The 72,089-nt window shown below is 34.5% G+C and overlaps 3 protein-coding genes and 1 non-coding gene across 5 annotated transcripts; all 4 read right to left on the bottom strand.

The window, feature by feature from the left end:
* Window positions 1-24,015: 24,015 nt before the first annotated feature.
* Window positions 24,016-28,114, bottom strand: LOC127101583 (probable E3 ubiquitin-protein ligase ARI1). 2 transcript variants are annotated; one of them, XM_051039036.1, is made up of 7 exons: window positions 27,780-28,114; window positions 27,217-27,249; window positions 26,856-27,132; window positions 25,955-26,435; window positions 25,201-25,749; window positions 24,982-25,118; window positions 24,016-24,574 (listed from the first exon to the last, which is right to left on the bottom strand). In XM_051039036.1, the coding sequence occupies exons 1-7, from the start codon at window positions 27,894-27,896 to the stop codon at window positions 24,570-24,572; spliced, it is 1,599 nt and encodes a 532-aa protein (XP_050894993.1). In that variant the 5' UTR covers window positions 27,897-28,114; the 3' UTR covers window positions 24,016-24,569. The 2 variants fall into 2 exon arrangements, with proteins under 2 accessions (XP_050894993.1, XP_050894992.1); XM_051039035.1 differs by having other exon boundaries at window positions 24,016-24,504.
* Window positions 28,115-44,592: 16,478 nt separating this feature from the next.
* On the bottom strand, window positions 44,593-47,206 carry LOC127105711 (uncharacterized). The gene is made up of 6 exons (XM_051042909.1): window positions 47,008-47,206; window positions 46,685-46,920; window positions 45,919-46,001; window positions 45,656-45,790; window positions 45,471-45,575; window positions 44,593-44,913 (listed from the first exon to the last, which is right to left on the bottom strand). Exons 1-6 carry the CDS (start codon window positions 47,082-47,084, stop codon window positions 44,782-44,784), a joined length of 768 nt encoding a protein of 255 aa, XP_050898866.1. The 5' UTR covers window positions 47,085-47,206; the 3' UTR covers window positions 44,593-44,781.
* A 6,830-nt stretch (window positions 47,207-54,036) lies between these two features.
* On the bottom strand, window positions 54,037-57,717 carry LOC127102473 (protein TIC 62, chloroplastic). The gene is made up of 14 exons (XM_051039840.1): window positions 57,398-57,717; window positions 57,198-57,309; window positions 57,050-57,122; window positions 56,925-56,970; window positions 56,671-56,847; window positions 56,481-56,562; window positions 56,311-56,383; window positions 56,113-56,223; window positions 55,388-55,540; window positions 55,153-55,301; window positions 54,873-55,061; window positions 54,596-54,778; window positions 54,381-54,466; window positions 54,037-54,274 (listed from the first exon to the last, which is right to left on the bottom strand). The coding sequence occupies exons 1-13, from the start codon at window positions 57,594-57,596 to the stop codon at window positions 54,412-54,414; spliced, it is 1,602 nt and encodes a 533-aa protein (XP_050895797.1). The 5' UTR covers window positions 57,597-57,717; the 3' UTR covers window positions 54,037-54,274; window positions 54,381-54,411.
* Window positions 57,718-62,934: 5,217 nt separating this feature from the next.
* LOC127109819 (small nucleolar RNA R71) lies at window positions 62,935-63,041 on the bottom strand. Its single transcript, XR_007797069.1, has one exon. It is a non-coding gene; the product is annotated as a small nucleolar RNA R71 (small nucleolar RNA).
* Window positions 63,042-72,089: the final 9,048 nt, after the last annotated feature.

The raw sequence follows: 72,089 nt of genomic DNA, 5'->3' as shown, positions 1-72,089 counted from the left end.
ATATATATATATATATATATATATATATATATATATAAAAAATCACTATTAAGTATTTCAAAAAATGTTGGAGGAAGACAAGATATCAATAAATAAATATAGGAAAAGAACATTTTGTGTTTGACTTGTGCCATTGTTCAACATGGAGATCTTGAACCAATGTTTCTAATATATTTTTTCTATGTTTTTGGTTCTAATTAGAAACTACTATATAATAAAAGATGCTTCAAGTTCCTCTTTGAGTCTCACAATGACCAACACATAGAGAAATTGTTAACCCCTCATCGAGTAAAACAATTAGTACTATCAATTTTTCATAGGAAAATGACAGACATACTTGTGTCTTTAATATATAATATAACAGTACACAGAACACTACCACAGCTTAGTAAAACTAAAACTGTTTCATTTAATAATCCAAAACCAACAAAAATTCTACTAATTTCAAAACCTCAAAATTAGTGAAAATATACAACTTAGACCATAGATATCTTCTTAGCATTTAAAAATTATTAGAAGGTCAAACAAAGAAAATAATTAAACACATAGCAATCTGCAATTGGCTACTAGTGTGCTTTAAAGTTTGGAACAGGCACTGAGATCAATAGGGAAATTTATTAGAAGAATCATATACAGATATATTTTTTTGAAGAGTGTATCATGAACAATTTATTGCACCTTTCATAGTATATGCAACCAATGCATGCATATTGGGGTTGGTAACATTTTATAGTAATAAGATTGTCAGAAGGTAACAGAAGTTTCTTTTAACAAAGAAAAACAGAATCTTTTAGTTAAGATTGGAAAGACTGGGAGTGTTTTCCTGCTACTGTGTGTGAGATTGAGAAAGACAAAAGGCATGGAAACCTGTAACACAAATTGGAAACCTAAAAATGTTGCACCAACAAGAAAATTGCCCATCATATTTAAGACCTTATAACTAATACTTCATACAGAATTAAATACTATGCAAAATCATCTACTAATATTTTCTTTTAAATAAAATTTTAACAATTTATCTTATATTTAATTTATCTTTAAATTTCTTTTTAATTTATTTTTTTTATAAATCTAATGGCCGTATAATGGATATATATTTCTAGTGGATCATCCATATTATATTTGGGTTGGATGTTTTATTTTACCCAAATTTTGTAGGAGGGTTTCTTTATGCACCCATATGCTTCTTATGCACTATGTGTAATTTCAAAAATGTCCTTCGTTTTCGGAGATGCGTCTTTGGATGCACATAAAGGTAAGTTAACGTTAAAATATTTCGGAGATGTATCTTCAGAACAATTTGGAGGTTAAGTCGCGCCAGATTCTTCTTTTTCCTCATCACACAATGTACTCACCTCTCAACTCAAAAAAAATCTCTCAAATTTCATCTCTACACCAAATCAAATTCCATTCAACAAGGTTCAAGGGAACATCAATCTCTATTTGTAACATCATTCAACTTCATCAAAAACATCAATTTCTTATAAGTTTTTTGAGTTTTCGATAAATGTTTGAGTTTTTGTGTAAATGAGTAGAAATCAATTATTAGGGTTAGAAATGAGTAGAAATCACATTTAAGATAGTTTAGCCATAGTGTATTAGTTGTTTGTTGGCTGAAATTGATGATCAAAATAATTTTTTTCCATTTCATTGAGGTACGTTACGTCATTATCGCGACCTCTGAGTTGCAGAAAATTTTGGAGATGCATCTCTGGAATTTTCAGCGTTTTAGTTTTCCATAAACCGAAGATGCATCTCAGTAATTTTTCAAAGGTTTCCCAGAAATCGGAGATGCATCTTTGGAGATTTCTCAATATTTTTTTTCTTTTTTTTTCTTACTTGTGTTGTTTGCATGCACTAATGGTCTGCCTTACTATAACTTACATGCATAATGGTTGATAGACATGATAGATTGAAGTATGGTAAGGTTGTTCAGCACGCATTTGTTACACTTATTATTAATATTGTATTTTAACAATTTTTAGTGATGGGTCATCTCACACTTTCCTTGCATCATCGGGTTCGAAGTTGCGTTTGCCTACACTGAGGATTGGTCGTGTGTTGTCGCATTTTTTCTTGTAGAGGGGATAATGCAGTCGAGTCATTCAGAGTGCATCTTGACCGTCTTGTGACATATGACATTTACTTCTGCCCATACGCGGGCCACCGTGTGACGCGTTCATTTGACATCATTTCCTTATAAACTAGATGACTGACATGTGGGTCAGGTCTGATGTTTCCTTATTTGCACGATTGAGTGATGCGACAGTTTAGCTATCTGCATATTATTTTGAGACACCCCTCAGAGTCCGCTCCTCCCACCGTCTACGCATAGAGATCTCAATATGATACTTGACAATTTCGAGAGTAACCTGGTACTATAGGAGTATCATAGGGTACTAGCTCTTGTACAGTGGCCATATGCAGACGAATACATGACCTAGTTCTATAGGGTGCCACACCATATCATGGCACCAGACAGTCTTAGAAGACCATCTAGACCAGCTAACCATGAGGTGTTTGAGGCTTAGAGCGGCCACATCAAGAGAATGACGGCGGTCTGTCGGCATGTTATGAAGATGGGTAGAACATGCGTAGAGGCATAACTCTTTGAGGATGACATTCCTCATTTGTCCCTCATGGAGAACATGTTTGTCGAGTTACGAAATGTCATGCCGTACAGTCGGAGGAGGAGAAGGCTAGGAGTTTGACATACCAAGTAGTTTATACCTGGATGTATTTTTTTTTTGTATTTTAAGAAAAATATTATGTATGGTGTTGCATTTTTTAGTTAATGTATGACTTTTTGCTCTAATTTACCTTTAGTTAAAATTGATTTTACTTCGATTTTACTTTGATTTTATGTTAATATAAATTGGTCTCAAAAAATTATAATGTTGGGACAATGGTGTTGTTCTGAAACCATTCAGGAGAGTTTATGGAGGTGCATCTCCAAATTAATTTCCTCCTTGCAATTACCATACTTCCAATACATGTAAAAGGACTTCATGGGATATTTAGGAGATGAATCTCCAGATACACCCAAATATTATACGGAGATGCATCTTCGGACCATATTTTGATCAAAATGGGGTGGATCTTAGAATGACGCATTTTGGTGTGATTTAGGTGCGTGTAAGACCCCAATTTTGACCCTAAGATCCCTCATGCTTTCTCATCATTTGCATTGGCTTTGGGATCACACCTTGGTATCCTCCTTACCCCTCATTCACTGGGTTTGCATTTGGAGAGATCACCAAGCACATTTGATTGTATCATACTTTATTTTTCTTTGTTTACTAACCAAAATACCAAAAATATATCTATGTATAGCTTTGTCTCTTTTATAGGTAGTATGTGCATCCACCAATACCCTATCAAGCTCACAACTAGGGTTTGAGACCCTCAGTGCAAGGAGATCAATCAAGATATGGTTCACAATAGTTCTAGACATCATATATGGATCCCCATGTTCTTCATTTATCATTTGGATCAAGAATTCATCAAGAGTTTGAAGCTAGTTTGCATTGGAAACCCTAATTCATCTGGGTATCTTATGTGACTTTCTTAGCAAGTTTCTTCAACAATCGATCCAATATATCAAGGTATAATTCATTATTAATCATCTTGAGCATATATGATTCTCCATGAGTCCCAAAGATTAAGAGAACTTCAAGTTTGCAAGTTGGTTCAAAGAGGTTGACCAAAGAAAGTCAACTAGTCAAAGTTGGGGTTTCCTAGACCCTATCTCCTATAATTTTTGTCATATTAAAATGATTCCAAGAGAAAAGTTACTCCTTATGACATTCCAAACAACTTTCATGTGTACATCAAGAGCTAGTTTTTCTTGGAAAGTCATTTTTAATGGTGAAAGATTATAGGTCATTTTGTTTGTGCCCTAGTTAGGAGGTCAACTTCCAAGGATCATAACTTGGTCAATTCTTATGATATGGAGGTCATCCAAGTTTCATGATCAATTTAAATGTGTCTTATCTAATGTTGATTCTTTGAGAAACTTCAAATTTAACTTGCAAGGGCATGTGCCAAGAGGAAACATTAGGGGTCATTTTGGGCCATTACCATTGAACAAGCAATTTTCCTCAACTTCTAAAATGAATAACTCCCTCATGACAAATCCAAATGAGGTCAAATGTGTGACAAAATTGAATAGGGATGAAATAGCTACAACTTTTATGATGGAACTTTTTCCGTTTGAAACTCATAGCAAAAGTTATTCAAGGTGGAAGAAGTGGTCATTTTGACTTGGTACTTAGAAAATTTTCAAATATGTTTGATTTCTCAAACTTCCACCTCAAAGTTCATCATGATCCAAGCTCCAAATGAAAAAGTGTTCAACATAAAAGTTGTTCCCCCTTATGTCACCTTTCCAAAAAGTCCAAGATCACTTCATTTGGATAAGATTTAAGGGACTTGCGCATGGTTCCTTTCATAGGTTTATTTTGGCAAGATTTGAATTCAATTGATTATTTACTTTTGCATGCTTACATGTTAATGTTGCAGGATCCATTGTGCACGAATTGGAATGTGATCACATCATGAATTGGGCCTAAATCATTGCCCATGCATCCATGCACCAAAGTTGATAAATTTGGCAAAATTTCAAAGTGTGTGAAAAGCAACTCGATACCCTATAAATACATGACCATTGTGATTAGAAGGAGGATCCCTGCTTGCCCAAGCTTTAAACCATTGCTTCCCTAACCTCCATTAAAGGATAAACTTGAAGATTTCACTTGAAATTGAGTTTTAAATCTCCTTCTATTTTGAGATTGAAACTCCAAGAATCTAAGCCTCTCTTTGATCCATGTCACTTCCTGCAAGCTTATAGAGTCAAGCCAAGGCCAATTGGAAGCGAGATCAAGCCAGATTCAAGCTACCCAAAGGTGATTCTTTCAGAAACTTTGAGCCTTTTATTCTCTCTCAATTCTTCACTATTCTCTTTGATTTTTGGTTAGCTGAAGTCCTACCATTGTAGGCAACAAGATTGAGTTGCTTTGAGGTCAAATTGAAGCAACGTAGATCATGAACCTCAAATTTTAAATCCTTGTATTTTTCAATATACTTGGAATTAGATGAAATTGAGGTCAGATTCGAACTCCTGAGCATTTTTCCTTTAAAACCATGTCCTTACTTTTCATTTTTGTGATGGTTTGTGGTGGACCAGTCTGGTGAGGTCCACCGGAGAAGATGACCGAATCTAGGGCTCCGGTGGTGCGTTGGCACCTTCCAAACCATCTTATCCTTTTAAATTGTTTTAATCTTGGCCCTTGGTTCTGATTACCATTGATGTGCCGCATTGACTCAGGCCTTTGGTGGAACGTGTGCGCTTGGCCATCAGATTTGCCACCTCAATTAATGAAGGAGATCTGATGGCCCTTGTTTTTTTTATATTTTTAGAATTTCCATTTAATCCACGTATTTTATTCAATTCATAGAAATTTCATTTTTAATCTAAAAAATATGGGACTTTCACCAAAAATCTTTAAATATTTTTCTCTTCCATATTCTGAATTAAAATTATTTTTTGGATTAATTTTGATATTTTGTATGAATTAAATGTTTTTGTGCATATTTTTAATTGTTTTAAAATACTTCTGACTTTCTAAAAATTGTGAAATTTTTTGTCTAAGGTCATTTGATCTTGTTTGACCTGGGATAAATCCTTTGGCCATTTATTTGGTATTTTGAGGGATTTGAGGTTTTGACCAAATTAAAATGTATTTTAATTCATTTTTAATGGGATTTTTAATTATTTAAATGTTTAAAAATTATGTTGAGTCATTTTTATGGTCTTGTGATGTTCGACTTTCTGTTTGGACCTTGGTCATGGTTGATTTAACTTTTGTTTGATCAAAACCATTAGATTTAAGGGATTGATAAAATGTACATTTCATCTCCCAAAATGAATGGATGGTATTGATCAAATGAAATTCCTCTCATGATTAATTTGTGTTTCTATTTCCCCATCCCTCTTCATCTTCATCCCTATTCTTCCCCATTCCCTCATTTGACCAATGAAATCTCTAATGTCTAAATGTTAATTGATTCATCAATGGCCTTATGTCAGATGAGTCAATACAAATCTGATTGAGATAGGTCCCTCCGATTTTTTTAGTGTGTAGTATGTTTTAGGAGTTTGGTTCTTTGTACCAAATCTCTAACATGCATTAACACCTATATTTTTATTGTCCGACCTCAGATAGTTGTGACTTCTATATAAGTCCAATTACGATTGCTTAACATAGAGCTAAATTTGACCCTCAAGGCATAACATTCTAGTAAGTGAGATTGTAAGTCTCACATTTTTCATGGTATTGTGTGGAGGCTTGACCTTTTTTCCTTTCATGAGAGCTAGTGGCATACTTGTTGAATTATCCAAGTTGAAGCCCTTCTCATGGAAGATGTCTTGGTTTAAGGATTCATACTTGTGAATGAATGGTTGAGTGTTCTCCAAAGAATGACTTAATAATATAAAATTCACCACTAACGTTTGACTAACCATTGACTAACTCTTATTCATTATGATTTTACTTTCAAGTCATTTACTTTATGCATCTTAAATTTCAGTCATTTACCATTCATTTACCATTTACATTTCATATAACTTGTTTATGTTTCAAGTCCTTTTCACTTTGCTCATTTGAGCCATATCTTGTGATTGTATATATTGTGTGTTTGCCTTTGTTTTGTTTGTGGTCTTAGAACCTTAAGACACCTAATAACAAAAAAAAAACCTAAAAAACATTTGGTGGACTGTTGGGACTTGATCTGAACTTCTGGACTTAGAATTATGCAACATTCCCTGAGCTAAATGACTTGGCCAATGCCAACATCTGAGACTGAGCTATCTTTGACAGTGACTTTCATATGATGCAAGACCTTAGATCTCTTTTATTCATCTTCTAATCTGTCTTTATGCTTAATTTTTATTTTGTTATTTCCCATGTCTGATGTTTTATTCTTAGATGATCAAGGAATATGTCATCTGATACATTGGAAGATTTTGAAGACTACTAGATATTGGAATGCTTGCTTGGATATGGATATCTTTACTTGATGTCTTGATCTTCATTGATGTTTGGATATTGCTCATTGCTTATTATTTGTTGCTTGATTAAAGTCCAAAGGAAAATGGGTTTCAATATGACATTCTTGTCTGTTGGATTGTGTCCCATTTACCAGATCTTTTCAACTCTTAACTTTTAAATTTTTGCTTATGGTAGTCTCTTCATCTCCTACCTCTTCTTAAATTTCAAAATCTCTCCCTCTTTTCAAAAACTTTCTTTGCTTGCGATTAGAAATTTTGGCCTTATGCCATTGAATTTTTCAAACCTTTCTTAAATCAAATTTGTGAATAAACTTAACTATATTGACTTAAATTTCAAAAAACAAAAAGAACTAATAACCCCATTCAAATCTTTGGCTTTTTATGCCCTTTTACTTAAACTTTTTATTAAAATCAATTCACCAACTTCTTTGAAATTTTTACCACGAACTACGGGGTTTTGATCCCTCATTTTTATGTTGGTACGTAGGCATAAGACCGAAGGTCTTGTCAAACACAAAAATATAATCAATGAATTCTTTTCTCATCCCCACACTCTATATTTTATCAAACATCATTTATACCCAAAAACATATGCACACAAAAAAAAGCTCCCTAGGAGTACCTAGGACACTTTGGGTGCTAACACATTCCCTCTATGTAACCAACCCCCTTACTTGTAATCTCTGTCATTTTATTAGTTTTGATTTGAAAACTTCTTACCTTTGGGTTTTGTTCATACTTTTCCCTTTTCCTTTGGAAAAAATAAAAGCGCGGTGGCGACTCTGATTTTACTAACGTCAAGTTTATCCATAGCTTGATGGTCATGAATTTACCGCTACAGTGCGTCCGAAGATGCATCCCCAAATGCATGAAGAGCAATTTAAAATTTTCAAAGGTATTGGATGCACATATAAGGGTGTAATGAGAATTTCCTTTTTTTATTTTGTGGGTATTTATATTCAAACATTCATACTTCATAGATGTTGTGCAAGTTTGTTCAAAAGAAGAAGAAGAAAAGATATTGTACAACTGCAATGAGAGAGAAAGGATTTGATTCTAGTGTTTCAATGGCTAATGAGATCTTGTGGTGTTTTTTAATCGAAAAGTTGATTTTAAGGATACATGGGTGATGGACTTCATGGAATCCTATGCTGTAACAAAATTGGTTAATACTATATCCCTTGGGTTTTAATGATAACAAACTATTTAAAGGAAAATTGGGTATTCTAACATTTATTCAGTATGTAGGATTATATCATTAAGAATAGATGAAGAAATGCTTGAGGCATCTGAATCTGAAGGTTAGACTCTAAAGAAGTCAACTTTGAAGAAAGACAACCTCTAGTTACCCAGGAGGGGCATCTGATGTGATCAGCCTCTAAAGAGTGAAATCTGAAGGAAAGTCAACCTCTGAAGCAGAAGCTCTTCTACCAAGGCAACTCTGACAGATTCAAAACCTTTTTGATCATGTGAAGACTTAAGGAAATATATCTCTCTTGGTTGTCTGAGCTTCAACAGACCATTCCTCTTACAGAAAGATGTTTGCTTGATGTGTCTAATCAAGTACAAAGGTTAACAAACCTTTTGGTGAAATTCTTCAACGTATCTTTTCTCTCTTCTCTATATAAGAAGTTGTAGACCTAAATAATAAGACTACCATACAACATTACACCATACCACAATACTATGAACATTGACATTCAAAGAGAAGCTACTCTGTCAAATTTATTAGACTTAGAACATATTAACATTATGTATATTTTAGAAGTTCTTTAGTCTTAGAGTCTTTCTAAGTTGTATTATGTTTACACCCTTTATTGTATATCAAGTTTCGTTACCCAAATATCTTAATAGATTGTTATAGATTCAGAAGTCTATTAGTTTAGTTCTTGAGCATTTGAAGTCTTTAGCTTGTGTGCTAGAGCAAGGAAGTCTCAGACTTGTGTGTTTAAGAAATGAAGTCTTGAGCTTATCAACTTGATCAAGGAAGTCTCAAACTTGTGTGTTTGAGAAAGGAAGTCTTATACTTATGTGTGTAAGCAAAGAAGTATCTTGCTTGTATGCTTGAGCATTTGTAATCAATTTGGTTATAGTGGAAATCCCTTAGAAGAACAAAGGGACTAGACTACTCTCAAGTTGTGAGAGAAACCAGGATAATATACTTGTGTTCTTGCTTTTACTTTCTTGCTTCTGTAGTTACATTTTCCGTTGTTGTTAACTCTGATCATCTAAATCAGATTTTGGCTCAGAATCAGATAAGGTACTTCAGAGGTCAAAACATAGCTTTTGAGTCAGACTCTGAACCTTGTGTTCAGACTCTGATAAAGAACCATCAGAAGCAGAATCTCTCAAGCCTTAAAATAAGAAAAAGTCAACACAATTCAACCCCCCTTCTTGTGTTTTTCTCACCTTTAGTTGGCATCAGAGCAAGGTTTGTGATAAACACTTAACAGTGATACATAAAAGATCCTGAGAGAAACACATTTTAAATTTTGGTAGGGTTAATCATGATTACAGTATCTCTGAGAAAAATAATCATACAAGTAGACCTCCTACTTCTAGTGGAGAGATTCCACTAAGTTTAAATGGTGGAAAAGCAAAATGTATACTCACGTCATATGTCTTGATGATGAGTTGTGGGAAATTTTGGAAGATGGCATTAATATCCAAGTCAATGGTGTCTGGTAGAAAATCTCTCACACTTAAGCAGAAAAAGATTTACAAAAAACACCATAGAGTTATAGGCATCTTGGTTGATGCTCTACTCCTCGGACCATCTTCAAATCCTTAAGTACAACCTATGAAGGAAACTAGAAAGTCCAGGAAGCTAAAGTTAATCTTTTGGTTCAACAATATAAGTTGTTCAGAATGGAAGAGGATGAGAACATTGAAACTATATTCTCAAGGTTTCAAGTACTTGTGTTTGGACTTTAGGTCTTGAACAAGAGCTACACTACCTATGATCATGTCAAGAAATTTAAACACATTAAGCACATTAAGTCTATAAAGTCTTATTAGCAATCTCCAAAGCCATGAGATGGAGTTGAATGGAGATGAGTTTGTAAAGAAATTTAAATCACTGGCCTTGAAGTCAATGGTAGATAAATCTGGTGATACAATTGCCATATCCTCAAAAGTCTAGAAACCAGAAGAATCTTATGATGAAGAAAATTTTGATGGTGACACTAATGATGAGGAAATGGCCTTTATCAACAAAAGGTTTCAAAATCTCTCTAACAACAATGAGAGGTTCTATGGAAGTGGATCTGGCCTCAGAGGAACAAGCTCCAGAGTTAACAAGACTAGTCATAAAGGGTGTTTCAACTGTTAGAAGCCTGATCATTTCATAGTTGATTGTCCAAAGCTTCAAAAGGACAAAGCTAAAAAGGGAAGCTTCCAAAAGAACAACTTCATAAGCAAGTTCAAGAAAAGTCTCGTGGAAACATGGGATGAACTTGATAACGAAGAAGAAGCTAATGAGAATAAATAAGAAGCCAATATTTCTTTTGTGGCTCCAACTCTCTCAGAATCAGAAGTTGATTCTGACTCAGACTCATAGGATGTTGATGAGGTATTCTCTAAAATTACTAGATTTGATATAATTACTTTTTATCATGATCTTATGGACATACGTCAGCAGAAAGCCAGACACATGAGAATGGTGAAAAATCAATATGACTTTTTAAAAGATGAACTAGAAGCATCTCAAAAGAAAACGGAATCTCTTAAAAGAGATCATATCGCTCAAGTAAATAAAGTGTCTGATAATCCCTTGAGTTAGCATGAAATGGCTCTGCAAGAATTTATCACAATTGGTTTTGAAAGAACTTAACTTGCTTCTATGATCTTGTAAGACCCCAATTTTGGCCCTAAGATCCCTCATGGCCCATATCATATCATATCATGGCCTCAAGGATCATTGCATGCCCTAACTTCCCTCCTAGTGGGTAGGTTGCCTTGTGAGTTTGATTCTTGATCACCAAGCATGTCTTGCATTTGTATATTATTGCCTTTCATATGATTACTAACCAAAAAGTACAAAAATATTGTCATTCTAACCTTGTTGCTTGCAGATGAAGCAATTAGGTCAAAATCAGTCAAAATCAGGCATTGCAGTGGATGGTGGCCATTCTTGCAGAATTTGGGCACCATGATCAATAATCAAGAGTTCATATAACTTGGGACATCATTTGGAATCAAAATCTCAAGGAATTAGGGTTTGGAATTCATCAGAAGGTGCTTCAGTCAAGCAAAACCCTAGAAAGTCAAACTTGGTCAAATCAGTGATTTGGTGATGGGATTTGGTCTGAGAGGTCTCATTCATGCTTATACAAGCTTCATATATCATGTCAAGCATCCACAGTGAAGAAAATAAAGTCAGACAGGAAATTTCCAGAAATAGAAACTTGACCTGTAATTCAAATTTGCCAAAAATGGAAACTTCTTGATCCTCAACTTACATCATGATACAAGCTCCAAATGAATTTTCGCCCAACATGAAAGTTGAAGATCTTGTTCTCCCATTTCCAAAAAGTCCAAGAACTCTCAAATCCCATGTATGGTTGGCAAGATATGATCAATTCATTTTCAAAAATTTGTGAACTTCAAAAGGCCATATCTCATGAACCATTTGACCAATTTTGGTGGGGTTTTTTCCTACAAGCTTTATTTGTTCCCCTCTTTCCAAAAATTAATTCATCATTCACCAAAACCACACCATGCAAAATGGCATTTTTTGACTTTCCTTCATTAATTTCAAGTATGTGCAAAAAGGGACTTTGTGATTTAAGCAATTTTAACACTCGTGGCCATTTGGAACTTGTTTAAGATGACATTTGAAGTTTGTTCAAGGCCAAAACTCGGCCAGAATCCACACCTCCATGTGCACATGTTCAAAATTAGCAAATTTGCAATTCACTTCATTTAAGATAATCTGGCTTAGCACATTCATTAGCAACCTTAAACAGACATATATAACTTCATTTTCAGCAAATTGAAACCCTAGCAGCAGCCTTTACACATCAGAAAACTCTCATTCTCTCTCAATTTCGATTTGCTCATTTTGCCATTTCTGCTCGAAAACTCCAAAAGACCCGAGCATCCTTTCTTGGTTTCATCACCTAGCCATCATCTGGAAACCATTTGGAGCATAAAATACCAGCTGGAAGTTCATTTCATGTTCTGTTTTCTTCAAGCATCTTCAATGGCCAAACTCGATTTAAGCTGGATTTAAGTGGACTGAGCTAAACTTCTTCAAGAACCCATCATTTCCAACCATCAGCTTCACCTGTTTGAGCTTACATCCTCTAAATCACCACTGATTCACAAGTTTCTTCATAACCAAGTAAGATTTCGACTCTCTTTTTTCTCTAATCCATGCTATGTTTCTGGTAGATCTTGCCTTGCTGGTTATAATGCAACTTGAATCATGTAAAATGGTTGAGTATTGAGTGCAATATTTGGATTTGAAATTTGTTGTTCATAATGATTTTTGCTCGATTCGTGTAAATTAGTTGGATTCAATGCAAATGAGGTTTAGAATATGCATGTTGGATGTTTGTTGTGTTGATTGCCATGCTTATTTTCTGATTCTGGGCACTTTGATTTTCTTCGATTGATGGAGATGATGAAGCTTTACAGTAATGAAACCCTATGAATCTACCCAGAAAATTCACATGAATCGTGTTTGGTTTATTGTTGTTTGATGTTGCATGAATGTTAATGTATCACTGCCATGCTGTTTGCATAATTCTGTTTGAAATTCGTTTTTCCATGATGATGAACATGAAGGTGTAGCTGCTGTTAAAACCCTAAGTTTCCTTAAACCCTAATGGCCATTTTTCCAGAAAACACGATTGGTTGCTGTTGGTTTGAATTTTCTGCATGAGTTACTGTTCCATTGGTGACAACCAATGAGAACATTTCATTTGCCCTCCCTAAGCGCTGCGTTTTGATAAGTGTTATGCATATTCACAAAAATGCCACTCGGTCAACTTGTTGACTTGTTAAACCATGTCCATTTTGTTTATTTGTTCCAAATTGTTACTCAACTTCTAAAAATCACAATTCACTCATTTCACATCCAAAATTCATGAAATTTTTTCCATCATATTCACATGAATGTCTACTTTTTTATCATGATTTTTATTGATTTTTTTGGATGGCTGGATTTTAAATGGTATTAGGTTTCTTGACATGTATGCACATTTTACACCTTTTGCCATTTCTTTTGTGAAATGATGATGATGTATCCAATGCCTCTGAAATTTTTTGTGGTTAATCTACACTCATTCATGTTTGTTTTGATGTAGAGTTCTTGAATTTATCATATGTGGTTGTTAAAATATGAATTGTTGAAGTAGGGTGTGACAATTTGTGTCACACCAATGATATGCAATTTCATGATTTTTGTTGACATGCTTCCTGACCTCCAATTAATGTGAAATTTTGCATGAACCTTCTCTTATATGTCTAGTTGACTTGTGAATTTTCCTGGAATTAATTATACCATTTCCTAATTGTTTGAGATTTTTCTCCCCTGTCTAGTCAAATGTTGACTTTGTGTGACACATCTTGCCATTCCATTTGGGAAATTCTCATACTTTATTGGATGATCATGAAATTTTACATGTGCATACTAGACGTCTTAAGCTTTTCATTGGTGTTGATCCCATTCATTTTTCATCTGTTGTCATTGAGTTATGATTTTTTGAAGTTGATACATGTTTGTTTGACTTCTTTGTGCATACTTGAAATTGTTTTGACTTTCTGATTTTAATTGACTATCTTCCCATGATCCAAATGAGCTGAAATTTTATATGCATGTCATGTTATGGATTGTGATTGAGCATGAATTATTTGGTGGTTTTTGGAATTGATTATGTTTCGTTTTGAGCTAAGTCTTGCTGTTGACTTCTATGAGCCTTCATTTGCCATGCTTTGACTTCTTTTGTCTATGAAATGATGATGATGCATGATATGAACATGAAACCAATTGGGTTTGCTTCTTAAATGTTTGAATTTGATCTTGATTGGATATGGCTTGCTGTTTTGACTTTCTCATTTATTTTTGACCCTAGGCTTGCCCTAGTGGTCCTGTGGCTTATGTTTGAGTTCCTGTTTTCAGGTTAAGCACAAATGCTTCAAAGAGAACAATACAATTTGATTGAGCTTGATTGTTTATCATGAGCTAACCTCTTTGTTTTGTAGGTGGCTTGACTCATTATGATTTGAGTCTTGTGCTTTGCACATTCATCTGATTATGTTGGCTGTTAATTCTATTCTCATTTTGCTTATCTCTTGAAATGTGTACTGATTCTGTTTGACTATTTCAGGTACCATTAGTTGCTTAGTTCTTTGAACTTGCTTTGCTTTGCTTTATAGCAATTTGCATTGAGGTATAATCCCTTTTCTTCATGTAGTCTGGAAGACCTGGCCTGTTACTTGGCCAGGCAACTGTCTGAAGTCCTCCTTAAGAGGCAATGCTTGTGTGTGTTTATATTTGTCCCAAGCAGGAAAAGTCCTTCAAATAAGGCAATTGGTAGATCAAAGAGATAAGCAACCTATCTCCTACTATTCTGTGAGTCTTCTCCTTGCTCCCATTACATGGTTGTAGCATTGAGATCCAAGCCCAAGATCAATCGAGTCAATAATATGTGGAGAGAGTTCCTACTTTCTGAACTCCCACGCTTTCTGATATTCAAATGCTCTCCCTGATCAGGGATAAGAGCAATGAGGCACACCCCTCATATCCTTTCATCTGCTTCACCTTAGCCCCTCAATGGCAAGGTTAAGAGCACCTGTGACCCTATTCCAGTTGGCTTCAATGCCTAACCCTTTTGTATGAGCCTCATTGTGTGGTTATAGAGTGTGCTGTTTGATATTCATTGATTGATTGATTGCTTCATATGCACATGTCTGATTGTATGCTTCATGCATTTATCATCATCATTAATTGCTCATTAATGCACAATCATCTCATTTGTCTTTGTGATATTGTCATTGCTGTTTACCCATTGAGGACAATTGTAAGACCATCCATTGGCCATTGCTCCTATGATATGGAAGTGAGTATAAGACCATCACCTTGGCCACTCATCTTATCTTTGCTTGATGCATTTGTTGATTGTATGTGAGGATGCAATTGTAAGTCCCTGTAAGTTGGCATTTGCTTTCCTATGATCACATGTTGCTTTGTTTGTTTGTATGTGAGGATACAACTGTAAGTCCCTGCAAGTTGGCATTTGTATTCCTAGGACCATACTGTGGAGGTTAGAGTAAGCCCAGACAGATTGGCATCTGACATCCATGTTTTGTTTTTCTTTGTTTATGTGAGGATACAATTGTAAGTCCCTGTAAGTTGGCATTTGCTTTCCTATGATCATGTGTTGCTTCTGTTCTTGTATGTGAGGATCCATTGTAAGTCCCTGTAATGTGGCATTGGTTTTCCTATGAGCATCTGTGGGGTTAACCTAAGTCCAGATAGATTGGCAGTTGACTTCCATATTTCATCTTTGTTTTCTTTTGAGGAGATTATTGTAAGACCATTGAGTGGCATCTGATATCCAGTTCTGTTTTAGGAGATTGGTATAAGCCCAGTGATTGGCATCCGGTATCCGCCCTTTTGATTTTCTTGTTTGTTTGTTATTATCCATTGCTCATTCCAAAGGACACACTTGAATCATCTCTTATATGATCTCAAGAGGTGAATCCTCTAAGAAGTTTTACAATCCATCTTCATCCATTCATCATTCATGATGTCCTAAACCTTTTCACACTTTACTTTTCAAATTTGAGATAAGTGTTGTGCAAACATCTTCATGTTTTCAAACTAAAAACCTGGACCCCAAGTCCTTGACTTTTTTCAAACTCCATTTCATAATACTTCTTTGAATTAATCTTAATCATACTTTGACTCTACTTTCATAATCACAATCAATTAACTTCACCCATTCACTTGTTTTGGCTTTGTCCATTGTTAATCTTTTCATGCATTAGCCATAGGTTTCAATTATCATTGTGGTTGATGTAAATCTTGCCTATCCTTAGTGAGTCGACTATAAGACTTCCGTACTGAAAACAGGGCTAACCCCTCTAGTACGTCGAAGCTATCCTCGCATGGTGGATGTTGTTCCTTGGTCGAGTTTTCTCCCATTGATAATGAAGAGCCTCAGTGCTATTGTTTAAAATTGAATCCACCAACTTTTGGAAATCTTTTAGCCGAACTACGGCGTTTTGATCCTTACCTTTGATGGAAGGTACGTAGGCAGCGGGTTCATCCGTTCGAACACAAAAATAACTAACTTGTATATTCTTTTCTCATCATCCCAATCATGTTTGCACAATGTTTATGTCATAACAAATAACAATTTTATACAACAAGTGTGAAAAGGGCTCCCTAGGAGTACCTAGGACGTGATGGGTGCCTAACACCTTCCCATTGCGTAATTTACCCCTTACCCAGACTCTCTGATCTTTTTATTAGTTTTCTATGTGTAAAACTTCTTAGGCTTTTGTTCGCTTTTTAGCCAGTCCTTTGGATAAATAAAAGTGCGGTGGCGACTCGAAAATTCATTGTATGCTTTGCTTATGGTTTAATCGATAAATCATATAGCGACGAATACACCGCTACAGATCTATGGAGTAAGTAAGAGAAAAGGAGAAGGTCTTGGTTATCACCAAAAACATTTTAATCCAAGGACTGAAACCCTGATTAAACCGTCAGATCCTTCTTCTTCGAGCTCTGCTAAAAAAAGTGTTGTATTCTCAATTTATGCATGATGGTAATGATAAGGTTCTAAATTAATCAGAACCTATAGTTGTAGAATCATAAGTTCTGAAGAAATCAGAACCAGAGACCTCAAGGTCAAAAGGTATGAAGAAATCAAAACTAGTGATTCTTAAGTCAAATGTTCTAAAAGAATCAAAATTTAAGGCCTCAAAGTCAATGGTTTCGAAGAAGATTGAACCTAGGACATCCAGTTACAAGGTTCTGAAAGGTCTAAAATATAAGAATAAAGCTCATTCAAGACAACAAACGTTTAAATCTAAAGTCTTGAATAATCCAAAGTCTTATTATAGAACAAAGGCTCAAAATAATATGAAGCCCAGTAAAACTAACCTAAAAGGACTCGTAATACTACTTCTATCAAAGTTAAAAAGAATCTTATGTTATATCTGAGTCAAGCATCTTTAAAAATCTTTTAAAATTTGTGCTTACATCTGATTGGAAAAGCATAGTTTGATGATGTTTAGAAGCTATTATGATCAAAAGCTTTGAACAAGCTTCTGGTGAATAATAGCCTCTAAAGAATATCAGCCTCTGAAACCCAGAATAATATTATCTGCCTATGATATGCACACAAGTGGAAAAAACTTTTCAACTACCTCTGACACATGTCCTCTTACGTGTCATAGATTTGATACCTTCTTCTAACATGTGGATTGTAACTACTGGATAAAAACCCTTCAGATCATGATGACTTGTCTTAGATTCTATCACTCCCCACACTTTCACTTTCTCAAACCTCATCTGAAAAACAACCCATTTTAAAATAAACTCTAAGAAACGTAAACCCCTTTTGAAATGGCTTCATCATCTTCTCAATATGCATACATGAATGTTGAATCTGGCAAGAGTCCGACTATCAAACCCAAAACCATTAATATCAAGAAGGAGGATCTGAAGCTGATAGTGGAACAAATGTTGATTTTGACTCCTTCAATCAGAATGGGTATGACCTCTGGAGTTTCTTCAGAGTACATAAATGGTATTTGTTTGTTAATATGTTGATTTGACCAACTTACCCACATCTAGTAAGGGACTTCTGGATTAGGGATGAAGTTTATGATAAACTTGACGCATCTACGGAACAAAATTTGATGGTGCAGAATGAGAAATCCTTGAAAGGTAAAAGAATAAAGGAAATGAGTCTGAAGGAATTTAAAGAAGTGAAGATGAGGTCAGTAGTGATGGGTGTTGATGTAACCATCACTCAGAGGACTATTACTAAGCTTTTGAGGGTGACAAATACTAGGAGGTTCATTTTGAACACAAAAGAAAGCAGTCCTGAAATTGATGCCATTGAAATAAGTTTATTTGAACTTTCTAAAGAATCATGTTCTTTTTCAGACTTTGGAAAGGTCAAAAGCATGAAGAATAATTTCAAACTTCTGTTCAAAATCCTCATTGGCAGTCTGATCCCTAGAGAAGGCTAATCAAATTTTATGGGATTACAGACACTTCATTTTTTACTTGGTCAATAAAGATAAAATAAATCTCCATTCTTACATATTCCATCATCTTTGTGAGGTTATCAAGGAAAACAAGAATCACAATAAGAAGAACGTACCATATGCTAGACTTCTATCTGAAGTGTTTCATCAGGGTCGTCTGACTGATGCCCTTAAAACTGTTTCTGATAATGAGGATCTGGAGGAGATCTATGGGAACATTATTTTTGCTTCTTACCTGGCCAACATGAAGCTTCTGAAGAAGAGTGAAGTAGTTGTATCTAAAGATCCTCTTAAATTCAGATGTACAAAAACTGATTATCTTGAGGACTATCCTATGATTACCAAGCATGATAATCCTAAGGTAATCAGTATATAAAATGAGATGGCAAGAAAAGAAGCTGGTGTGGTTATAAGATATGAAGATTTAAGAGAATCATCAGCTGACATGCACAGACCTTCTAAGAAGAGAAAACAGGTGGCTTTTTATATTCAAGAGTTTGTTCATAAGCCTCCTAAAAAAAGGATGTGCAATAGAAAGGATATTGAGAAAGAAGTTGAAGAAGTTATTGCATCCACTATTTTGATGCCCTCTAAGACAAGAAATGGAAGAATTCCTCATAAGGTATCTTCTTCTTCTGCTGTCACATCTGATGCACCTGTAAAGAACGAGAAGAAGTTAAGATGATTGTTTATGATGAAGTAGAAGAGGAAGAGGAATAAGATGAAGTTGAGGTATCTTTGATCATGAGAAAAACAATTGCAGATGCTGAAGCCCATAAGGTTGTAGAAGGAACTGCTTTTAGGGGAGCTCAATTGTTAGCCCCTTCTATATTAGAACAAGCAGAGAAACATTATGCAGCCTCTGATGCTTTGTTAGAAAAAGTTGTTGTTGGAAGAGAACTTATGGAGAGTGTTGAAGTCCAAGCTACTGAAGTCATTGCTTGATTGAAGTCTACTAAGAGGACCTCTAAAGTTGAAGCTTCTGATGTACCAGAAGAAGGTCTATCCGAAGTTGCTGCCAACCCTACTTCTAAAGTTGTTGGTGAAGATAATCAAGCTACTTCAGATGTTATGGAGATTGATATGACAGGTAACAATATGAACTCTAACTTTGAATATTGTTTTGATTCTTATACCTTAAATCACATATCACCAACACCCTCACCCAATCCTTCACTCAAACCATCTCCAAAACACACTTCATCGCCTGTTCAATAATCAAAACATATGGTGGAGTCTCCTAACCCAACACCTATCATCCAGATTCTAGAAAAAGTTATGAATTTAGCTTATTCTGAACATCCTGCTGGTGAATCCACTGATGATCAAAAACAACTAACATACTTTTTTGCTTCTGAACAACCAACACCTTTGAACACCATGTTTGAACCCCCCATAGATGTTTCTAGTGGGAAAGATTCTTCTATCTCTGAGTCAGAAGTTGAAGAAATTGAGTTCATTGCTCGTCTTGGACTCAAAATTGTGACTCTCTCACCTGTTTTTATCAGAACTCTTCAAGATATACTTCTTCAAACCTTCCCCCCCTCTAAACCTATAAACTGACCAAACATGTTCTACTGATGCAACTTCTGAATAGAATAATTTATGTATTAAGAATGAAGATGAACATGTAACCTTAAATTAACCTTCACCTCAAACCTCACTACAACCTACACCTTAACCATCACCTTAATCTACACCTCAATCAGAACCTAGTCCTATTCAGAATCAATCTGAAGTTCAAATCATCTCTGAACCTCAGATTGAAATTGAACAAGTTTCTTTAGACCAACCTCAAACTGAAACCAACCAAATTGTCCAAGAGAACCTTTCATCTGACCATCATCCCTTCTCCCTAAGAAGAACAAATGTTATGTTAGTATCTGACACAAAAATCCTATCAATTCCCTCTCAATATGGAAATCCTCAAATAGACATTCCACCTCTTCCACACTATATTTGAATCCAATTGGAAGAAATCAATTTTTCCTTTATAGAGCACTAAAACTAAATGGGATTCTCTCACAAACTATGTGGTACCAACTTCTCAGAATCTGAAGTATGTCTCTTCAAAGTCTGTTGGCTCTACCAGTCAGAAACAAACACTTCTAGAAACAAAGCTGGAAGCCATGGATGACAGGCAGAAAGATATGGATGATAGGATGAAGGCTATGGATGTCAGACAAGATATCATGGATGTTGACCTGAAAGCATTGTTAGAGCTTCTGAAGAAACCTTAGGCTCTAGGATTTACTCACCCTTTATTTTTATCTTTTCTGAACATTGGCTTCAATTTTTTTCTAGTTAATGAAAAAAAACTTTAGTATCTCTTCTGTGCTTTTTTAATCTTTTTTATGACAACAAGGGGAGAGATTGAAAGTATTTAAGCACCTGAATTTGATAATTATTCTATTGTGCTTGATTTCTGAAAATGAATGTTATTATGCTGCCAAAGAAGTTTAATTAACATGGATATGACTTAGGGGGAGCTTACAAACCTTACCCTCTGGACTATCAGACTAAGGGAGAGCTCAGACCCTGAAGTCAACATATTAATTAGAGAGATTTAATTAACTTGGATAAGACTTAGGGGGAACTTACAAACCTCATCCTCTGGACTATCAGACTCAAGGGGAGCTTACAAACCTCTGATCTTAACAAGTTAACTAAATCAACAACCATTGATTTTTAATACTATTGTTTGTCATCATAAAAAAAAGGGATATTGTTGAAATAAAATTGGTTAATACCATATCCCTTTAGTTTTGATTATAACAAAGTATTTAAAAAACAACTAGATATTATAACATCTGTTCAAATATGCAGGATTATATCATTAAAACAGATGAATAAATGCTTGAGAAATCTGAATCTGAAGATCACTTCTGAAGACTCTGTCTCTGATGGAGATTCAGACTCTGAAGAAGTCAACTATGAAGAAACTCAACCTCTAATGACCCAGACTTTGAAGCTTCAGAAGTCAAGAAGAGGACTCAGATGTGATCAGCCTCTCAAAAGTGAAGTCTGAAGGAAAGTCTTCCTTTGAAGCAAAAGCTCTTCTATCAAGAAAACTTTGACAAATTCATAACCTTTTTTATCACGTGAAGACTTAAGGAAATATCTCTCTCATGATTGTCTGAGCTTCAACAGACCATTCCTCTTGCCGAAAGGTGTTTGATTGATTTGTCTAATCAAGTAAAAAGATTAACCAACCTTTTAGTGAAAATGTTCAACGTCTCTTTTCTCTCTTCTCTATATAAGAAGATGCAGACCTGAAGAAGAAGACTATCATACAACAATACACCATACCACAAAACTCTGAACATTGACATTCAAAGAGAATTTATACTGTCAAATTTATCAAACTTAGAACATCTTAATATTGTATATATTATAAAAGTTTTTAAATCTTAGAATCTTTCTAAGTTGTATTATGTTTTCATTTATATTATAATGTGATTAATGATTATATCTATTATATTATGTCAACATTTATTTAACAATGTGATTAATTATTATATACTTTATTATCCTATTAGGATTGATTTGTTTTTTATTTGACCACTTCTAAAATAAATTACCATTTCCAATTTATAATGCAATATTAATTATATTTTTCAATTACACTGTATAATTAATATTACTTTTATTGTTATCAACTCAATATGTTCTATTTTATATTTATGGTATTTTTGAATCTACCAATACTTAAGGAATGTTAATTAATTAAAAATATTATTTTTTCTTTTATATATATATTTTTTAATTAGTGTAAAATAATCAAATAAATCACTTATCGTAAAGCGATAAAAAATTATAATTATAATTTTATATTTATTGTTATTTAGATAATTAACTTACATGCATCACACGAGTTTTAATATAGTAAATACTTTCTTCGTCCTACAATGAGTGATTCAGTTAATTATTTCACGCAGATTGAAAAGAATAAATTAATTATTTCACGCAGATTGAAAAGAATAAATAAATAAAAGAGAAATAATGATATTTTTACTAAAGTATATTTATCATGTATTGAAAATGATGAAAATAATATTAATTAGAGGATAAAATAGAAAAAAAAAATATTAAAAATTAAAATGAATCATTTATTTTGGGGCAATTGATCATTCATTATGAGACGGATGAAGTATTGATAACTTACATTCTAATCCAACATAATTTACCGGATGTATGTTTACCTCGCCTCGAAAATCAAAATTTACAAACTTTACATGAACTAAAAGTCTACCTACGTCATCTTAATTCACCTTAACATAATTCACCTTAACATGCTTATAACCATTTTATGCTACTCCCGATAATATTCTCCCACGATCCTAAATTATAAGACGTTTTGTATCTTTTACGCAAATTAAAAAACATAATGATTGTTATATGAAAAAGATAAATTATGCATGATTTTATAATATTACTTTTCATTTATTATAAATAAAAGAGAAAATTAAAAAATTAAAAATTAAAAAAAAATTATAGAGGATATATTGAAAAAAAATTATTAATATTACATTTAAATTATAAAACGACTTAAAATTTAGAGCAAATATTTTTGGTAAAGTGAATTTAAATGAGACGAAGAATGATGTGTGATAATGAGTTTCAACAACTATGCCACATTCCAATGCCAATTTTGAGAACCCATATATCTGAGTTTCACTTACTTTAAACGCACTCTTTTTGGGAATTTAAGGAAGTGTTATCCACAATTGCTATCTTTTATTTAACGTGAGTCAAAAATCTGTATTCTCCAAGTCAAACCTGAACAACCTCAATGTTTATAAAAAAAAAATAAAAAAAGTTAAACAAGTGAGCTACAGCTGCACCAATATATTGAAAGAGAAAAAGAAAAAAAAGAGAACGTGACAAAACCAAACCCTTCAAGAGTGACAAAGTCTACAATTGAGAAGACTACCAATTGAAACTTGTCTTGTTAAGGTCTATATTGGCCAACTTATCGGCTAAACTATTAGTATCTTCTCTATAAATATGAGAGATAGTAGAAAGACACAAGAGAAGGAGAGTTGTAAGCCAAAATGACCACTCTGAAATCCGTTTCAATTCATAGCTTATATGCCCAACCTCGAGCTGACTCCACTTTGAAATCTGCATGAAAAGCAAATGGCTATACACATTGAAACTACCCAAGAAAGATCATGTATGATCTCTAAGCACACCAACACAAGAAACAATGTACCGGATCCTTCAACACCCTACTATACCCTTATTTTCAATAGAGTAAATCCTCCAATGTAGAGGAACTCTATAAAAGTACTGAAAGAATATTACTGTTTTTGAGAATTTTAAATAATTTTTTTAATTTATTACTTCTCTTTATGATACTTTAAAAAATAAATAATTTTTCATACTCTAATTAAAACACTCCCAAAAAAAGTGACAAGATTCTATAATTTTTTACATATGTCCAATATTACGTTGAATAGGTGTAGATCACTAAAAAAAATTGAAAATTTTGCAAACCTTTTGGAATTGTTTAGACAATTTTTGGTTTCCTAGTTAAGTCTCACATATTTGAGACATTATTGACTATATTTCTATAGTATATATCTCTTGGTGATTCAAAGGAATGACCTTAGAATCTGAGATATTTTTATTACAAATCAGAATAATTTGTCCTCAATTCATTTGCATACATACTATATCACCGCTATCTTTTTATTAAAGGAACATCATTGAGTAAAAAAAGAGTATCAATATAGGAAAGTTATCCAAAAGAAAACTGTGAAGTTACCTTCACTTGAAATCCATAATAAGATAGAAATCAAACCTTATCCTAAAAGTTGTCCTCTAGAAACCCAACCAAGTAGGCATTTATATAATCTAATTGTAAATAAGTGAATAAGTGCCTCAAGGCTATGTACAAGCAAAAAGGAACACTGAATCTCTTTTGGAAAGATATCTCAGTAGAGACATTAGAAAAAAAATGAGGGAGTAAACCGCTCGAATGTGAAATCCAAAAATGGTTGATTCACCCCATCAAATGCAGCAAGGCAATTTATGTTAGACCTGTACGCCTGTTTGTTTATAAAGTCTCCTTCAAAGTCAAATTCTGTCTAGAGCCTCAGCTGGCAAGTTTAGATCAAACATTTCACCGTCTTTTCTGGCACGCTTACGAGAAGAACATCCACTCTCTCCTGACCGATCAAACTCTGCTGTTACACCTACGCTTGCAGCATATATATACAAGAATCCTTTCACTCAGTAACATTTCTGAGCATCCACTAAGTCAAACTGAAGAAAACATATATAACAACATTCATAACATAATACAATAACAAAGCTAAAAATATAAATGAATTTGGCACAGTTTTCATGTTGCAATTATTCATTCATCTGCAAATATCACAGTTCAATTGTAGAAATTAAATCCCAATATGATCCCAATATTCATTCATGTGCGAATCCTACTAACAACTATTTTATTAAAATTAGGGTGAGAGCAAGGTTACTATCCAAAACTAACCGATCCCAATATGATCCCAACATATATACATATTAAGACACAACAATGTTAACGAGACATATTAGTTTATATATTAAGAATCCAACATGATCATAAAATATGTGTTGAGTCACAGCAATGACAACTGATGTACTGCAGTCAATATATGGTGCTATACTGTTGATAGTACTCTTACCCGTATTGTTGGCTTTATTGCTCCAACAAACTTGAAGTTCTGAAGCTTTCTCTATGCCCTTTGATCTATAAGGTGCTATACTGTGGATAGTACCAAGATTAATAGAACCCAATAGATCATTCTCGATGCACTCATACCTGCATTCATTATAAGAATTCACAATTATCAATGCCAAATGGCAGATACGTACTAGAAACTTATCTAAAGCAAGTCACTTACATTTTTTTACAAAGACCATCAATCAGAGTTGTTAGATCTATTATCTGCATTCTTATCTCCATAACCTTATCATATTCAAAAGTATCGAAAGGCTCCTCCAGCATCTTAGAGAGTTTTTCAACATTTGACTCAAACTGCTGCTGTTGATCCTCAAATAAGTTCTGTTTGATTTCCCTTTCAGCTTCTGACATTTCTTCTTTAAAAAGCTCATCTCCAAACATATAAAATGCAAATGCATATGAGTATGAAAGGACACGCCTAGATCTGAAAAGTCTAGAGAGTCCATTATGTACCCAGCTATAATCACTGAGTTCAGAACTTTTTGTTTCTTCCGATATAGAAATCCTCCCTCGTATGCTATCTTTCAGTTTACTTTCAAGCTTAAAGGAGTCTGTGTGAGCTTTATATCGGTTATGATAATGCATGTACCTATACAGATCCCTCTTTGCCCGTTCAGCTGTTTTCTCTTGTTCTTTGTAGCGACCACAGCTGTGACCTGCTATACTTGACCAAGTATGCTCCCGGCCAGTAGCTCCACCACACAACCAACTGTGCGAGAGAAAAAAAGGAAATTATATTAGAAAACACAAGTTTGTGTTAGCTAGAACAGTCGTAAACAGCACTTGATGCATATTATAATACATATTTAAAATAAATCGAATCTATATATAACCAACTAAGTTATTGCATGGAAAAGAGTAATAACTGGAAAAGTTGGATGAGAATATATAATGCAATAAGAAGGAAAACTCACCAAAATGCTTGACCACAAATACAGCTAACCAAATTACAACCCCCATTCTTCTCCACCGGTTTGTGGCACTTTGGACAAGTTTTTGTATGAACCGTTATCCAATTAACAGTTTCTGATTCATCCCGACACTTCTTTTCCCAAAGCTCCCACATCAAACATGAACAGGGCGAGTGTGCTTCTGACAAGCAATTAAAACAAAACTGATCGCCACACGAACATTCTACTTCACACAATTTATCACCCTCAACACGAATTGCATTCCCACAATGCGGCGTGCTCGGACACCATTTAACTCTTTTATTGTCTTCGATGTAGGATTCAAGAAGAAACCGTTCATACTTCTCTGCCATATCAGGGTGCTTTCTACCGAGTAGAGTTCTTACAACAGCTTCATCACAAATGGAATTACACTTGTGAGCCATGCATCTGATGCGTTTACTTTGACCCTCATTTATCTTGACAATAAAATGCTGTGTCCAACCTGTAAAAGTAGATGACCAAGATTAATTTTAAGTAATCTTTTCAGTCATTGACAAGGGCATAAAAACAGGCTGATGCAGATCCTAACTCACTGCTTAATGCATTATCAATCAAAACAATATAAGCCAGGCCATCTGGCTAATACCTTATATCGTTGAAAGGTGATAGATGTTCTATTGATATGAATCCTTTTATGCTGCCTACTAAGTTGACATCATGTAAGATGTCAGAAAATTCAGTAGGACCCACCACTATTTATATAGGGTCCATTAATTTCACCTGTGTACTTTTCTCTCTTACAAGATGGCATATTGTCATGTTCGTGGGTAACATTATGGACTCAAATGCAATTTTTATTTTTTACTAAAAAAATTTCTTTAAGAAAATAAGACCGATAGTGAAAGAATAAACAAACACTCACAGGAGTTGCAAAAGCAGTGACCACAATCCACTCTTGTTGCTTCATCACTAGGAATGTCGTCCATGCAGATTTCACACATTACTGAAGCACTAACAAGTGAGTTAGAGTCACGATATTCATCCACACTAACACCAGCCTGAGAAAACATATATGCCTTCCCTTTTTCCACATAAACTTCAAACAAATGATCCACATCCCAGCGATGATATATCAGCAATGTACGTGCATGATGTTGCCTTACAGAAAGCATGTCCATCACTCTCCGCAAGTCCTCTTTCTGAATATGAATGTACATTGAAATCTCAGTAAAAAAACAAAATATCTAAACAAAAACAAGTTCAATTTTTTTCCCTCATATTACCTGTGCAGCTAGCAATGATTCCTCGGTAATCACCTGCAAATAATAAATATAGTATTAGCCCTTTGAAATTGGATTATATATAAGTGATCCACAGAATTTTTTTCAAAATCTACACATTTGTAACTTTTGCAAAATCAAGTCACTCTGCCAAACTCATCGCAAATCTAAACATGAACTATACATAAACCACACAAAAGTATAACAATAACAGGAGATTCTCAATTATAAGTCAGACAAAAAAAAAATTCAAATTCCTTGAATAAATTCGGCACCCATAAACGATCATGCAACACAAGACAGAAATTCAACAACCTATTTATCCAAAGCAATTATAAAGCTCCAAACTTTCATCAACCCTCTTTCCTCTTAATATAATGCACTTCATCATTAACGTAATAACAATCAACTAAATACACAGATTCAAAAACCATAACCATAACCCAAAAAAAATCACACAAACTCACACAATCACGAAAAACATCTGCATCAAACATAAAGAAATCAAAAAACTGAAAACCAAAAAAACTAAAAAGGGGGAAATTCAACCAAATCAAAAAAAAAACCTGAGCAGTGGAAGAGAGTAACTCAAAGTTCTGATCGTTGTTTTCGTATAATTCGCAATCAGATTCTTCTTGATCAGAGTAGCGATAATCATCGTCGCTGCTGCCGTAATCCTCCATCAGAGCAGTAAATGATTGGATGATAGTAAAGAAACAAATGGAAGTGATTGATTGAGAGAAATATAATGAGTTAGGGAAAATTAGGGTTTTGGAGATTTGATCGATTAGGTGATCGTAAAGAACGAAAAATCAGACGAGAAAAAAGGAAGGTATTACTCTTAACACAGAGCACACAAAAACTCTTCCTTTTCCCTTGCTTTCTTATGCTCACAAAATAATGTATATACATATTTATAATACCCAAAATTAAGAAAATCATATCAATCAATAATAACTAATTAAAAATAATTAATTTAGAATATAAGCGTATCCTATATTATGATTTTAAAAAACTATTTTAAATTACAATTTTAAGATATCTTTCTTACTTTTTTTTTAAAGAAATTATATAATTATATTTAGATTAGTTCTTGAGTACCGATAGATTTTGGTTCAATATGGAAGAATACCGAAATACCTCACTTATATTTAATCCTTGTAAATTTTATAATATATTTTTTATTACTAATTCATTTTATTAATTAATTTTTTTAAAATATAAATCCATTTATTTTCAAATTATAACACCATTATTCTCTTTTCTCAATTCATATCATCATTAATTAATTAATTTTTATTCCTTCTAACAAGAATCAATCTCAGATAATTTAGAAATGGTTGTAATTTTAAAAAAATTAAACTTTATTAAAAAGAAATTCCAGAAAACATAATTTATTACCTTCGTTCTAATTATAATGAATTATTTAATAAAATTATTGTTTAATTATTATTAAAAAAATTAAATATTAAATTTATTTAATTTCTAATAATTTACTTATATTTAAGTGATGCCATATGAGAATTATTTTGTATTTGGTATTTTTTTTCATGTTTTAAAGGAATTTACAGTTTTTTACTATAAGAAGATAGAAATATAGTAATAAAGATTTGGATATGGATATTAGACTAGGATAATTTTGATTGAGTCTTACAAGATGATGAACCGTAAGTCTTTCTATCTAAGAAATATAAAATATAAAAGTATTTTTAATTTTTTTAGATGTATCTTCAGACGCATTCTGACTCAATAGAATTCTATCTTATCGTTAAAAAGATTTTGGAGATACATCTTCGTAAATATTTCGAAGATATATTTTTGGACGGTATTTATTTTAAAACACGCCAAAACTCTTCTCCTTCCTCGCTTCCAATAAAATACTATAAACATTTCTCAAACTCTCTCAATTCACATTCTCTTAAAATCAATCAACCAAGTTCAAAGCTTCTTCCATCAACATCAAGTACATCAAAGAGATCATTCAACATTGAAGTAAACTCTCAATTTGTAAGTTTTTCATTTTTGTAATTTTTTTTTGAGTTTTTCTATAAATTAGTAGAAAATGATGATTAGGTTAAGAGATAGATAGTTTTTACATGAATGATAGTTTACACATACTGAAAAACATGTTTGTTGGTTAAAAATAATGATCAATGCATTATTTTTTAGGGTTTTGGGGTTTGCATTACCGCCATTGACGAAGTTGAATGTTGTAGGAAATTTCAGATGCATCTCCATAATTTTTCAATATTTGGATTCCCAGGAACCGGAGATGCATTTCTGTAATTTATTTCTCTTTTTTTTTCTTGCTTGTAGGGTTGCTTGTAGTAATTGTGTTACATTTGTCTAGTTTACTTATAGGCATTATGGCTGATAGAGATGACAGACTAAGGCACAAGAGGATTGCACATTATCCAGCTGTCCGGAGGAAAAGAGTCAGGTTTTAGAGACTCTTGTTCCCTCTAGCCCGATGAGGCAGGGCCATCTCAGGCTGCTAAGACTAATGAGTCAGTGCCACCTCAGGCATTTGGAGGAGGCCCTATAAAATTGTCATTGGTGCCTCTTTACCCGAACCGTACTGCCATACATATATGGGACGGAGAGGTAAATTTAGTTGGATTCATTCTTTTTAAATTACGTTTATTATTATATTACAAGTTTCTAACATATTTTTTTTGCAGGACCGTGATTCGCTGAAAATCATTAACAGTAGGCGGAAGATTATTGGCTTGCCTTAGCCTACTTACGAATCGTTTCAAATTTCTTTGTCCCTATCTGGAATGAAGGACTTGTGCAAGACCGGTTATGTTATAGTCAACCACGGGATGTTTAATGCATTCTTAGAGAGAGGGCACACTGAGACATCATCATTTCATCTACCACTTGGTGAGATGTCTATCACACTTGACGGTAGACTATCTGGGAGTTGACCCAGAGGATGCCATGAGGGGGATGGAAAAAACCAGAGGGGCTCATGCTAGCTTTAAATTCTTGAAAAAAGGTATATACACATGAGCTCCTTAGAGCAAAGCAGACTATAAGTGGTGACGAGTAGGTGGGGCTGCATAGAAAGTATGTTATGCAAGCCTACCTGTTATATTTGGTTGGCAATGCCATTTTTATGGACAAGAGTGCCACTTATGTGGATGTCGTCTACCTACGGTACTTTGAGGACTTCGAGCGGATCCATGAGTACAACTGGGGGGAACTTGTTTGGTTTACTTGCAATCTAAGTTATTAGTGGGCTTTATGTGGAAGATGAAGCATGTGACACGAAGCATCACACTATTGAAGGTAATATTTATTGGTCTTTTAGTATTTGCTTGTCATTTTCATTACATTTTTGCAACATCCTTATTGATGATTCGTGTGTTCCAACACTTTTCAGGCTTGGATCCTCCAGCACTTCCCGCGCATCTTCGGCTAGTCGTGTGTATCGACTTATACTGAGGATATGTTGCATGCTTCTGCATTTGCCCCGCTCAGAGGGAACCATGCGGCATAACCGTTTAATGTGTATCTTGACCGCTTGACTGCCAAGGATATGCATTTTAACAACTATATCAATCACCATGAGACGCGGCCATTTGACGATATAGTGTTGTACTCTGGATGATTGGCTTGCGGTTCACGACTCATATTTCCTCATCTTCCTGAGCGTGTCATGCGGAAATTCGGCTACACTCAGACTATTCTTAAGCACCATGTTGTCTCTTCTCCTTCTGATATGACACGTAAAGATATGATGCCATGTTTGATGATGATCTTTATCATCTGGTACCGGAGGATGCACGAAGTACCATAGCCTGAGAGTGTCTGGAGTTATGTCGACGGGTACATCAGGTGGTTCTTCAGGGTGTCACATCCGTATATGGTGCAGGTTGCTCCAGGAGATCCACTTAGGCCATCTCATCAGAAGATACTAGAGGAGGAGGAGGCCCAGTAAGATCATGATCATGATGTCTTGCCTAGATGTCGTCGCATTGTAGAGATTGCGTAGGAAGACATTGATAGAGGTATCTTTCCTGATGGGTTTGAGGTGAGGCATGTCCTAGATGTCATTATGATAGAGGCATGAGAGACACTGATGTACTGGAGACAGCGTCTGAGATAGGGGTAGAGGAGGCCGAGGAGCCCTAGGAGCTTTAGTCTGACATACGCAGTAGTTGATAGTATTTGTACTTTGGATTTATTATTTATTGTATTGTATTTTGACTTATTTCAACTATATTGTGTATTTCGACTTCATTGTGTATTGGCTGATGACATATTTTGACCATCTGGATTTATAAATTGTCATTTTCATCTTAATAACCATAAAACTAACTTAACTTGCATCGTTCTTATAGGTTACAGAGATGCATATACGTAAACCCTAAACGGAGATGCATCTCCATAACAATAAATGTCTAAATGGGCCTTTTATAGAGGAATGTATGGGATGTGTTTTGAAATATTACAGAGATGCATCTATGAATCAGTAAATTGACTTAAGACCAGATGTGTCTAGAGATGCATCTCAAGAATTTGAAGGGCATTTTGGGTTTTCCATTGGGTGTTTTCCACCCCATAGGGTGGGATAAGAAGTTCCCAAAAATATAAGTTAGACTTTGGGGTTGGCGTGACCTAACGAGTCATCGTTCGTTCGTTCGACTCATCACGTTCATGGGGTGGGCCACCCGACCCATTTACATATCAATTTGGAGATAACTGAATGGTTAATGTTCACTTGCTATAGGGTATATCAAATTTTTCTGATTGGAACCTCTATCAAGTGTTTCAAAAACCTCAAGATATCTTAAGAATCTTTCCTTTATGAGGGAACGACAAACACTATTGATTTTCCATCTCTACAAATGGTTGGATACGAGAGTTGGCACAACAAAAACATCAGGAGTGGTGAAACCTTCGAAATAATTTCCTTTAAGCTCCAAAGAAATTTCATGATCATTAAGTTCATCAAAGTCGTTTAATAAAGACCCTCAACATCATCTTGATTAAACACCAACAAGATCATCAAATTAAACTTGTATACTTAAAGTATATATAACGTCGTAAAGAATTTCCCGCAAAACATGTTAATTTTTACATTTGATACCCAAATCTTTTTAGGTCCTGATGTGTTGGTGGTTCTAAAAGGTCTAGGTTTATTTCGCTTAGACCATCTTAAATCATTTAACTTACCACAATAATAAGGCTCCAAATTACCGAGCTTATTACAAAAATTACTCAAAGATAGGACAATAGGATTTCTTCCTAGCTTGATAAATACTACTAAATGATCTATTATGTTTATAGCTTAAGTCATTTTTAACATGTAAGAAGATGTTTGATTGGACAAAATTAAATTTATCTTATCTTTACTCTTAGTAAATTTTTCTATGGTTTCATGCAAGTTGATTACTTCAATTTTCAAATACTCGTATTTTTCACATTTTTCTTATTTTAAAGATTCATTTCTAATGCTAGTTATTTCTTCACAAATAATTTCATTTCTATTTTCTAAAAATTCAATATATTCTTTAAAATCAACAATGCTCTTTTCTAATTTATCATTAACTTTACTAAGCTTAACACTTAGGTTAAATATTTGATCATATATTAGAGATGTTACTTTAGTTGAGGCACACATGTTCTTCTTTATCAGGTTGCCTTTCTTTGAGAGGATGAAACTTCATTGGAATATTCTGACGTATTGTCGGAGATATTTTTGAACACATCTATGCATAATTTCCTTGAGGTTGTAGCATCTTCATGTGACGAATCTCCAAACCTTCTTTCTGATCTTTCAAAGATTCTACTTGATAAATCTTTTTCGTCTCTTCTACTAGATGAAGCTTCTTCATATCATCTACTGACTGAAGACTCCAAGGAAGATCGTTCGTTTATCGTGATCATTCTTTAAAATGAAAATTTTGGTGTTAATTCATCCTTTATTTCTTCTTATGATGATGATGTTCTCTCTTCTAATATTCTTGAATCCATTCCTTCATATTTCAACATTTAGATCACTTATTTTTCCCGAAACTCAACAAATATATTTCTATCTTTTAAATCAAGGAATTGATCAAATCTCTTGCTCCAATTCTTGAATCTAAGATGATAAATATAAAACTTTTAACACAACCTTCTAAGAGTCCAATGTTTGAGCACCATCTATAAAGATGACCTTCATGTTTATTTGGTGTTTCATCGTCTTGGATTCGTATGTTCATTCCCTCTTGATCAATTTTAGGAAAATCTATATATCATTTCAAGAGTATTTCATACTTTCTTAGTTAAAATAAAATTGAAAACATAGAAGTACTATTTGGTGCTTAGAGCACTCATCATTAAGTACTTGGCTTTTAAACCAAATTTTACTTTTCTTTATTATCAACATGATAAGTAGGAATAAACGACTCATTGATAATAAAATTCCAAATTTTAAAATCATTGGTTTTAATAAAAATATCCATTCTAAATTTTCTTAAGTTAAATCTTCCACCATCAAACAATTGAGGTGTATTCATAAAAATATTCATTCTAGCTTTTCATTTAGATCACTTCGTTGAGTTTTTGAATAATTTCCTCTTTCCCAGATTTTTTCTGAAATTCAATAAATATATTTATATCTTTTGAATCAAGAAATGGATCAAATCTCTTGCTCCAATTCTTGAATCTAAGATGATAAATATAAAACTTTTAACACAACCTTCTAAGAGTCCAATGTTTAAGCATCGCCTATAAGGATGACCTTCATGTTCATTTGGTGTTTTATCGTCTTGATTTCATATGTTCATTCTCTCTTGATCAATTTTAGGAGAATCTTTTTATATTATTTCAAGAGTACTTCACTTCCTTAATTGAAATAAAATTTAAAACATAGAAGTATTATTTGGTGCTTATAACCCTCATCATTAAGTACTTGACTTTTAAACCAAATTTAATTTTTCTTTATTATCAACACGATAAGTAGAAATAAACGAACCATTGATAATAAAATTCCACATTTCAAAATAATTGGTTTTAATAAAATTATCCATTCTAGCTTTTCATAATTTAAACCTTCCACCATCAAACAATGAAGGTGTATTCATGAAAATATTCATTTTAGCTTTTCATAATAATTTCCTCTTTCCTAGATTTTTCCTAAAACTCAACAAATATATTTCTATCTTTCGAAACAAAAATGGATTAAATCTCTTGCTCCAATTCTTGAGTCTAAGATGATAAATATAAAACTTTTAACACAACCTTCTAGGAGTCCAATGTTTGAGCATCATCTATAAAGATGATCTTCATGTTCATTTGGTGTTTCATCATCCTTGTTTCGTATGTTCATTCTCTCTTGATCAATTTTAGAAAAATCTTTATATAATTTCAAGAGTATTTCATACTTCCTTAGTTGAAATAAAATTGAAAACATAGAAGTATTATTTGGTGCTTAGAACACTCATCATTAAGTACTTGGCTTTTAAACCAATTTTGACTTTTGTTTATTATCAACGTGATAAGTAGGAATAAACCAATCATAGATAATAAAATTCCACATTTCAAAATCATTTATTTTAATAAAAATATTCGTTCTAGCTTTTCATAAGTTAAACCCTCCATCATCAAACAATGGAGGTGTATTCATGAAAATATTCATTCTAGCTTTTCATTTAGATCACTTCGTTGAATTTTTGAATAATTTCCTCTTTTCTAGATTTTTCTTGAAACTCAACAAATATATTTATATATTTTGAATCAATGAATGAATCAAATATCTTTCTCCAATTCTTGAATCTAAGATGATATATATAAAACTTTTAACACAACTTTCTAGGAGTCCAATGTTTGAGCACCATCTATAAAGATGACCTTCATGTTCATTTGGTGTTTCATCGTCCTGGTTTCGTATGTTCATTCTCTCTTGATCAATTTTAGGAAAAATTTTATATATCATTTCAAGAGTATTTCATATTTCCTTAGTTGAAATAAAATTGAAAACATAGAAGTATTATTTGGTGCTTATAGCACTCATGATTAAGTACTTGGCTTTTAAATCAATTTTGACTTTTCTTTATTATCAACACGATAAGTAGGAATAAACGAACCATTGATAATAAATTCAATATTTCATAATCACTGGCATTAATAAAAATATCCATTCTAGTTTTTCATAAGTTAAACCTTCCACCATCAAACAATGAAGGTGTATTCATGAAAATATCTTCGTTAAAAAAAGAAGTATTTGCAGTTATCATTCTACCTCCTAAGACAATTAGTCTTATAACAGAAGTTAGTCTCTGATGCCACTCTATGGACAAGTTATTTCAAACACAAAACAATGGTGGATGAATTGTGTAGCTTTGAAAGTCAATGTCCAATAAAAAAATATTTGATGAAATAATTTTTTAAAACAATTTTGTAAATTACACAGAGTAAGCAACATAATAAGTAACTAAGATAAATCATAGTGAATAAGAGACAAAGGCGCAACACAAATAAAAAAATAGAAGAAATAAAAAATAGATAAGGTATAAGAGGTTTGCACCCGATATTTATAAAGGTTTTACCTAACCACTTGGCCTATTCCTTTCTCCAAAAATTTCTTCTTAGAGTTTCCATTATAGATGTGAGCTTTTCACGATTTATGCCCACGAATCTTCTTACAAACAGACTGGAGTTTTTAGACTAGCTATCCTCTAAACCAAACACGAGATTTTATACTGGGCTAATCTCATAACCAAATGAAAGATTTTACTCCTGACGCAACTCATGAACTAAACTGAGGTTTTCACGGACAATCACTTGAATCAAATGAGAGTTTTTTTATATAAGGAAAATCTCACGAACCAAATAGATACTTCATGGGAAAACTTATGAACCAAATGAGAGCTTTTATACCAGGAAAATCTCACAAACCAAACAAAAAAGTTCACACATAACCTCACAAATCAAACGAAAGCTTTTGCTAGCTAAGCTTACAAACAAAATAGAGACTTCTCACAAAATATATTGCACATGAGATAAACTCCTCATAAACAAATCAAAATAATACCCCAACACCATAATATACAAGAAAATATTCACTGATACTTTTCACTCTTAAAGCACTAAGGCATTTTTAGTGAAATGAAAGAAAAATAGTTAAGTGTGAAAAAGCATGTCAAAATACATTTTCTGGGGTGCTATGAAAGGGAGGGGACTCCTCTATTTATATGAGAGAAATCTGGCTCAAAAAGGAAAACTATTCATGGACTTTTTAATGCTCATAATCGATTACGTGCTTCATAAAAACAACAACCCTAATTCTCAAAAATGAAACCCTATAATGGCTAGTGTCCTAATTGATTATGAGTGTTCTTAATTGATTAGGAAGCTTTATTCCATTCTCAATTAAATTACATAAGGGCCTTAATCTATTAGATAGTGTATATGAGCCTCATAAATATTTAGGAACACCTTTTATCAATCCCATAAGTACCTTGATTGTTCCTATAAGGGTTTTGCGGAGCTTTATTAAATAGAGGGGATAAAACATTTTTATGTGAGTGTGTCAATCATCTTAGTAATTTAATAATTAATCTAATATCTTTTATAAGACTTTGATCACTACGGACCAGACAAGCTTTAACACTTCCTCTCTTTACAAACTATGAAGCTTCAATATCCCTTGCTTGATACATGAATGATTCAACACTTCATTTGAGACTTGACTTCTTCTATATGATAATTCTTGATAAGACTTCTTGATAGACACCATCATTAGAAAGATGTCTTACCTGAGGATCATCAGGGATTAAACCGAATGTCGCTTGACATAAGGTGTTGTCCTTAAGAGATTAACTTTGACATCTTAATCTCTTAAGCATAAAAATTTGATTATCACTTCATATGAATACCTCATGTCATATAGTTTTCATCATCACAACTATATAGGTTAACTGATAGTTGCAAATATTATACATGCAAGCACAAAGATTCACATGACGTACACCCCTTTTAATTTTGAAAAGTGGTGATTAATCCCTATCTCGTCCAAGACTTGGGAAATTTTCCAAATTGAAAAGAAAAATCTTATAATTAAAAAGGAAATATGATAACTTCTTGTTAACAAATCAACTGGGGAGCACTTTTTTGCCAACTATATTGTTCTTAACAACTGAGACATGAGTAGTCTCTATTAATTAACAAATTATTCTCAAATCCGCCAAGCACTGATGATAAAAACAATATGATTTACCAATAATGAATAGATTAGACTAATATTGTAATAGACGTGCAACATAATTTTAATAAAGATATGTTATGCAAATAAGTGTTAATGAGCAAAGAAAAAAAAGTGTTCAAAATCAAGAGAAAAAAACATATTCATAAGCGAAAATGCAACATATAAAATCACATAACTGTATAAATATTAATAGTGTTGAGAAAACATTCAATTTGTTGGTGGTCATATGCACATACCAAATAAGACCGTTATAATATATATATATATATATATATATATATATATATATATATATATATATATATATATATATATATATATATATATATATATATATATATATATATATATATATATATATATACACACACACACGTGTGTGTGTGTGTGTGAAAATCACATCAAAAAAGGTGTCATCAATAACCCCTAAACTCAGTATCCACATCAACAACCTCTTGTGATCTAATCTCGACATCGATCTTCTTCGACAAGTCCTTAGCAGACTCCTAATTTTAACTCACTCAAGTTGGTTTACTATTTCACCAAAGACCTCATATATAGCATCATAAGTTGGTTGAGAATATATCTCCCCCATGACATTGACTCATTCTTTCGGCCTAGGTTAATCATTAATTCCACCGATAAATCCTTATTCAATGATGGTTTCACCATTCTCCTAAACTATATCTTCATCGAGATTTCAACTAGCAAGCAACTTTAATTTCTTTAATGAAACATACCTAAAAAAAATCAACATTGGTAGCAACCAACCATAATTGAGTATCCTCTTCAGAAAAATCAACAACAAATTAAAGAACTCTAACGGTTCTCGGTCGTTAACCTTATCTAACAACATGGAGTTTACCTAACCTGTCTCTTTCACCTTCACTCATATCCTTTTTATCTTGGCTTCAAACTCTTCCAATTTCAGTCAAATATTAGTGATCTCAAAACCCATATTCTCAACATTCTATTCGGAATTATTCTTCAACCTTTAATCATTGATTCTAACTTTCTTCATCTTTTTAGTGTGTCCACCAAGCCCTTATTTGTGGTATCTACGTTAAGCTTATGTAGTTTAAACCCCTTCATATTATAAGTTAAGTAGTTCATATCATTCTCCATGTCATAGAACTTGATAAACCAAACTTGAAGGTTTTCCTTGTCATTTCTCAACATCAGAAAGTCATACCCTATCGAGTATTTGTTGTCTTGAAGTGAGTGCATGATCTATGCACCTCGAAGAAGTTAATAAATCAGGGTAAGACACAACCTAAGATCCCTAACAACCTGCATCCTTTTTTTCATTTTCCCTCTATACCAGATTTGTATCAATTGGGAGTAAAACCATATATTGACCTAGTTGTTAAAGCACCAACGTTGGAGAACTTAAGAAGGGATTCCGCCCATTTATCGAGGTCATGAAGATTATTATCATCTCCACCTTAGATGCCATACCAATTCTTGGTGAATGCATTATCCATTGTTGGCTTATTTAGTTTTGCGAAGGCACAACAAGATTTACAACCATTGAAAAAGTGTGAGCAAGAGCATTTGTTGTGACAACTTGAACACCAGGAATCACCTTCATCTCCATGAATGTAGTTGTATATTAGGCTATAAAGCAAGAAGATCTAACAACAATGCCCATATTTATCTTACATTCAAACGACTTGAGATTTAGAAACACAATGACCATTTCCTTCATGTAATCCATGATATTGTAAGGAACTTTTCTAGTAGACTTAGTCGAAGTAACCAAGGAGGCTAACCCTTTTCATTATCATCTTTGGTGCCATTTTATCTTCTTTAAGAGTAGTGTTGTGGCTTCAAAGTCAAATAAAAATGATGACAACTCTAAAGAAGCGGCAAAAGAAAGAACATGAATGAGGAAAGTTTTTTAATCGTGAAAGCTTCATCCTTTGAACATGTTAATGGTTATATGTATAACTCAAAGTATATCTTTCGTAAAACCTTAAGTCCCTAACAATCAACAAGTTGGATAAATTCACCTTCCTTCATTGAAGAATAAAGACAACATGGATATTATACTCGCATAAGTGGCACAAACAATTAATCATTTTTAGCTTATGGAGCTTTGATATCAACCCCAAAAGAGCGGGATTTGATCCTGACACCCCTAGAATTTGACCTAACATATGAGCAATTTTATTATTGTTATGTCTTACTTAATAATTTTGGAATTTTAAGAGTATTTTAGATTATCATATTTTTCAAAGGATTACCGGATTTTTTGAGTTTATATGAAAAAATATCGAATATTGTAAAATAATCGGATGTTTTTGAAGCAATACCGAGAATTTATGAAACTTCTAGCAAAAATGGATTGAGAAGACATTGTTGAATCTATAATGCTTAACACAACTACCTTTCTCTTCATACTTTATTGTCTGAGCAATAGGTGATGGAGCAACAGTGATAGAAAAGTCATATACATTGGATTGGATTGTTTGACCAGATTGCCTAACAAAGGCATTTAATCATAATTCTATTACCAGATTAGTGTAGATGGGTCCATGAAGCATGTCAATGTAACCTTTCAACTTTTGTTTGGAAATAGTTTTCATTAGATCAAAATCTTTGTCTTTCAACTCATCGAAGCCAACAAACTTTTCATTAATAACGAACGAAATATTTTCATCTCCGTTGAAGGTTTTTGTAGACATTTTTTGAATTAAAAGAAAAAACTTTTATACTAGATTTGAAGACACAAAGAGATGGAAATGAAATGAGACCTGAGTAGTGTATAAGTAAATTGGAAAAGAGGAATTAAAACAATTAGAGAAGCTCAAACGCCTCATTGAAAATCCAAAATATACGTTATGTTTTGAATAAGAATGATCATTACTATTCTAGTGATATGATTCCAAGGCGCAACGTTTTATTTTTTTTAAATATAAAAACCACATATTACCTCGGTATTTTTATATAATCGAGGGGAAAAACCACATATTACCAACAATTCATGAACCTTTCTTATTATTTTTATTTTTATTTTTAAATTAATGATCTTTTCCTTCAATTATATTTAATAACCGAGAGATTAGATAAGAAATCTCTCTGGGATGAATTGCAAGAAATTTGAAAAGATAGATTATTCTTCAAGAATCTATTGTAAAACTTTTGATTTGTTTAAACAATTTATTTTAATATTTTGTGTATTAGAAAAGTTTTTCTCCCTCGTTTTTAACAAAAGCCAAGAGGTATGTGGCGCTTGGGTTGAAATATATTTTATTCTTTTTTATGTAGCGTGTTTATGTAGTTTCTTGACCATCCTTAAACAAATATTTGTCATCCATTTAATGAGTATCAACGTTCAAGATACTGTCATTAGTGATCCTCGTGAAACTTAAAACCTTAATTATAAAAACATTCTGAATATTAAAATTTGATAGTAGTGAGTTCACAAGAAAATCAAACATTATTGTGAAATCCTCTATGTTTAATCATAGCACCATGAGATTTTACAAAGTTAAAGTATCCATGTGATAGACTGTGAGAGCATAAAAAATTTAGGTTTATTTAATATGTGGATGGTGAGAGTGTATTTACTTTGCCAAATATTTATGTGAAGTGCAGAAGAAAAATTGGTTCAAAGATTTATGTACTAACATAATCTCTTAACTGAATATTTATTTTATTTATGTAACCGTACATTTAATCTTCCTCAAGATCAATGAAACGAGGATCCCTAATATTTGTTCTTCTCCAAGATATCCAACATTTATTCTTCACGACAGCGATGACGATGAAGAACAACATTTGTACTTTAATATTTTGTGTAAACAATGTAGTTTGTAAACAAATTAATTTATTAATATTTTGTGTAAACAATATAATGAGTATATATATATATATATATATATATATATATATATATATATATATATATATATATATATCTTTCCTCTCGATTTTTCTATTAAACCGATAGATATATGGTGCTAGTTTGGAAAATATAAAAAATTTATTGCTAGGTTCGAACCCATGACCATTTAAGCTAACCCCTAAGTTATTTTAAAGTTTCCACTTTTCATGTCACCCTTCGTTACCTCGGCAATGTAACCGAGGTGGAATCTATTTCGCGTCCGACATGACATGTGTTATTTGTAGTAGTGTGAATATGGTGCAACCAAAAAACATACTTGCAATTTTGAAATGTAAAATGCTCAAAAATATCTCAAATATCAGACAAGTCTACAATATTCATGCCCAAAATGACAAGGCGTTGAGGGGAGATAGAACTGAAATGCAATAACTCTTGAAACTTTTGGATGATAACAATTATGTATCTAGGTACCCGTGCGAGGATGGGGTAACCGTTAGAGATATATTTTGGACTCATACTGATTCCATCAAGTTGTTCAACATGTTTTCTATTGTGCTCATCATTGATTCAACGTATGAAACCAACAAGTACAAACTTTTATTATTGTAAATTATTGGTGTTACCTCTACTAAGAAGACTTATCATGCCGGATTTGCATTTTTAGAGAGTGAAAAAGAGAAAAATATTACTTGGGCTTTAGAGGAGTGTCGGAAAATGTTGAAGGACCAAGAAGATATGCCAAAAGTAATTGTTATCGACCGCTATACTACCTTGATGAACTTGATTGCAAAGGTATTTCCTACTTCTTATGTATTACTTTTTATGTATCATTTAACAAAGAATGTGAAAAGTCAGGTTAAACCCCGGTAAGGGCATAATAGATAAAGGCCGAAGATGGAAAAATGGTCAAGGTGAGCGTGATAGTGGAAAGAATAATGGATGCATGGAATGTTATAATAAATTATTCTATAAAAGATTTATATGTCAATGATGTTATACATTTCAGGAAAGTTTGTGAGAAATATTCATATTTGTGAAATATGTTAAAAGTACAATTCTGAACCAGGTGAAGGAAAAAATTATATGTGCTTGGATCTATCAAGTTAGACGCTTTGGAAATACAACAACCAACCGAATTGAGTCTACCCATGTAATACTGAAGAATTGGCTGAGAAATAGTAAGGGTGGTTTGTGTAGAGATTATGACTCTATGAACCAAATGATTTAAAATCGGCATAATAAGATACAAACATCATTTGATCGCAATATTATAGTGTTTGAACACAGATTCAAAGACAATAATCTTTATTCTCAGTTGGTCGGTAACATATCTCGTGCAGGACTGAATTATATTTTTCATGAAGCCAAACGAGTTAAGATGTAGGTTCTGATAGCTCAAAGTATGGTTGCATGCTTATGAAAACCTATGGTCTCCCTTGTGTTTGTCTTATATCTAAGAAGGTGAAACTTAATAGCTTGATACAAATGGATGAAGTTTGCATTCACTGGAAAAGGCTCGGGTTTGATGATGACGGGGTCATGAAAGATGGTAAATTGAATATCTCTATCTTGACCGAATGAGAAGTGATACAAGAGAGATTTTTGAAATCGGATGACAACTTGAAACTCCACATCAAAGAGTAATTGAGGGAGATTTCTTATCTGGAAACCACAGACTTGAAACCACCTTCTCAACTGGTAAAAACAAAATGTGCTCATAAGAAGGTCAAACCTACACCCAGTGAGAATTCAACGACACAATCTCCTTCATATTTTGAACATGTTGGCTAAGTTTTTTCCCGATTCTCCAATTCTAAAATCTCAAAAAATTGCATTCAAATGAGATCGCATCTTCTTCACCGCCTCCACCAAAAATTTATTCATTGAAGAGATGTTATTTTTATGCACAAATACATTGAACAGATCATCAAAGTTAAGGGTGACGATAATTACGGTTTTTGAGATGTTTCTAATTTGCTCGGTAAAGGAGAAGAGAATCACACACTTTCCTGTCATCAACTCATCCAATAGTTAAGGGGCCATCAAGAATCAAACACATGACTATACGGAAAAAAAAAGAAAATTTTGATGCAATTTATGAATATCTTGTTCCTTGGATTAGTTGTCCGACACCAGAGGATAAATGCATGCACTTTCTTGAAATAGGTAATCTAATAGAAAGTGTGTATCAAAGAGTGTGTATTGATCTTACAAGATACAGTTTTTCGAAAACATGTTTTCCATTTTTCGAAAACATGTTTTTCATTGTGCACTGTCCCTCCTCAAAATCCAAATGATCGTATTATGTGTGTTGGGTGGATTTCAAATTTGCGGCACTTTGTTCAAGTATATTTGAAATTGGGATGCCTTATACCACTTACATCACCAGAGTAGACAACTCATTCAACAACAAAAGTCGAGACTTGACCGGACCATTTTGTGGAAATGATGCAAGAGTTCACCGAATTGAACGAGATTGAAAGAGAATCAAATAAATAAAAGTCAAAGGGGTACCACCCATACATATAGATTTAGTATGCGACAAATGTTTCGCTTTATTTTAGTTTTTATTTAACAATGTATTGTATGTAGTATCGTATTAATATTAACGATGTCTAACATATATATTTTTATATTTCAATACATTTTAAAGTTTGCCAAAAAAATTATGCATTTAATACAAACTTTGTTTCTGACTGAAGCAGAATTTCATTTTGTTCTGAATGGTTTCGAAAATATATCACCGGATTAAGATAACAGGGTGGTCCCAAAGATGCATTTCGGAACATCTTTGAGTATAAGATAGAATTCCAAAGGTCCATATTTTTCTACAACTACTATAAGTATGGACATTTGTCTCATGTTTCATACCAAAACACATTACACGAGAATAAACATCAATCGACATGTCGCAAATGTCTACTTCAATGGCTTGAAACCCTCAATTGAATTTAAATTCAACGAGTACACCCCTCTTGAAGATCTAAAATATATACTACAGAATCTTCTATCATACTCCGACAAACAAAAAATTGTAAAGTTCAAGTACCGTTCACCGTCAATTGACAACAAACGAAAGATTTGGTTCTACAACTTTGAATTGAAGACAGGTGCAAATTTAAGGATTATGTGAAATATTTTTTCCATTAAAAACAAAAGTTCAAATCAAAGTGGATGTGACAATTTCGAGATCAATCAAAATATATTATAAAAATGTTGAATCATCTGAAATTTAGAGGTATTATTGTATTTTAACGTGCGTATGGTAGTAATCCATAAGATGGATTAAGTATTCCCCTACAATAAATTTAGTATACTTTCAATAATGTAAACGTAAATTGCTTTTCCATATAGAAGAAATTTGAATATTGTTTCACTTAGTTTTCAACAAACTAGAACTAGAATTACTACTTTGGTACATCATAATGCCCAACATTAATCTTTTAAGAGAATAGCATTCCTACTTCAAAGTAAACGGATCATTTAAAATTGGTAACAAAATTTCATACAATACTGTCTAACTGTTCAACTCATCAACATTGATTAGAAAAGTAAAATCTTCACTTTCTAACTCCTCATGGAGCAGATTAAAAGTCGGCACTTCAAACCTCTTCACAGGTTGTATATCTTCATATGATGACCTTTGTCCCTGAAAAATGTTCACCTATCATAGTTAAAACAGAGATACAGAACAGTAAAACCACATGCATATGAATTGCAGACCTTATAAACTTCATGTCATTTTCATGATGAAATCTATGTAATTATCATGAAACATATAAAGTGCCATTTTCTACATCACTGCATAAATCAGTTCTCGCGCCTATTTTGATGACAAAAATATTTTACTTTTTAATAGTAGAAAATAGAGTATATGTCTATTTAGAACTTCCAAACTTATATGCGAAATTACATTGGTTCCATTGTTCTGTTTATAAATCCAATAAGTTTGTGAAAAATATACAAGAGCAACATCAAATTGGTCCGTCAACGAGATATTTTGCGAACAAATTAGTCTTTAATTTGACATCAAACTGTCATAGAAGTACAAAACTGGTGATAGTATTTAATATTTATCATTTTATAACGTGATATCTGGGGAGTTTGTTCAAGCCTTGGATGCAGTACCTTAATAATATAGCAACAAACAGACAATTGTTTTTAGTATCAAAGACAATGAAAAATAAGGCTAGATGGATGACTAACCTTCTTTAGAACATAGACAAAATAGTGAAAGGTTTCACCAAAAGTAGTCCACTCAACAGACCAGGTGAAATCTGGTGCATTAAATATAGGGCGCCTGAAATGTGGCTGGCATGAATTTTGAAGCAGATTAGAATAAAGGCAGGACCCAACAAAAGACACAAGGACCAACAGTTCATTCTTCAAACCTGGCCAAAAGTTATTGAGATAAATATGCCATCTTCTTTCAAAACCCTGTGAACACCTTTCAATGTGGACATCACCTTGGACATCGTTTCCGGCTTTGGATTCCATGGGTCACCGCTATCCACGAACAATACATCCTTCAAAACCAAAGTTAACATATTCACATTTAACGCCCAAGCTTAGAAGATGTAGGAATCATAACAATTAGTTTAAAGTGTCGAGCCAAAATTTCGTTATAGGTGAAAGGAAAAATCATCTAATTTACCATAGTTCCTTTCTCGATAACCAAATCAAAACATTCATCGTCAAAAGGTAGCTCTAGCATATCAGCTTGCATCACTTTTATGTCTAATAATCACAAATGCAAACACATGAAAAATCAAGAAATCCACACAAACAAATGAACAAAATATAATCAAATCTTGAAAAAAGTTGATATTGACAGTAAGTCAACGAAAAAATCATATACCAAACAAATCAATAATTCATATCTACCAAAATACCAATTACACCAAGGTTGTGGAAAAAACTTAAATATACACTTTTCCAACCTTGCAAAGAAGATGATATTTTCATTTTCTATTTTTGGATTTAAGAATCTATGTATTAACGGTGAAGCTCCTATAGCCAACTATGATACTTTGCTATATAGCACATAGGAAGTACTTTCATAGACACAACATCAAACACTTTATTCACACGTCCAACACTGGCATATAGACATAGGGAATAATTTGAGTAAATAGAAGTGATTGAATGTAATCTCATGTGTTGGTGTTCCCTACTCGAATATCGGGGCTAATAGCACTTTTTATAACCTGATATCCTCGGCACGCAACTGGGACCACAATAAGCAGCAAAGCTCTCCATCAGGAGAATGTGCCGCATGTCCAGGACTGAGTTTGAACCCAGCTCTCGTTAAACTATAAGAGATGTCTAACTAGTGCTCTTGGGTATCCAGTGAAGTATATATTATATTGACAAAAAAATGAATTTCAATAATGAGTAATTAATTTAAAGTTAAAATGAACCTTTGAATCCCTGAGAAAGTAAACGGTTTCGCATGTTGTTGACCGCAACATGTGAAAGGTCAATGCAAGTTATGTTGGTTGTTCCATCTTTATACAAACCATCACACATTTGTGAGTTTCCACAACCAAGCTCCAGTACAGAGGAATTGGGTGTGAGATGGGGTTGAATGATGTGACGAAAATGGGAATAATCCTTGAACCACTCATATTTCTCCTCCTTCGAGAATCTCTCATCCCTAAGACAAATAGAAGCATCAAATTCTCAGAAATTCAGAAGAAAAAAGTATCAATGAAGATGCTAAGAAGCTTTGATTACTACTTACCAGTAGGAAGGGTTAAGGTACGCCGATGCAGTTGAGGGTGTTACGCTTTCCGTCGGCGTCGGGCGTGTATCGGCCATTATTGACTCTGAACCCTAGCGCCGGCGGACGAAACGGTGTTAATGCCACGCGTGAACCTAGAGCATCCACATCCATACCACTAATTTGGGTGGTATAAATGGGTCCCATTAAATATAATATATTCCATTACATTTCTTAATTATTTAAACAATTCAATTATATTTTCTAAATATTTATACCACTCATCTAATATTTTAAAATAGGTTCTACTAATCTCATATTAATATGTTCCAAATTTCACATTAATATATCAATATTTAATTAAAATAAATAAATTAAAATATTAAATAATACACTATCTAACACCAATAAATTATAAAAAAAAATTAAAAAAATTCGTTAAAATAAATTACTAACAAAAAATGTACGAAATGTTTAAAATAATTCTTAGTTGTGATTATTCTCATACCCAACATGTTTTCATATATGTTCTATCAAGTCTTGTTGAATGTGTCAATGAATTTCCTTGTCGCGAACATGATGTCTTATACGTAGGAACTCCTGAAAATCATTATACGTCGCGAACATGTTATGCAATATGATGCATGTATCCATTATACGCTTTAGTGCATCCAAGTGCCAAGATCGGGATGAGTTACGTATCATTGAAAATCGGGATTGGAGAACTCTAAATACTCGTTTGATATCCTTTCTTGTGCCTGCTTGATGTTGGGAAACCAATTTTCTCTTATCCCCTTGTGGTATTCTGATGCTTTTCACAAATATGGCTCATTCAAGATAATTTCATCTGATAGATAATAACTCATGTTGTACTCAGTACGATTGACTAAATAATGGACCTCAGGAGCTCGCTCTTTCATAACATCGTTGAAGACATCAGATTGATTTAGCACATTGATATCATTGTTTGAACCCGCTACCCCAAAAAATGCGTGTCAAATCCATAAGTCTTGTGAAGCAACTACTTCAAGCATAACAGTAGGTTTACCGTGATCACCTCGAACATATTTCCCTTTCAATACGACATGGCAATTTTTCCATTCTCAATGCATACAGTCAATGCTCCCTAACATATCTGAAAAGTCATGTGCCTCTCCCATTTGACTTTTGCAGATATTGTGTCCCAAATACACTGACTACACCCCTTGTAAACATATTAACATATTTTAGCATCGTGGTTTCACGAATTCTCAAATAGTCATCCACACTATCAACAAATTCTCAATATGTCAACATACGAATAACTATAATGTACTTTTATAACGGTAAAAGACTTGCTCTACCAGTTGCATCAACCCTAAGTCGAAAATACTCATCATGTTGACCAAGAGCTTCAACGATGCAAAGGAATAAATGTTTATGCATTTTGGTGTCGTGCTTCATCTTTCAATAATCTCAATGTCTCATTTAATGTGAATTTTCATGTTCATCTTGATAATAGATATAATGTGACGTTGAAATGATGTTTTACTTATAGCTCCCACTTTTCTTTGCAGCCAAAGCTACTTTGTAGCACCCACCAAAATTTTGAATAAATGGATTAATATTTTTGTGCCAACGACCTTTTAGTGCAATCACATTTCTCTTTTGATAATTCTTGTCGAGATGTTTGTTATAAGCGTCACAAATCTGCTTCTAAAAACAATCTCCTTTTTTTATCAACTCTAACAATTGAATCCCATGAAATATTGAGCCGTGATTGAATGAGAACTTCATCCTCCTTTGGTTGGAATCTTGTTTTTGGTCATATCCAATTTCTTCACCAAGGTTAATAGTTTCCAACCCACCTTGAGTGGAAAGTTGTGGTATTTCAAACTCGTTATCATTAAATTGAATGTCACTACCAACTATTTGAACTCAATGAGACATGGTGGGATTTGGTGATTGAGATGAAAATTGTTGATGTTGATATGAATAAAGTGGTGTATGATATGTAATTTCCGAAATGTGGAATATTTTGTGTATTCGAAAAAAAATGAATTTTGAAAATTTTGATTATGATATTGATTTGGATGTTGATTTGCATTTCCAAAATATGCGTTGTTTTGTTAAGTTGGAATAGAAGGATAATTGTCACCATTTTATATAAAATTGGATCAAGAATTATTTTGGTTGGGATTCATTAAAAACTAAAATAAATAGAAAAAACAATTCGAAAGAGATAAATAAATTATTTCAATTTGGAGTAAATATGGATGAAAAGTATCTTTTATGAATGACTTGGTTCATATTTATTTATACTATAAGTAAATGATTAGTTTATAAAAAAAAGCTGAACTGTAATATTTGTTACCGTTGAAGCATGAATATTGAAATAATAACAGCAATGATATTTCTACACCCATTTTATACACCAATACTTACACCGTATAGTACTATTCACTATATTTATACGGTGAATTGTGTTTTTTTAATAAAAATATATATTTTATAAAGAGTACCATGAACAGTGTCGTAAACAGTAATTTGTGACTAGTATTCGTGAACAATAATTTTAAATAGGGAAACAAAGTTGGTTAATAAGATAGAAAAAATTGGTTAATGAAGCAATGAAACTGGTTAATTAACACCCAACTATTTAAAATAATGTTTAGTGTAAAATAAAATTGATTAATAAAATATAAAAAGTTGGTCAATGGAGTGATGAGAGTGGTTAATAAACATTCAGATATTAAAAATATTTTTTTATAATAAAATAAAATTGGTTAATAAAATATAAGATATTGGTTAATAAAAATATAAAATTGATTAATTATATTAATTTTAAAAATAATAATAATAGTTTTATATTTTTATAAAAAAATATTTATTATTATAATATTTCAAATACATTAATATCTATTAAAATATAAATAAAAATACATATAAATATAGTAAAAGAGAGAATTTAATAATAAAAAATTAAAAAGATATTATTTATGGTGTAGGCGTATGGTGTTGAAATACCATTTATGAAATAATAAGGACAACTAAAAGTATTTGTTACCGTTAAAAGTTGAAAGTAGACGTTGCAATATTAAAATGATTAATAATACTCACTTTTCATAATATAAGTGTCATAAATATTAATATTTTAATACAAAACTACACTGTGGAGAATGGTAACAGAAAGGAACGCTGCAATTAATTACCACTTTTTTAATGTGAGAATGAATATCCATACTAATCTGATAGAATTGCATTGATGAATGTGAAACCACTGTGACAAAGCATCGATGTGGATGCTTAGAGCACTAAAAGTGCAATCCATATTTGAGTTATTTTATAGGTCTTATTAGGGTCTGTTTGGTTCAAATGAAAGAGAGAAGATGGGAGAGATTTCAATAGAAGGAAGAGAAGGGGATGGGAGGTGAGGTTGTTGTGTGGCGGCGGAACGGCGGAGGAAGTTTGATGTTTATTTTGGATGCGGTTTCGGCGACGTGATAGAGGTTTATGGATGCCGGTGGCGCGCAGTTGTTTAGCCGGCGGTGAGAGGTCTTTGTGTTTTGCAAATTTGTTGATGGTGGTGAGGTTGAGGGTGTCGAAGCAAGTGAAACAGGGATGATGATAATGAGTGGTATGAATGTTGTTTTCGATTTGCAGAAAAGGAGATGAGAGTTGGTGTTAAGTTGGTTTATGAAGAGATGATGATGGTTGTAGGTTGTGTGAATCAAAGGATGGAAAACACGGTTGTGGAATGGAGTTGATGTGGTAAATGTTGCTTCAAGGTTGTCTTATGGTGATGAGTGAAATTCTGATGAAGTGGTAATATGATGATATGATGAAGAGAAAAGTGGTTTTTCTATTTTGATGTTAGAGAGAGAAAAAATGAACCAAACCAAAGCAAGGGAGAAAGATGTGGTTTGTGTATCTTCAAGAAGAAGAAAGAAATTTGTCACTCCCTTCAACTTTTCCTTTCCATCCATTTGGACGCGAGAGTTGTGTTATGAGATAGGAGAGAGTTTTTTTTAAGTGTGTTCGAAAAAAAAAAAAAAAAATCTAAGCCAAAGCCACGTGTTCTTCTTTTAATGGCTTAAATATAATTTAATTTTGCAAATAAAACAAAGACAAGTGTCCCAAGATGATTGGTCCCTTAATTTTATTTTAAATTAACTATTTTATTTTTACTAATTAAATTAAAAATAAATAAACATAAATTAAAATCGAATCGAAAATATCGATAATTCTAAATAAATCTTCCGATTAGTTTGACAAAAAAACAAAAATAAATGGACAAAAATCAAATAAAAATCGGGCGCAAAAATTCCCCTAAAATAAATCGAATGCATGAAAACGATAATCGCAAAATAATTTCTCGAAAACATACAGGTTCTGATTAGATTTTTAAATAAAAATTGATTGGTTAAAACCTCGAACTGATTAAAATACGATCGAAAAAGTAGTTGAAAAATTAAAACGAGCACACCAAATTAAACTATGTGAACCGTAAATCAAGAATACTGACGTCTGCGCTCAATTTTGAAAATTTTCGCTTGCTAATTTGACCTACGTTTGAAAATTGATTCAAACGGTTTGTATGTAGATCAGAGAAATTATTTTGAATGATATTTTAAACATTAAACGAAATGAAATGCATGTTATGATGAGTAGAAAATACGACGTCCTGTGAAATCATTAATTTATTGATCGAATGATCGTGAATAGACGATCAAAGGCAAATGAAACGCTCTTGGACCACTTACTTCTGATTCTCCATTATAATTAAACCCCTATGAAGATTTAGATGACGATTATACTCTTGATTGTCACCCTCTGAACCTCTGAAACAAGATGCAACTGAATGAATGATGCACTGAGATTGAGAAATCGAATCTTTTGACTTTTTTATCAACATATGACGGAATGAATGTCATCAAAATCAGATAAAATGGCAGCACTCCTGACTTTTCATTTAAACTCTGATGAATACTTTTGACTGAAAGAATACATTATAAAATGAATCGAATATACTATGCTGATGCGAATGAAAAACTTAATATAAAATTTAGAGTATTTCCAGGTGTTCCTCCTTTTACAATAAATCAACATAAATCCATCCTTACTCAACTTTAACATTCTGATCCCTCTACATTTGCCAATATTAAACACTTCTGGTCTACAATCAATAATACTACATGTATTCTTCCTACTCCATATTTCTTTTTCATCGTATTGATAACATCCCTCTTGTCCTTGTTAAACTTCTCAATGGTGCCACTATTTCCACCTGTGAATCCATCACTATCATTTTTAAATAATATTTTTACCTCTCTAATGGTTCCCTATGTTCCTAATTTTTCACCAACCTAATATATGTTCTTAGGCTAACAAAATCCTTAGACTCTACAATTAATTTTAATGCTAATTCTTGCACTATACAGAGGAACCTTATCATGAGGATGATTGGTGTAGTTAATCCACACCATTGTCTCTATTACTTTACTTCGGCTTCTCCCATCGAAGCCATGACTCCACCCATGCTTTTCATATTAATTGTAATTCCAACACTGTTGATAAATATAATCTTTGGCACTACCGCCTTTGCCACACTTCCCATGACATTGCTTCTCATATAAATAAATAGATTTATTAAACATCATTTCTCTTGTGAATTCCGTTTTTAAGCTAAGCATAAGTGTTTATGTTTTTCAACTATTAATACTTACTCTTCTATTTGTTTTAACTTAATCAACGTGGATATATGAGCCGGGTCTGCATTTACGTGCTGCAGCACACGGCCCCAAATTTTGGAGGGTCTTAAATTTTAAAATTTTCATTTTTTTTTATAAATATTAATAAAAATAAATAAAATATTATTTAAAACATTCAATAATTTAAATAAATGTTATGATAAAAATTTAATACAAACAAAAATCAAAAGTGATCAAAATTCAAAATAATTATAATTAAATTTATTTTTAATTAATATATAATTAAATTTTTTATATATATTTTTTAATTATTATAATTGTATTTTTTTAAAATTTGGATCCATTTTTAAAATTAGAACGGACCTCCAATATGATTGGGCCGACCCTGTATATGAGGCCCTTACTCCATTCCTTCCATATCTATAGATACTTCTTAATTATAATGGATTATCATAGTTGTTTTTGCTAGATATATCTTATGAATTTTAAATTGGAGATTTCTAAACTTGTTCAATCTTTTGTTGCTTTCATCAAAACTCATTTTTAAAAAATATTCAAAACATTAATAAGAACACATAATGGTCCCGAATTTTCTTTAAAAAAAATTTATATATAACACAAGATCATTCATCAATGTTGACACAGCTAATTTATCTCATGTTGTTTTCTTAATTAGTTGTCTTCCTTCTAAGTTTCTTAATCACAAATCTCTTTATTTCTTGTTATATAATAAACTGCCTGACTATTCATCTTTAAAAGTTGTGTTTGCTGCTAGTTCTAAACTTCACCGTACCAAATTTGACTCAAGAAGTAGATATTTACTTATTATACTCTATTGTTCACTTGTGTCAGAGACATCGATTTGAGAAGCATTCATGACTTTAGGCATTAGTTGATTAGCTTTGGTTTGACATCACACCTCTACACGACCAAAGCAATTGCAATGGCTACAATGAGGTTGAATTTCAATTATTTCCATGCCACCCCTCCTTCTACATAATTGGTAGAACCTACCATATTTTTTTTTGCAAGGAGACAGATGAGTAAGTTGCTGAAAAATCATCGAACGATGGAAACCACCTTATAACGTGGCGTATGGTGTTCAACGATAGTAGTGCAGTTACTCTCGAGTGTTTATTGAAAAAATTTCGTATTTAGAATGCTTTTCGTGCTGAATTAATAGGACATATGCTAGCCATTGAAATTGCTTTTGTCTTTAGTGTTGTTACTGCTGATGTTAGGAATAGTTTATTATTCCCATGGATTCTTCACAAATGATGGCTAAACTGTATTGAGCTTTCTAAGAAAATATTTATAGTTTTTTCTCATGCTTTGAGAGTGCGAAACATGACAAGGAAAATAATATAAAGTGGAAAAATGATATTGAAAAGTAATACCTTTTCCTTATTTAACTTGCAATATGGGAAAAGTAAGTTATATATATAAAAACAACAGTGCTTTTTGAGTGACTATCCTCAAAAGGTTATCAAGAAATAAATCGCATGAAAATTTCCATTCAAATAAATGCTTCGGATCTTCATACTTTCAGTGACAATCCTCCTTAATTGTTGCTGCGTAAACTCTTCAATAAAATAATCCTATTTGATCCAACAGTTATATCACAGTCAAGAGTCCAGTACTATAGTGTATATAATCAAGTGTATATATATATACACGTTACATATAATATTTTGCATTTCTAACCTTGTCTGATTCCATAGGCTGGAGGCAGTTCCTAGGATTTTCTGAAGGAAGGTGATGGAGATGCAGGAGGCTTCAAGTCCTCATACCTGAAAATTTCATTCGCATTCATATCAGAATCTTACTAGTCACGGAGATCAAATAGTGACTGCAGGTAGATCTCAATCAAGAATCCAAGTCCCTCTCTTTCTTTCTTCTATAAGAAGGAATCAACTTACATTGCATAAGGTGAAAGTGGCCTTGACTTTGGTTCATGAAGGTGCTGTTCTTCATTCTTTGGTGTATCTTCCACAGAAAGTTGAGCTGGTCCATTGCTTGATACTACTACTGTATCTATCTTCGATAGTGATGTAGTTGGTACACTCGGAGATGGTGAACTAGGAGGCTTTAAATCAGGATATCTACAGGTATGTATAAACACAAGAAAAGTACAAATCTAATCTGGGATGGTTGAACTGATATATGATATCACTATAAAATTATAAAGCGGCTTACGCTGCGTAAGGAGATAGAGACTCCTTCCCTTTTGAGGAAGATGTTGTCTGAGAAATGCCATCTATTTCTTGAATGCTACTTGGAGTATCCGAAGAAATAGGTGTTGGAACTGCATCACTGATGTTTATCTGTTTCTTCTCACTAGGCTTGGTTGGAGAAGGAGATGATGGTGGCTTTAAATCATCATAACTGAAAAATGTATATACCAAATCAGTTATTTTACAACCGGTCCATGTTAAAATATTTACTGTCAATTACAAAAATTAGCAATCTGGCTTACGCGGTATAAGGAGAAAGTGGCTGTTCCGTTTTCGCCACTGGTTTTGGTTGTGCTGTTTCTTTTTGAGGGGCAATACTAGGTACTTCTGCTACAACATTAGCAGAGGGACCTGTATTACTGACAGTTGCTGTATCTGCTTTCTGTACCTTCTAAATAAAACAAATAATCAATTGACAAAGTTTTGATTAAGTTCTAAATATACATCATAAAATGTATTATATAAGGCAGTACTTACCTTTGGCGAAGGAATGTAAGGGCGTTGAGAAGGTATCCTTGTAAGAAGTTTTTCGGCAGGTGTTAGTGGCGCAGTTGTCTCGGCAATAACCTCCACTATTTTACAGTATGAAAGATCGGGATTCTTGGCCATGGTTGCCATGAGTTCAGCAACCTGCATTGAGAGAGTCATCAACTTTATATATCTGAACTGGTATAATTTTATTGGACCGAAAAAGTAATGGTCCATGATGAAGCGCTGCGAACTAAGTAATGTAGGGGAGTGCTCGAATGAGGGTTGGTCGCCCGAAGCGTCCTTAGTCGAGAAGGTCGCCCGAAGTGCATAAGGCAAGGTGGCCGCCCATTGCACATTGTAGATCGCCCAAATGGGCTTGAGTCCGGGACATGATTTGTCTTATTTAACACATGTGGCTTCTGAGGTGTCAGGGAGATAACAATCGAGTAATGTCAATCAATGGAAAAAACAGTCTCTTCCACGATTTAAGGGAGAATGAGTCTCTTCCGCTCCATGTTTCTGATCATGGAACGAGGGAAACCGCTTCCTAGCTAGGCCCATGGACTCTATAAATGCTCTAACCTCTGAAGTCAAAATATATCCACAAATTTTAGAAAGAAGTATACAGAGTCTCTCACAATTCCAACGTGAGTATTGTACTTTTGTACTTTTAGCAAGTACAATATCTTAACGAGATAGTTACATACATGAATAATACATTTTACATGTACCTGAAGGTTTGAAACTTGACCCCCAAATAAAGTATCTTCAGTTGATAGAGTTACATTATGTGTTTCCTTGTAAGCGTCAGTCGGCCTCTCCATGCCACCAGGTCTCACTATCTGAAAACAGCGACATAACAATGACACTATAATAAGATGATTAAGACCATACATGCGCTGCGCTTCGACGTTATTACAATGACTTACTGTATATGGAATTCCACTTGCTAGCAATGCTTCTTCGGCCTTCCTTTTCCAAATCAGGACTCCCCAAAATAAACTATAGAAACAGAACTAATCAATCAGTTCAACTTCTTTACTACGCGAACACGAAAATATAACTACTGTTTGAGAAAGGTTTCAGAATTCAGACTCACTTGAGAATAGCTGCAGGAAGACCAAATTTGTTTGTCCCCAATGAAGTAACCAATATGAAGTGATTTACTTTGGCAACAGTTGCTGCAGCACCATCATGACAGAATAAACCAAAAAGAAAATTGTTTTCAACATTCATACCTAAAACAAATAGCATTGAACATAATCATAATGAAAGAAAGCTATTGTTACCAGCATCAACAAGGTTTTTGGTAGCTCGGTAATCGATTCGACAAGGTCCAGTAATGTCGAAAATTTCCTTCTCACTAGCACCAATAGCACATATCACAGTTGATGCATTCCCTAATGCTGATCCAATTTGATCTGCCTTCTCCAAATCACATTCCACAATTTCAAGCTTCTCTACAGCTGGGCTAAAAACCAAAAACATTCTGTTATCCAACACAGCAGCATCTTTGTTAATGTGAAAAACATTCTTGGCTTACCTTCACCCCCTCCACTTGCACCATCAAGCTTCAATTGTTTAACACTCTGCATATCATATATTCATATGTTTAATGCATATTAAGAAGCTAATTATTACTACTAGTCGTAAACTGATCACGCTAACCTGAACCAATGCACCAGCTTTCTGAGCATTCCTTACTCCAGCTCTAACTTTAAAACCAAGCTTTATAAGCTCCCTGAATGAAACTAATATTGCTCAGCATTTTTGCAAACAAAAGTTTCTATCTCAAAATTGAAAAATGAAAATGTACCTGACTGTTCTTGAACCAACTTTTCCAGTAGCACCAGCAACAAAAACTAGATTATCATCCTTGGAATCTGTTTTTTCAGGAATCCCCTCAGCAGTACTAGATTTTGTTGAACCTTGAATGAACATATACATGTTAAACATTCATACATGTCAAAAACACACATACACACACAAGCATGAGAATTGGAGCATGTTTATCACCTGAAGCTTGAGCTCTTATGCTACTGCTACTGCTACTGCGGATTCTGTTGTTGGTGAGTGTTGTGGTAAGAGGGTACCTCATGAAATGTGAGTATTTGGAAAGGTTGAGATGAGGGGAAGGTTTATCTGCTGCAGTGTCTCTACGTGTGAGAGTGGAGGGAATGGTAGTTGAAGTGAGAGAGAAAACCTCCATTGGCATGGCTTTGATGGGAATGAGAATGATGAATAGTTTTGAATCTCATATATTGTGTTGTTATTATTATCCATTAGAATCTTCTCTCATTGGCAGAGGTGCCATCCTTTGTTATGTGTGGATATCATATCATGCCCCTACCCCACATCCAATACCAGTGATCACTCCTCAACACTTGTGGGTTAAATAAGATTGGTCAGCATTCTAGGGTGTTTAACAAAGGTTAGTCATATTTTAAAGGCAATTATATTTTATAAATATATTATGTATACACATATAATTTGACTTTATTTGTTTTGATTTATTTTTTTGGAAATAAGAAAACACCAATATCGTTAATAAAAATAGGTTGAATACAATGTAATATTTCTATCAATCTTGGACATTTTATCAAGACTACATCAATTCAGCTACTCAGGTATGCACCAAATCTTGTGGTTCCCGACTAAGTTGTTCCAAATCTTGTTGTTGTGTTACTAATAAATGCTCCAAATGATAATGGTGAAGAAAACACAATTTTTGGATGTTTTATAAAACAAGAGAGGTTTTGAAAAGAAATGTGTGTGTATGTGTGTGTATGAGTTGTCTTAGTATTTCCATCATTACGCATATACCTTTTACATTAAACTGATCAATGAGACACACGCTAAGCACATGATCAGACGAGCTTTCACATTTTATCTCTTTCACAACTTTGGAGCTTCAAGTCCCCTTACATGATTCAACATTAATTAACACTTTGACCAAAACTTGACTCTTCAAACTTATGAGACTTGAGATAACTTCTTGATTGAAAGTCATCATCAAAGATTGTTGGACAGTTGTCACCATAGATTTCACCGGATGTCTTTTGACATAAGGTGTTGTTATAATCAAAATCAACAAGATCATCTAACTATTGCAAAAAATTGTACTTGCAAGCACATAGATCCGCAAAACGTACTTGTTAATACAACACGTTAGTTCGTAACAGTAACATTGGGTCATTTCATAATAACCCACCCCTATATGTGAGAAATCTCATGATATAATTACTTTGTTTTAACTATTACCTTTTACAAAACATGAATTTACAACCTCGCAACCTCCCAACACCTGGGAGTCTTCAATCAAGGATACTCGTTTCGCATGAAACACCCCTAGCACCTGGGAGTCTTCAATCGCCATTGTCGAAGGTTTTATAGAACTTAAATAAGAATAATGTTTTAAAAAACATAAATTTACAACCTCAAAACCTCCCAACATCAATGGTATTTAATGGTAAGGATATATGTTTGGTCAAAAGTAACCCCAAAAAGTCCATCTTTATGCATGAATCAGAATGCATTGATACACCTACGGAGGAACTGGAGCAGGAAACACAAGTAGTTGTGGAAGAGAAACATGCTCAAGTAGAACAAGACCGGTGTAGGTCAAACAAGATATGTCACCAACCTAAGATATATGGTTATATCATAACTTATCAAGGTGATATACTACTCATGGATCAAGATGAGCATGTGACCTACCAAGAGGCTATCACTAGTCTCGAGTCTGAGAAGTGGCTAAAATCCATGAAATATGAAATGGATTCCATGTACACAAACTAGGTTTGGACCTTGGTAGAGCCTCCTATATGAGATAATCCTATAGGATGCAAGTGGTTCTTTAAAAAGAAGACTGACATGGACGTTAAGGTACATACCTATACGGCAAGACTGGTTGTTAAGGGCTATAAGCAGATTCATGGTGTAGAATATTATATAACCTTTTCAACAGTTGCAATGCTTAAATATATTCGGATTTTACTTGCTATCGCTGCATATCATGATTACAAAATATAGAAGATGAATGTTAATATTGGTTTCCTTAATGGGAATCTTCTTGAGGATGTGTTCATGACACGACTTGAAGGATTTGACATACCAGAAGAAGCTCAATAGATATGCAAGTTACAACGATCAATTTATGGATTGAAGCAAGCTTCTAGAAGCTGGAATCTTAGTTTTGATGAAACGGTAAAACAAAATGGATTAATAAAAAATGAAGATGAACCTTGTGTCTATAAGAAGGTTAGTGGGAGCAAGATCGTGTTCCTGATTTTACATGTAGATGACATATTACTCATTGGAAACTATGTCCCTGCCTTGTAGCAAGTAAAAACTTGGCCAGAGAAACGATTTTCTATGAATGACCTGGGTGAAACAGCCTATATACTAGAAATTAGGATCTATAGAGATAGATCCCAAAAAATGCTTGTCCTAAGTCAAAGTACATACATAGATAAAGTGTTGAGACACTTTAATATACATGATTCTAAGAAAGAATCCATACATATGAAACATCTCATGTGTCTATGAAAAACACAATCCCCTTCAACTAAGGAAGAAATGGATCGCATGAATAAGATTCCATATTCATCTGCAATAGGATCTATCATGTATGCCATGTTATGTACTCGACCAGATGTCTTGTATGCCTTAAGTACAACGAGTGGATACCAATATGATCTCGACGATGCTTATTGGGTTACTGTCAAGAATATCCTTAAGTACTTGAGAAGAACTAATGACTGATTCTTGATATATGGAGGTCATAAAGAGCTCCCTATAACTGGATACACCGATTCTATCTTCCAGACAAATAAGGATGACTCTAGATCGCAATTTGGTTATGTATTTTGCTTAAATGGTGGCATTGTGAACTGGAAAAGTTCAAAGCAAGATACAGTTGTTGATTCTAGAATTGAGGCCGAGTACATTGCTACCTCAAATACAGCAAATGAAGTTGTTTAGATCAAGAAGTTCATTAGTGAACTTGGCATAGTTACTAGAATTATGGATCCCATTGATCTCTATTGTGATAATAATGGTGATATCGCACAAGCTAAGGCGCCTAGATCTCACCAACAATCCAAACACATACTTAAACGATATCACATAATTCGAGAGATAATAGATAGAGGAGATGTGAATATATACAGAGTACCAACACTTGACAATGTCGCAGACCCACTAACAAAGCCTCTTGCGCAGCAGAAACATGATGGTCATACTAGATCTGTAGGTATTAGGGGTCTACCTGATTGACTCTAGTGCTAGTGGGAGATTGTTGGTGTAAGCCCTAAAGGCCAATAGTTTTGGTACTTGTATCAAATTGTTTATTAATAATTAAGAAGGCATTTCTTTATTATGTTTGTTTTTCCAAAATGATAAAGTCCTTATAATAGCTGGTTCATTTAATGAAATGATAAGTGTGACCGACCGTCACAAGCTGATGTAGAAGAAACAGATGAGAAAGCACAGAAAAAGCAGAAAAACCAGAATGTAGAATTTGCTGATGTGACGACCGTCACAAGCTGCATGACGACCGTCACGGCCCAGCCTGTGACGACCGTCACAGGCCCATGAAGAGCGTCACACGACCAGATTTTACGCTTTGAAACAGTCATTAGAGGCACCCAAACGTGCTTAAATTCTCTCCAACAGAATGACTCCCCCGTGGACTCCTCATTCAACCAGACTTCCTTAATTTTCTCAACTGCCAAGACCTACCAAAGCAATATATAAAGGACCGAAGTTGGAAAAAAAGGGGACGCCTACACTTACGCTCTGCAATTGATTTTCTTACAGCATTCTAGCTTTTTAATTATTTTCTTTTCAGCAACTTTGTTTCCGTTGCCTTAATTCATTTTACCATTCCTTTTAGAATTCTCGTTTTCTCTTTTCCTTCCCGTTTTCCAGTTAGCCATAGTAGTAGTTTCCTACACTGTGGAACTACTACACTTTATTTAATTTAGTAAGCAATTGTATTGAAGAAGCAGAATCCTACCGACTTGTGGAGGACTGCTCAAGTACTCCAAGATTCGTCGTACTCTGTTAATCCAATTGCCAGGTTTTTATTCAATTATTATTATTATTATTTCCCAGTTATTATTATAATTATGTTTGTTGCAATGTTAATCTGTTTATGCTCTGTGTTTGCGCTATTTAACATGTCTGGCTAAATTACCGGTATCGGTATGTAACAATTTAATTAGATGATATTTAATAATAATCGGTGAAAACTCTTTTTCTCAAACAATCTTTTAGGCTGAGGTTTTTAATTTAAATTTAACTAACTTTGTCACAAAAGTGAGAAGCTATTTAATACGATTTTGCCACGAGAGTGAGAAATTAACTAAGGTGAGAACCAACAATCGTGAGAGCGTGAGGCTCGAGCTGGATAGTAAAAATTAGGCATTGAGTTTAAAAACAACGAGAGCACTTTAAAAGCAATTAGAACTTATTTATTTTCAAAAAGTAATTTTAACTTCAAATGGGACAGCGAGAGCGTACATTCTGACTTAAAGCTATAGGCCGAATCAACAATCACGGGAGTGTGAGATAAAGTCTTTTAAATAAATATTTTCTACTGAAAGATATTTGGCATTTAAACTATTCACCGGTGATTTATCGAATCCCTGACGATTAATGCGTTGCATACTGATTTCTTCCATCAATTCTTTCTAAAAACTAAATTTATCTTAGATTTAATATTCTGCACCCGAACTTCTATAAATCATTCCCTTAGCTAAACATAGTAACGTTAGTAACACTAGTTTGACCATAGGTCCCTGTGGGTTCGATATCTTTTAAAACTAAAACGACTAGACTGTGCATTTGCAGTCAAGTACCCGATAGACTATATTTTATATATAGCCAGATCAAGCATCAAGTTTTTGGCGCCGTTGTCGGGGACCTGTTTTAGTCGAATAGTGCAATTCTTTCGTTGCACGATATAGACTAAGGTAAAAATAAAAACTAATTTACTCTCCCTTATTTCCCCGATTGTATGCCAAGTACTCGCTCACAAGGCGATAACTTAGCACCACCAATCCAAGAATTAGAGCGTTTCTTATATGTAAGACGCTGAATACAAGAATATCAACAAAAGTATGATATTCCCAATATCTTCTTCCTACTAAACCAGAAGAAAAACAAACCATGGCTGAAGAAGGACCACAAAATCGTCCTCTTAAATTCTATGCCACCCGTCCCAACAAGAACCTCACAACAACATTGCTGCCCCCGCTATCAATCGAAGCGATTTTGAGCTGAAACCCTCACTATTATCATTCGTCCAACAACATCAATTTGCTGGAAATCCTACGGACGATCCTAATGAACACCTGACTAAGTTTGTGCAGTACGCAGACACTGTAAAGGCAAATGGTGTATCTCAAGATGCGATAAGACTGCGCCTCTTTCCTTTCTCACTAAGAGACAGAGCTTGGGCTTGGTTGCAATCCTTGCCCTCCAACTCAGTTACAACATGGGAAGAATTGAAGAACGTTTTCTTATCCCGACCGTCGAGCAAAACTGCTATGCTGAGAGCTCAAATCAACGGATTTCGACAAAAAGATGTAGAATCTCTCTACGAAGCGTGGGAGAGATACAAGGACATGATGAGGATATGTCCACATCACGGTCTCGAAGACTGGGTGATCATTCACACATTTTACAATGGGCTTTTGTATAACACAAGACTGACAGTAGACGCTGCCGCGGGCGGTGCACTTATGGATAAGCCATACAACGAAGCCTGTCAACTCATTGAAAACATGGCCCAAAACCATTGCCAATGGGGAGGTGAAAGAACTCCAGTAGAAAAGTCCCAAACAAAGGGTGGAATGTACGAAATCAGTAGCCTTGACCATGTTCATGCCAAGGTAGATGCCCTTGTTCAAAAATTAGACAACTTGACCATACCACCCGCAGCCACCGTGGCTGCTGTAACTCCAAACTGTGAGTTATGTGGAAATCCTGGACACACTGCACAAGAATGTCAAATATTAGCAGGAGTCCCAACCAATCAAGTAAACTACGCACAAGGAAATCCCTATTCGAATACCTACAACCCAGGTTGGAAAACCATCCTAATTTTTCGTATAAGAATAACAATGCCCTATATGCACCTGGCCAAGCACCAGCTGTTCCGCCTGGATATCAAAAGCCAACTAATAATGCTCCTAACATGCCTAGGAAGTCAAATCTCGAATTAATGATGGAAAGCTTCATAGCTACCCAAGCTCAGACAAATAAAGACTTCTTGAACCAAAACATACATATTAACGAGCAACTCAAACAACTAGCGAGCAAAGTAGATGCCTTAGCCACCCACAATAAAATGCTTGAAACACAGATTTCACAAGTGGCTCAACATCAAGCATCTACAGCCGCTCCAGCTGGAACATTTCTTGGACAGCCGCAACCTAATCCAAAATGACATGCAAATGCCGTTATACTGAGGAGTGGAAAAGAAATAGACGGACCCGTGGATCCAAGACTCCAAAACCCTGCCATGTACCAAAAACCAGACAAAACCTCAACTGAGCAGGTGAATAAACCAAAGGAAATAGAAGATAATACCCGAGAGGCCGAAGAGAAAGAAAAACCTTATGTGCCTCCACCTCCTTATAAACCACCCATTCTGTATCCTCAAAGACTCACAAGTTCTAAAACTGCGAGTCAATTTAGGAAATTTGTTGAACTTCTGAAGCAATTAAACATTACAATACCCTTTACAGAAGCCATCACACAAATGCCCTCATATGCCAAATTTCTTAAGGAAATCCTATCCAATAAGAAAAAGATTGAGGATAACGAAACAGTTACACTTACTGCCGAGTGTAGCGCAATAATCCAAAATAACATGCCTCCCAAACTAAAAGACCCAGGTAGTTTTTCCACACCCTGTGTCATTGGAAAATTCTTCATAGACAAAGCTCTATGCGATCTAGGAGCCAACATTAGTGTAATGCCCTTAACCATCTGCAAAAGGCTCAGTATGGGAGAACTAAGACCAACCAAGATGTTTGTTCAATTAGCTGACCGCTCAATCAAATATCCTGTCGGTATACTAGAGAATGTCCCCGTACGTGTAGGACAAACATTACATTCCTACAGAATTCATAATCATGGACATCAAAGAAGATGCCAGTACATCTATTATATTAGGAAGGCCATTCTTGGCTACCGCCGGAGCTATAATAGACGTAAAGAGAGGTAAGCTGACATTCGAAGTTGGAGAGGAAAAAGTTGAATTCATCTTAACACAATTCTTACAAGCGCCAACCATAGACGATACCTGTTATCTACTTGATGTCATAGACGAGTGCGTAAGAGAGATGGAGATACAAGAAACCACATATTATGATATAATGAAAATCCAAATCCCTCCAATCTTTGAAGACGATAATTGGCATGAACCATACCAAAATGACAGTCTAAGCGAATGCTTAGTACTCACGCCCAACCACATGCCATGCCCAAAGAAACCTGACTTGGAATTAAAAGCACTACCAAAGAACCTAAGATACGAATTCCTAGACACTGAACTGAAAAGACCAGTAATAGTCAACACTGACTTGGGACAGATGGAAACTGAGAAATTACTAGATGTCCTAAGAAAATATCCAATTGCGTTAGGATACAACATCGCCGATCTAAAAGGAATAAGTCCTTCTATTTGTATGCATCGCATTATGCTGGAGGAAGATTGTAAAACCTCTAGAGAACACCAGAGAAGGATCAACCCAATCCTAAGTACGGTAGTCAAGGATGAAGTAAAGAAGCTACTAGATGCTGGAATCATATACCCGATCTCTGATAGTCAATGGGTTAGCCCCGTTCATGTAGTACCCAAGAAAGGGGGTGTTACAGTCATTAAGAATGATAAGGGCGAGTCCATAGCACAAAGAGTTGTAACCGAAAGTAGAATGTGCATCGACTATAGAAAACTAAACAAAGCCACTCGGAAAGATCATTTCCCTCTACCCTTCATTGATCAAATGCTCGAACGATTGGCTAAGCATTCTCACTTCTACTATCTAGATGGTTATTCAGGATTCTTTCAAATCCCAATCCATCCTGACGACCAAGAAAAGACCACCTTCACGTGCCCCTATGGTACATTCGCTTACCGACGAATGCCATTTGGATTATGCAACGCTCCCGCAACATTTCAAAGATGCATGATGGTAATCTTCGCCGATTTTATAGACGACATCATGGAAGTCTTTATGGATGACTTTTCTGTTTGTGGGCAGAGTTTCGAAGAATGTCTATCAAACCTTGAAATGGTACTCGAAAGATGCGTAAAGGTAAACCTCGTTTTAAACTGGGAGAAATGCCATTTCATGGTCCAACAAGGAATCGTGTTAGGTCACGTGGTATCTGATAGAGGAATTGATGTAGACAAAGCTAAGATCAAAATCATAGAGAACCATCAACCTCCTAAAACCATTCGAGAAATACGAAGCTTTTTAGGACATGCCGGTTTCTACCGACGTTTTATAAAAGATTTCTCGAAAATCATCAAGCCAGTTACGGGTTTATTAATGAAAGATGCCGAGTTCATCTTTGATGAAAAATGTTTAACATCGTTCAACCAATTGAAAACATCTTTAATCACCGCACCCATAATGCAACCACCTGACTGGAGATTACCTTTCGAAATCATGTGTGATGCGAGTGATTACGTTGTAGATGCAGTACTGGGACAAAGAAAGGATAAGAAACTTCATGCAATCTACTATGCAAGTAGAACACTTGATCCAGCCCAAATGAACTACGCCACCACCGAAAAGGAACTTTTAGCTGTCGTGTTCGCTTTGGACAAGTTCCGTTCCTACCTAGTAGGGGCGAAAATTATTATCTATACTGACCACGCCACTATTAGATATCTGTTAAGTAAGAAGGATGTCAAACCAAGACTTTTAAGATGGATCCTGCTCTTACAAGAATTTGACTTAGAGATAAAAGATAAGAAATGTACTGAAAACGTAGTAGCGGACCACTTATCACGAATCGAAGGGAATAAGCCTGAACAAATTCCAATCAATGAAGATTTCCCTTATGAACGACTCATAGTTCAAATGGAAAGCGACATGTCTGAACTAACAATAAACGATACCGAAATAGAAGAATCCGTGGAAGAAATACATGCGAATGCAACTCTGCCATGGTATGCTGATTTTGTCAACTACCTAGCTGTCGGAGTACTTTCACCGGACCAATCTTAACAACAAAAGAAGAAATTCTTCCATGACCTAAAACAATACTACTGGGATGAACCTCTGCTTTTCAAAAGAGGTACTAACGGTATTTTCCATCGATGTGTTCCTGAGGATGAAATAGATGATATAATCTCTCATTGTCATTCCGCTCCCTATAGAGGGCATGCAAGTACCTTAAAGACCTATACTAAGATCCTACAATCGGGCCTCTTCTGGCCTACTCTATGGAAAGATGTCCATAATACGGTTATAAAATGCGATCGGTGCCAACGCACTAGTAACCTCTCAAGACGCGATGAAATGCCACAAACAGGAATCTTAGAAGTGGAAGTCTTCGACGTATGGGGGATTGACTTCATGGGACCATTCCCATCTTCTTTTGGTTATAAGTACATACTCGTTATTGTCGATTATGTTTCAAAATGGATCGGGGTTGTAGCTTCTCCGATAAATGACACACGAGTAGTGATTAAGTTGTTCAAGAACATCATCTTTCCCAGATCCGGTGTGCCAAAACTAGTAGTTAGTGACGGTGGCTCCCATTTCATATCAAACATTTTTGGAAAACTTCTTCTGAAGTATGGAGTCCGACACCGTGTAGCAACACCTTATCACCCACAAACTAGTGGGCAAGTCGAAGTCTCGAATCGAGAAATCAAACAAATTCTAGAAAAGACTGTAGGAATATCCAGAAAAGATTGGTCATCTAAACTAAACGAAGCTCTGTGGGCCTATAGGACAGCTTACAAAACCCCAATAGGAACCACACCCTTTAAACTAGTATATGGTAAATCATGTCATCTCCCTGTGGAATTAGAACACAAAGCTTACTGGGCAATTAAGACCCTGAATATAAACTATACTTCCCCAGGTGAGAAACGAATTATGAACATTCACGAATTGGAAGAACTTCGACTAGACGCCTATGAGAATGCCAGGATATACAAAGAGCGAACCAAAAGATGGCACGACAAACGTATATCCAGGAAAGAGTTTAATGTCGGCGACATAGTACTACTATTCAATTCAAGACTTAAACTTTTTTTGAGAAAACTTAAATCTAGGTGGTCAGGCCCTTTCGAAATCACTAAAGTCCTCAAAAGCGGTGCGATAGAAATCAAAGGCCGAAATAGTGAACCATTCATAGTAAACGGGCAGCGATTAAAACATTATCATAATATTGAAAATAGAGACTATTCAAACAGTCTCAGACTTATAGAGCTGACTGCTCAACCCCAAAACTAGTGCGCCGCGACGCTACTGTCGAACTTACGACATTAAACAAAGTGCTTAGTGGGAGACAACCCACCTGTTCGTTTATTTTTTATCTTTGTTATAAAGTATTTTCCTTCTTTGATTTTCTTATTTATTTTTGCTCCCCTCTTCTTAATTCTATGCAGTAATTCTAGTTGCTTCTAGTTACTAACTTAGAAACATTGGATACTGATTAACAGGAAAATTAATAACTAGTTAGTTACTAACTTTCATCATGCAACAAGTAGATACAGTTTTCAGAGGCAGAGTTCAGAGAAGGCGGTATCATTATCTAGCTCGGAAGGATATGGAATTATCGATTTATTATGATGGACCTACCATGGATAGGTTAGGCATCCGAGATAGCAGCCTCTTTATGTTTAACCAGGTAGGGTGGGAGAATGCTGCTATTAAGAGACGGTTTGTCACTTACCATGAACTAACCGTAGAATTCCTTAGCTCCCTAGTTTACAATCCCGAGCATGGTCACGGACTTAACAAAGGGTTGATATCCTTTAGGCTGTTTAGCATGGACTTCACCTATAACCATAGAGACCTTGCTGACCTCCTAGGATTTCCCAGTGGCCCATTCCTTTTTACTACCCGCCAGGAGGAACTAATCGATGACATCGACCTAGATCAATTTTGGGGTAGCATAACTGGAGACTACAACCCTAACCCAAACGAGATGCACTCCCAAATGATCCACAACCCTGCTATCCGCTACTTCTATAAAATACTAGCCCACACCCTGTTTGGTAAGGAAGAGAACAACACCATAGTGTCCCGCGATGAACTTTTGCTATGTGTCGATCAAGGTCGACATGTCAATGTCGTGACATTCATGATGGAGAGGTTCGTTCACCTTGCTAAGAACAATCGCACCCCAATAATAATAGGTGGCCTAGTAACCATGATAGCAGATGCCATCGGACTTAGACGCCCACTTTACGAGCATGTCCCATTTGGAAACATCCGACCCATGGATATCGAATTTTGCTTTAACCGTAAAATCATAGGCAACCTTGGGCCGAATACTTTTGATTACCTAATCAATAACGAAGTGGTCCGACTATTTACCTTGCCCAACCATGAGAGAACGAGTGTTCACAACCGCAATAACTGGCTTTATGACTTAGATGAACACCCAATTGAACCACCTTCACCTCCCGAGACACCGCCTAAATATGAGTATTTCAATGACCCTATCCATGTTGAAGAATCTGACCCTGAAACACCTCCCAACTACTATAACATTGATGAACCGGAACCTCCATCATATGCTGATAATCTCGCCATGCTTCTTACCCGCCTGAATGATTTCCAAGCTGACATCACAACTGTGAAAGAAGAGATAAAGATCATGCGCTTTGATATCTTAGGCCTGATGGATATAGCCGTCGAGCAGTTTCATCACCTGAACCAGGTTGTAGCTGCATTGGGACAGAACCGTGGCTAAAATTATTGACCGCTGATCTCTCCTACTCACACTAAGAAATGAGGACACTTCTATGTTTTGTGTGGGGAGGGAGCACATTTATTTTATTACTTTTGTTGCACATTTATTTTATTACTTTGTTTTATTGCTCCTTTATCATTATTATTTCTCTTATATTAATTTTAATCTATTAATCTAATAACATTTGCTATTTATTTATTTATGCTTCAATGCTTCTTTATTTATTTATTTACGCTTTTAAATTCAATTGCTATGTTACTATATGCTACAGTATTAAAACTGCTGCAACCTTTGAATGATTTTTTTTTGAAAATAAGCGTGTGACGACCGTCACATATAATATGACGACCGTCACGAATCTACCACGATCGTCATACGGCATGCAAATGACCGTTACGAACATCTGACCGTTGCAGACGACCGTTACGCACCCGTTGCGCGTGATGACCGTCACACCCCTATGATGACCGTCACGAAATCCAGAGAGCTCGCCTATAAATGCAGGCGCTTTTCCTCTCTTCTTCCTCATCAATCACCCTACTCATACCATTCTTCTATGCATTATTCAATTCCATACATCCTTTTAAGCGAGAAGCCTGTAACTCACCATATCCATCTCACCCACCAACACCAAAAGTTCCAAAATCACACCAATGGCCCGTCAAGAAAGAGCTACTCCCGACCTCTCAACTGTCGTATTCAGAAATGGAGAAGCAGGCGAGCGCCAAAGAGATAACTACCTCAAGTTCTACCAACGCTCAGTCCAAGCTACGAGGTATGTTGATAATGAATGCCTGACGGAGTTGGGGCTTTTGGATGGCGTAGGGTGGATGCTGACTAACTCCAGCTTGACGCAACTGTGTACCACGCCGCAACCAACCTACGAAGTGCTGACCCTGGAATTCCTGAGTTCTTACTCCTATATTACACCCCCTGGCGCAACTCAGTTTCTCACCGGAGTCGCCACATTTAGAATGCTCGACACCGAGTATTCCCTAAACCAAACTCAGATAGCGCGAATGCTTGGTTTCCGACATGGAGAAGGAGTTCACTGCTGTATCTCTAACGGATGGTCAGAGGTAGCATTTCAAGTATGGCATAACCTCGCCAACATGAACGCCACGAGCTGGGATACGCTTAACGCAACATATATTCACAACCCAGCCATTAGATATTTCCACCGAGTCCTGGGGCACACAGTTTTTGGAAGAGTCAGCAATCATAAGGTAAACTCCAAGGAACTTTTCCTTCTTCACTGTGTGTTTACCCCAATTGCGTTCAATGTCACTCCTTTCCTACTAGCCAACATCCAAGCTGCATGCATGAGAGGCAGCCATGCGTTTTATTTTGGGGGAATCATCACCTTCATAGCACTAGGTTTGAATCTGGGAGATAGGCTCGCTAACTTTCCAGCTTTGCCAGCTGAATTCCTCGACATTGACTATTGTCGTGCTTCACACCTGATCAAAGCCAGAGACGACGGGAAGTATCATCCTGTTGTTAGAAACAAGATAGTTCGAAGCATCATCATGCTCAACAGGAACCTTACATACCCGAAAAATATGGCGAATTGGATTTTTTATACGGATGCCTCTGAGGCAAATGAAGGAAATCCTGGTAATGGAGCAGATGAAATCGAGGAGGAACTTGACCGAGGCATGCCGCAGCCACCTCAGGAGTACGCTGTAGAGACATCTTCCCGAGGACAGCGAAGAAGCGAACGAAGACCCACCACCATGGAAAACATCTACGCCGAGATGCTGAGACACAACTAAAGGGTGGAAGAACGCCAGACGGAAATGATGCAAGCGATCCAGCAAATACAGCGGGATCAGCACGATTATGCAAACTGGCATGACCATGGGATGGCAGAGCTTTCATACCAGATGAGTGCCCTGACATATCGCGTAGATGCCATCCAGGAGTACACTCAGCATGTGGGATTGGATCCTACCCAGCGAGGAAGAGGTGAGCGCGCAAGAGCAAGAGCCAGAGCCAAAGCACGCAGAGGCCAATAGCGTAATGACGAGTAGTGACCTTTATTTCTTTCTTTTTATTCTGTATATTGTTGCATTGAGGATAATGCATTGATTAAATGTGGGAGGAAATCCTTCTCACTCCTCTACTTGTTTCTATTATTAGTATTTTCAGCCAATACAATTTTTTTTTTGTATTTCCTTATCAATCATTTATACATAATTTGGCATAACAAAAATTTTCCTTAAGATTAAATGCATACCCTACGAGTATATAGGCTGTCTTACAGAGGTTTTGTTAGGAAAACTAAGAAAGATCTAACAAGATTGATATCGTCCCGACACCTTAGATCCCTCACTTCTACGAGATCAGTTTGAATAACCATTATACTGATACCTTAAGTCTCCATTCTAGATTAAACCTTAGTAGTTTATACTAGCACTCAACACCGTCTCAAGCACAAACCATGTGAAGAGCCGATGAATATAAGTGTTTGATGCCTACAAATTAAGAAATTCCTTCATACTTTTGCTATCAAGAAATTGATAAACGAACCATACAAAAGGTTGCAAAGATATACAAAAAGAAGGATCAGAAACCCCAGCTGGTTGGTTCAGAGGTACCTGGTACTGGACTCGGTAGGGCAAACTACGGTTCGATCCCCCACAACCTTCAAAAAGGGGATATATAAAGGGGTACCGCACTAGTGTACCAGACCCTGTGCTAAGAAAAGGATCAAAGTCACTAACCGGCTACTTCACTAAGTGCGTGC

The sequence above is a fragment of the Lathyrus oleraceus genome, chromosome 7 (assembly GCF_024323335.1).
Source record: "Lathyrus oleraceus cultivar Zhongwan6 chromosome 7, CAAS_Psat_ZW6_1.0, whole genome shotgun sequence".
NCBI classification, from domain to species: Eukaryota; Viridiplantae; Streptophyta; class Magnoliopsida; order Fabales; family Fabaceae; genus Lathyrus; species Lathyrus oleraceus.
This window is presented reverse-complemented; position numbering and strand designations above follow the sequence as displayed.

Excerpts from the sequence above, each read along its gene's own strand:
- LOC127101583 (XM_051039035.1), bottom strand. The coding sequence starts at position 27,896 with ATGGAGGATTACGGCAGCAGCGACGATGATTATCGCTACTCTGATCAA. Across the intron at positions 27,133-27,216 it reads AATCATTGCTAGCTGCACAG|AAAGAGGACTTGCGGAGAGT; the intron begins GTAATATGAGGG and ends ATTCATATTCAG. Across the intron at positions 25,750-25,954 it reads ATTTGTGGTCAAGCATTTTG|TTGGTTGTGTGGTGGAGCTA; the intron begins GTGAGTTTTCCT and ends TCTCTCGCACAG.
- LOC127105711 (XM_051042909.1), bottom strand. The coding sequence starts at position 47,084 with ATGGCCGATACACGCCCGACGCCGACGGAAAGCGTAACACCCTCAACT. Across the intron at positions 46,002-46,684 it reads ACTTTCTCAGGGATTCAAAG|ACATAAAAGTGATGCAAGCT; the intron begins GTTCATTTTAAC and ends TGTGATTATTAG. Across the intron at positions 44,914-45,470 it reads TTGTCTATGTTCTAAAGAAG|GGACAAAGGTCATCATATGA; the intron begins GTTAGTCATCCA and ends AACATTTTTCAG.
- LOC127102473 (XM_051039840.1), bottom strand. The coding sequence starts at position 57,596 with ATGCCAATGGAGGTTTTCTCTCTCACTTCAACTACCATTCCCTCCACT. Across the intron at positions 56,384-56,480 it reads CTTCCTGCAGCTATTCTCAA|TTTATTTTGGGGAGTCCTGA; the intron begins GTGAGTCTGAAT and ends CTGTTTCTATAG. Across the intron at positions 55,302-55,387 it reads CTTACATTCCTTCGCCAAAG|AAGGTACAGAAAGCAGATAC; the intron begins GTAAGTACTGCC and ends TGTTTTATTTAG.